Source organism: Aphidius gifuensis, linkage group LG2 (assembly GCF_014905175.1).
Source record: "Aphidius gifuensis isolate YNYX2018 linkage group LG2, ASM1490517v1, whole genome shotgun sequence".
Classification (NCBI taxonomy): Eukaryota; Metazoa; Arthropoda; class Insecta; order Hymenoptera; family Braconidae; genus Aphidius; species Aphidius gifuensis.
In genome coordinates, this window is record NC_057789.1 from 17,624,816 (window position 1) to 17,693,569 (window position 68,754).

The 68,754-nt window shown below is 30.1% G+C and overlaps 1 protein-coding gene across 1 annotated transcript; it reads left to right on the forward strand.

Moving 5' to 3' along the window:
- Positions 1 to 2,906: 2,906 nt before the first annotated feature.
- LOC122849240 (alpha-crystallin B chain) lies at positions 2,907 to 44,904 on the forward strand. Its single transcript, XM_044147918.1, has 3 exons — positions 2,907 to 3,801; positions 32,363 to 32,555; positions 44,455 to 44,904. Exons 1-3 carry the CDS (start codon positions 3,614 to 3,616, stop codon positions 44,647 to 44,649), a joined length of 576 nt encoding a protein of 191 aa, XP_044003853.1. The 5' UTR covers positions 2,907 to 3,613; the 3' UTR covers positions 44,650 to 44,904.
- Positions 44,905 to 68,754: the final 23,850 nt, after the last annotated feature.

Sequence of the window (68,754 nt, forward strand, 5' to 3'; positions counted from 1 at the left end):
TCATGCAAAATTAAGGAGAGAGCAGTGGCGTCGAAACAAATAATTCTTAAAAAATAAGAACTAAAACATGGCTGATCCAGCTCCTTATGTCCTACGCTGTTGCAATCTGACTTTTTGCCGACTGCGCATTTGAATGCGCATGCGTAAAAATAAACAGGAAAAAAAATAAACACCCAAAAGAAAGCACCTATAGACATTTGGGTGTAATTCTCTCTTACTCACGCATGCGCACATTAAATCTTGTACAGTCAACGTCAAAACAAACTATTAGTACACGATATAAAAGTTATACATTATATTTCAATAGTCTCAACTAATTTTAGTTGACGTGACTGTACCGACAAAGACAAGAATACACCCAATTCAGAGAATGCTATTTCTCGCAGTGGCAATACTGGCGCATGACATTATTTTTTTTTAGCTTCCTATCATTGGAAGAATAACCTGAATGACTGCTCAATGTTCATATCAAACTGAAATAAATAAAAAATCGACTTGTTGTTATTGCTTGTTATTGTTTGATATTGTCACACAGGTCGTACCAGATGTTATCGGAAACTGTAAAGTCTGAGATATTACATAGAGAATTTTATCACTTTTATCGTTATTCCTGTTTCTAGCTTTTAGTCGGTATTACAGGGCAAAATTGCAGAGCGAAAAAAAAATTTTAATTCAATAATTTTTTCCAAGATTTTTTCCAAGAACAAATTACCAATTTATGATGATGAAAGAGAGCGAAAGATCTGGAAAAAACAAATAACAATAAATAAATAGAGTGAAACCGGCAAAAGAAGATCATGGGAACTGAAATATAATAAAACTGGAAGCCGAACTCTCTCATCAAAAGTGTTGCCGAGAGAGAAACGAAATTGGTGAATTCTTGTCCTTGTCGGTACGGTCACGTCAACAAAAATTAGTTGAAACTATTGAAATACACTGTAACTTTTATATTGTGTAGTACTAGTTGGTTTTGACGTTGACTGTACAAGATTTGATGTGCGCATGAGTAAATAAGAGGGAAATACACCAATATGTTGCTATCTTTGGCGACACTCCCGTGCATCGGCTAAGCATAGGAGTTCAGGGGTGCGTTCCAAAACCTCCGTTCTGTTCGGCACCCGTATTCACAGGGCAAATTTTATACAATTTAGGGCTTTTTTTTGCCACTGATGGCGCTTATAAAATTTTTTTTATATAGATTTTACATATAAAAGCTCTACAAGCGCCACCGGTCGATGAAAAAAGCCCTAAATTGTAATGCCCTGTGAATACGGGTGCGGTATATTCGATGGCGAATTTTGTACCTATTTTAATTGCTGGGTAGAATCGCCGCCATCTTCATATACCGAACCGAACGGAGGTTTTGGAACGTACCCCAGGGGTGCGTTCCGTAGAGGACCGCGGTCTACCAAAAATAGGCGTGGTTTATCATGGTGAATTTAATTTCGTCGTAGTGTCAGCACTGCTATGTATTAGAAAACGTAAACAAACATAAGGAAACGTAAACACCGAAAAATATGATTAACGAATTATAAAGAAAAAAATAATTTGGCATCAAAAAAAAAATTGTCAATTAAAATAGTCGGTGTATATTGTTGTTATCTCAATTATTTAGCCTGTAAATTGTATTTCTTTTCAAAGTTAATGCTTCAAAACCTATCATAACTCAAATGTAAGGTTAGGACAGCACTTATATTTTTGTTATCTTTCAAGATCTTAAACTGGCTGATGTTGCTGTTCATTTTCAACAAAAACAACAATTACTACCAACATCAGTCAATAGATAATGTGTTCGAAGTGGAATTTTTCTTTTCATTTTGTTAACTGTTATTAACAAATTTATTGTTTTAATAATTTTATTCAGTACAAAATTCAGTAAGCACCACATCCACAACATTAACAATACATACATCGAAAGGTGTAAAAAAAAAGTATACATGAGACTGGTTATTTTTTAGGGATTCCTAGGGAGATTTTTAATTTTTATGGATCCACTCTGATTATGGCCAAAAAGGACCGCGGTCCCCCTACGGAACGCACCCCAGCTTTCAGTTTTATTTAAATAATGCGCGCCTAAAAGTCGGCCATGTTTGATGCTTGTGCGACGACCTTATCCTAGAGTGGGTATAAGCAGAGTGAAGCATTCCTTTAATGAAAAATTTTTTTTCGCTCTGCGATTTCGCCCTGTAATACCGACAAAAAGCTAAAAACAGAAACAACGACAAAAGTGATAAAATTCTCTATGTAATATCCCAGACTTTACTAATGTCAAGTACAGTCTAGTACGACCTATGTGACAATAACAAGCAAGTACGAGTCTATTTTCTATTTATTTTAGTTTGATATAAACATTAAACTGTCATTCAGGTTATTCTTCCAATAATTGAAACCAAAAAAAGAATAATGTCATGTGCCAGTACTGCCACTACAAGAAACAGCTCTCTTTCCTATAAAATTTTAGTCGATATTACAGGGCGAAATTGCAGAGCGAAAAAAAAAATTTTATTAAAGGAATGCACCCATAGATGATTTTTACCTCGGAAGTGACGGAAATCTCTTATACCCACTCCATACGGCGAGCTCGGAAGTGACGGAAACCTCTTATACCCACTCCGTACGGCGAGCACAAAATGTCGGACTAATAAAACCTCGGTGGGTTCACTCTGCTTATGCCCACTTAGGCACTTATACCGCTTATACCCTTATCCCAGCACCCGTATTCACAGGGCATTACAATTTAGGGCTTTTTTCCTCCACTGGCGGCGCTTGTGAGCCTTTGTATGTGAATTCTATATAAAAAAAATTTAACAAGCGCCATCAGTGGCAAAAAGAAGCCCTAAATTGTATAAAATTTGCCCTGTGAATACGGGTGCAGCCGTCTGATTAATCTATACAGACCTTGGTGGCTTTGGTGCGTACCATGAGCCATGGAGGTGAATATTCACCTCCATGGTCCGTACGCTTGGTGTGAAAAGTGAAAGAGTATAGTAGCATTATACATATATATGCATCCTTCTCACATGTTGTAATAGGAGATTTCTCGGCAGTCATCCCATCATCAATAATTATTAATCATCTGTTGAAAGTACTGACAATTAATACCTCAAGCCTTTATAAATGTCCTGATAAAAAGTTAAAAACTTTTCTGTTTTAAGAATGTCATTCGTTTTATTCGTATCAAAGTATCAAAATTGAAAACTTGACATCAAAAATATTCCCGACTTTTCTTTTAGAGTTTGAAAGGGTGTAAACGTGTGCATCATTGAAATGGCAAACTTCCGACATTCAGTCATATATGTAATACTACTAATGTAGTATTATATATATGCATTCAGTTTCTCTCTTGACATTGTACCGATGATCACCGATGTTTAACGAACACCCACAAGCTAGCGACTAAACCTATCTGTTGCTATTTAAGGAGTAATTGTTGCGTGCGCCGTTCATTCTGAGATCCAGTTTATTATTAAGCACGTTGCTACCTAAGTGAAATAAAAATTCATCGGATTATATGCATATAAGTTTAACTGAGTAACCAAATCGTTCAGTGTGTTTTATAATCAAATATATACAATTAAAAGTTTTGTATAATTTACAATTTTTTGATTCTGAAATGGCTGACAACGGTATTAAGCGTAACATTCCAATCAAACTTGGTGATTTCAGCGTCATTGATAGCGAATTCTCTAATATTCGCGAGCGTTTTGATGCTGAAATGAAGAAGATGGAAGACGAAATGTCCCGTTTTAGAAGTGAGCTTATGCATCGTGAAAGCGACAATTTCTTCAAATCCTCAACAAGGTAAAATCAGATTTTTCGAATTTTCTCTTTAAAAAAAAAAGTCTTTCGTTTCACCTATCTGTAGATTCAATATACCTATTGTTTAAAAACAAGATAATTCGAAAATTATTCACCCGATTAAAATCTCTTGATTAAAGATAAAAATAACAAATAAATCGCTTGAAGATGCTTATACATGTATAGAATATAAAGATTTTTTTATATTATAGCAGGGTCATTGTAAATCAATTGAAATATATTAGAAACTAGGTAATACATCAGTCAGAGGTACCGGAAAAATTAAGATACTGCGCAAGCTAATGTAAATATGATATTTAAATGCTGTCGGAATATCTATTTTCTCACCAAATAATTTTTGAGAGTACATAAAAAATGTATACGAAAATCGATATGTTTGAATGTGACGATTATTTAATGACAGAATAGCTTACTCACTACTATTTTTAGATATTCCACCACACACACACCCACATAGCCTGGGAAATGATCTGTTTTTTGGCGTTGAGTTAGAGGAATTATTTATATCTTATTGCATGCAGGCTTCATATATAGAATTTTTATGTGACGCACCTCATCGACAATTTACATAATTCTTGCTGTATACTGATGTTCAAGGTGGTTATTCGCTATTTCGAAATTTTGGGAATCAATGTCAATGGTCTGAACTTTTGCAGTGAAGATCTTTGAATTCTAAATACGTCTGTATGTTTATTTTTTAATGTCGATCAGGTCAATTTTTAGTTATTAATTATTGAAGAAATTCTCATGCAATAGTTTTTAAGGAGATTTCAATAATTTTTTTTATAATAGAAGTATCATTATAAAATTATTGAAAAAATAATCACATTTATTTTAGAAGTCTCGACTTATTAGTTGTCCGAAAAATTATCACCCTTCCATTAATCAATTAACGAGTAATTAATACAGAAGAAAAAATAAGATACAGACGACGCTTGACTGGATCTGCCTACAAATAGGTGTTAGTAGTCTGCTCAAAAAATCTGAAAGGTCGTCATGGTCGGGGAAAACTAAAAAAAAAAATATGATCGGGTCCGTCGGGAGATTAGAAATGGGGTGGTGGGTGGGAAAGTTGCATTAGGTCGCGGGAAAGGGTTAAAAAAAAATAAAAACGTTTTTTTTTCGCGATATCTTGGAGGGAAAAGGTAATAGGGAAAAAAAGTTCAAATAAAAGTTGTAGGGAAAAAAATTTAGGAAATTTTTGGTATCTATGTTTTTTTTTTTAAATTCAATAGTTTAGGAGTAAATTGAGGTGAAAGTTCAGAATAGGCCTAAAGTAGTGGGGTAAAAAGCGGGAAGAGGAGAAATAGAAGGATAGAAAATCGTCACGTCTCACGCACTCATGGAAAGTATCGCGCGCGCTTCGGTTCGTTTCGTTCGTTTTCGTAATTTGGATGCACTACTTTTTTACCGTGAGTTAAAGAAAGACAGCGTATATATTGATTTTTATTTTTATTATTATTATCATCTCATTCGTACGCGTTCGAATAAAATATAATATTCTCGAAAAGATTTTTTTTCAAGTTTGTATCGAGCCCATGAAATTCTTCATCCGCGGCATTTATCAATTATAGGGGGAAAGGGGTGGCTCTGATCGCAAAAATGCCCTAGGGTCGAATTGAAGTACCGATTGTATAGATAAATATGCATATATTTTTTTTTTTTTATTTTTAATTTTTAAAAGAGTAATTGTGATTTTCCGGGGAAAAATAATTTTTTTTATATTATATTCGCGGTGTTTATCAATTACAGGGGGAAAGGGGTGGCTCTGATCGCGAAAATGCCCTAGGGTCGAATTGAAGTACCGATTGTATAGATAAATATGCATATATTTTTTTTTTTTTATTTTTAATTTTTAAAAGAGTAATTGTGATTTTCCGGGGAAAAATAATTTTTTTTATATTATATTCGCGGTGTTTATCAATTACAGGGGGAAAGGGGTGGCTCTGATCGCGAAAATGCCCTAGGGTCGAATTGAAGTACCGATTGTATAGATAAATATGCATATATTTATTTTTTTTATTTTTAATTTTTAAAAGAGTAATTGTGATTTTCCGGGGAAAAATAATTTTTTTTTATATTATATTCGCGGTGTTTATCAGTTATAGGGGGAAAGGGGTGGCTCTGATCACGAAAATTTTTTACAAAAGGATGTAATCGTAATGACAATCAAATGATGGTTTTAATTCATGCTAATATGTTTTATGAATTTATTTATTATTCAATATGATGTAATCATTTACAATTCACTTTTTTTATTTGTTAATTCTTTTAGTGTTATAAATCATAATAACTTATAATATTCAAATGTTCATTTTTTTATTTATTTAAATTTTTCTTAAATAATTCTAGCGCTTTTTATTATTTTTTTTCTTTTCCTTGGCATTAGTAATGACTTATTTTTAGTTTAATTATGTTTCAATATTAAAAAGTCTCTATTCGTCTAGCAGGTTTGTTTTTGATTATTTATAAAAATCATTCATATAATATTAAGATAGGAATATCGTAATTTAAAAAATTATAATTTGATGAAAAAAAAATTGGCTAATGTCGATGAAAATATATTAACACTAATGTTGAATTATTGAGAAAAATTATAGTTTTACTATTTTAACTGAGAGAATAATAAAAGCTCTAACTTTATTATTATATTCAAGTGTTTTTAGCCAGTAAAAATATTATTCAGTGTAGAATCAAAATGATTAAATCAAAAATATTTTTATTACAGTACATTAATACTACAACATTAGAAAAAATCAAAAAAATATTATGCAATTGACGAAAAATATTATAAAGTTATTTTGAAATTAATTTACTCGTCGAAATACATCATTATTATATTTTTTCACCATTTGTTAATAATTTTTATGATGATATTTGTATATGAAAAGTTTCATGGTAATTTTTCGAAATATTTTTATAATATATTTCCATATTATTGTAGACATTTTTTTTTTCTTCAAATGAATATTGTCTTTAATATTATTTCTTTAAAGTTCATGAAATTTAATAATAGTTTTAGGCACACTGTTTAATTTCTAATTCAAATATTTATGTTTTTTTGTTGACAATAAAATTACTTGGACCCTACAATTTTATATATATTCACATAAAACAAAAAATCAAAAACTTCTTTGTATGATTTCATTTTAATACAAGACTGTCCGAGATAAAATTTAATATCAATATCTGGTTTTTTTATATAAAAAATTTTATATAAAAAACAATGTAACTTAATTGATTTATTGGCTTTTTATTAGAATTTTTTTCATAGTTTTATTTTAATTGATCTTCTGAAGTTTTTCTTCAATTAATTAATGTTCTTGGTAAGTGTACTTTTTACGAAGGTTTTCAAGCCAGCTTGGAATTCTTACATCTTGATTACTATTTTCGTTGTCTTCATTATCATCACCACTCAGGTGATCACTTACTTCTGTTGGATCACGTGAAATTTCTCTTAATAAAGTTTGACCTGTGATTTTACCATCGTTGCCACAGTTCGTACCTTTACACTTCTTGCAGTATTGTGAGCATTTCAACCCAGCTTTTCTGCATCCACAAGTTTTTTTACAAATAACGTTGCAACCACAGTTATGCTGAAAATTCAATTATTAATTTATTACAATTAAAAAACATGTAAATTTAACATTTCAAAAATTTTAGTAGAATACAAAATTATATTACCATTTGTAAAAGTTCATCTGGTGCTGGTGGTTCAGTCGACATGATTGGCACTAACAAAGTGTCTATTTTTTTCCAACCCCACTCCAGAGGATCCAACTCATTGCCCAGCCAACGCTGAATTTGATAATATACTCTTAATGCATGCTGATTTATTGCAGGTATAGTTGGTGGTAATTTATTTAAACGTTTTTCAGCATCAAATATATTTGATCCATAAAATACAGAATATCTTGTTCTGTTAATAAGTTCAATGTCACTTTCACCTTCTTTTGGAGAAATTTTATTTTTTGTCATATAGTAATGAGCAAGTTTTTTTGCAGCAGATTGTACGTCCTCTTTTGTTGCATTTGGTTGAGTGAAAACTTGTGCAAGAACTTGAGACTCTGGATATTTTCGCATGTAAGTTACTATTGACAATTTAGTGATTGAAAATGGTGCTGATGTCGTGTCACAGCCACTGAATGCGTGTAGAAATAGTATAAATGGCTTGAATTCATGGTATAAAGATATTTGATACATTTCTTTCTCTTTTTTAAGTGTTGATATTTTCTGGAAGTAAATATCTTCATCATATTCAGATGTATTTCCAATAAGCAATATTAATAAATCTGTATCGTTGCCAATGACTGTTACAGGTAATAATGTCGTTTTTCTAATATTTAACGCTGTTTGTACTATGAGCGTATCAGCATCTTCTTCAGCTTGAAATACATGAACGTAATCTTTTAAATGCTGAGCTAACATACCAATAAACTTTCGTTTGTTGCAAATATTAGTTAAAAAACATTTCTGTGAAAATGTAGCCAGAGTATCATACTCAATATTAATGTCAACAGCTACATTTTTTTGTTTTCGTCTATATCTTTCATAAGACTTTACGCCCACAGACTCGTTATTATAACCATCAAAAACAATGTATAAATTTTTTTTTTCAAAATGATGTGGATAACTTTTTTTTAAATAATTTAAATAATTAGCACAAATTTTTCCATACGTTGATCCATGTGGCCAAACAACTCTGTGCAATAAAAAACCTCCATCTAAAACAATTACTGAGTCATCAGATACATCATTTGATGAAGGCTTTACGCAAATACCGTTATTCAGAGCTTCACACAACTTATATTTTTCTGCATTTCTCATGTAACCATCTTTGTCAAAAAGTGACAAAGGAAATGGTGTCAATTCATACTGCAACGCGATACGGCTTACTTCGTTGTCTGATTGGAGAAACGGAGATATTTTTTTAAAGAAAGCTAAATGATCAACATTTACTAATTCTTCTGGTGTATGTAACAAAGATACAGCTTCATCTAAGTTTTTAACACCATCCATTTTCGATAACGTTACTGTTTCAGCATTTTGGCCCACCATTTTTTTCATTGCTGCTTTACCTTTAGCTACAGCCTGATGACAATTAATGTCTGGTGTTCCTATTATTCCAGTTGACAAAGACATTAACGAATCTCGTTGTATAAAAGGTTGGTGAGTTTTTAACCAATAAAAAAATTTCTCGACGTCTTCTTCATCTTGAATAATACGAGAGTTCGTTAGATCTTTATGTTGTTCGCTTCTGCGGCTGTTAATGCCAGTAAAGTCTTCTAGCCCGTTCATCACTTCATATGCTAATGGCATACTATTCAAATATTTAGTGATTACTCCATCAGTAACACCACGACCATGAACGAGGTCAGTACCAAAGAATCGATTGAGAGTTTGTTCGATCGTCATATCTGCCCATATACCGCTGAATGCTTTGTCACTTCTACGTATAGTAAACATGGCATCAGATGTAAATTTATGGTACTCTACGGGATCCATCGTCTTGGCCAAGTTCTCCATGTCTTGTAGAAATATTTGGGCACATTTAGCATAAGGAAAATGGTGTGCTGCATGAAAAAATGGCAACATTTGCCTAATGCTTGAAAGTAATAAATCCCAGTGACCTAAGCGAGATGCTTCATAAAACCGAAAAGTTATTATCAACGCTTCAAAATATTGTATCCAGAGATTCGCGGTAGGTCCATTCTTTTTGAAAGTGTCCAGCTGTTTGAGAAACATTTTTTTAAATTGTTTTATTCTTGGGTCTACTTCACTGTCTCCCATACGAGGAGCATCCTCAAGGCTACTCCAATTTTTAAAAAAATTAACAATATATGGTTCATGTTCTTTATATTTATCTTGTACTGCACACTCACAAATAATTTTTCCAATTGCAATAAATGCAAGAGTATGAGCTCGCATTGCTCGATCAAAAACATGGCCAGTTAATAATTTAGTCACAGCATTTTCACCATAAACCGTCCCAAACATGTCTTCAAGACCACTACCATTCATAATGTATCCTAGAGCACCCAACCATGACATTAGTAAGTGAAATAAACCAAGTAATATTACCACTTGAGGTTGTTCTTGTTCTTCTTGCTTTTCATATTCTCCATATATACCTGCTTTGATTTCACGAGCTTTGATATAAAGAGGCTGGTCAAATGTTATTAAAACTGTTTTTTGATTTTTCTTTTTAGTCTCCTTGATAGCATACATTATTGAGGTATAAATAGTTGTTGGTTCAGTTGGTTTTAGCTTTATGAATGGATTACACAAAATTCTTGAGACATAGTATGACGAATCTCTTGCCAGGACTTCCATATATCCTTTCCAGGATGGAAGATTTGGAATTTTATAATAATGCCCCCATAAAAAAGCACAATATGATGATGGAAGAGGATCAGGCACTTCATAAATATAATCATCGGTATCAACAAACTCAATTTTTGATAATCCACCACGGTATGATGCTGGCAGATATGTAGCACTTATTGTATTACCAGCAACCAACTCTTCTTCAGATGGCATTACTTTTAATTTTTTAATTTTACTTGTCCAGGTTACTTGTTCTTTTGGTGTGTGTATGGATATGCTACCCATACAGTGAAATGTATCTTTTCCAGTCAATGTTTGTGTGTTGTGATCTGTGTTATCAAAGACTAATTGGATGAATGTATCACCAGTATCAATTTCTGGTGTATTTTTTACACATGATGCCTCGAATAATTGAGTGCTATGATATGATGAACAAATACCAAGACTTGCTAAAATGTCAATCACTAACTTTGAACCAGTTTTTCTCAATATGTATGTTGATAAGGCTAAGTGAAGGTGTGAGTTAAACTTATTTGGTTTGCATAATCGAACTAGAGAATGAGCAATGTGTAAAATTTTTTTTTCATATAACTTATTTGTGTCATCTGGGTATATTAGTAGAATTAAAAAATTTAAAAGTTGTTTTGGAATATCTGTTTTTACACCAGCAAGAAATTCACCTGGTGAGTTGTAGTAATCAAGATTATATTCAGTGTTAACAATTTTTTTATGTAAAATGCTTGCTGCTATTGATAAAATTAAATTCTCTTGATCACCCCCAAGGCTGCTGTCATCAATCATCCAATCACTGCAAGATTCAATTAGGTATTGTCTTTTATAAAAATATAGTGATTGCTTACCAGTTTGTGACCAATAATGGAAATCATTACCATATTTATTTTTAAGATTACGTTGCAACACTCTAGCTTCAAATTTATAATTACCCATGACTGTTGTCAAAGTTGAGTACGGTACACCTTGACCTTTGTGAGATTGTAAGTATCTGCATACTTTTTCAAATGCCTCTTGACGCTCTGAATCTTCATCAGGAGCCATTGCAGATACAGATTCATAACAACTTTGATGAAATCTAGCATACACATCCATAAGTGAATCAATTCCACTTATTCTATCTTTCAGTTCTTCATGGCCTTTTAAATTATTAATCATTGTCAACAACATTTTATTTAATAATGGTCGATCAACTTCATGTCCATCATCTGGACTCCAATCTTGACAACAGAATAAACAATGAGCTTTGAAATTAAATGTATTTTCATCTTCAAATTCGTAAGAATCATTTACACCTGATGCACTTGAATTTCCCAATAAAGATGATGAAAGTTTATGAGATGTCTTTGGGATTGACATGTTTGAGTACTTTTTATAACAGCCTGTGAGAAACAAAATTGAAAAAAATTAAACAAAAAATTAAACTAAATTAAAAAAAAACCAGTTATATATCTTTATAAAGTCGTGCATTCAATAAATTGATACACGCAACATTAATATTAACACAATAATATTAAAATAATTTACAAATGTTAGCATGGAAAGAATCAATTTTACAAAAATTAAGAAATATTTATCGAATAATGAGTGAATAAATATGGGACAGATAATAATTAATTTAAAACGAAAATTTGTTAGAATAATCTGGTAAATAATTGCTGGTAAGCAGATAAGAAAAATATTGTTAACATTATTAAGTATACACAAAATTTACAAATTACTATTGTTTATAATAAATTGAAGAAATAACTTACCTTTGTGTATATATAAGTCAACAAGCCCAGCCCATTTTAAATATTTTTTGTCTCTCAATTTTTTGCTTTTTTCAGACAATGCATTTATTGCTTTTTTTTTTATGCATTTCATTTCGTCTTCGTTACCAAGGTTATTAACTCTTGAGTTCTCATTACAAATTGCACAAATTGAGACATCCATGTTCATTGTATTAAGTGTAAATCACTTCACTCAATAAACTATGGCACACACGTGGTATTTAATGTATTAAAAAAATTTATATATTGTTAAAAATATAAAAAATAGTATAAACACAAATATTTGACAGTTTGGAGCAGATTTCAACACCGGCTTGCAACAGCTGATCTGACGGCCTGATGTTACACACACTAACGCGCGTACGAATGAGATGATAATAATAATAAAAATAAAAATCAATATATACGCTGTCTTTCTTTAACTCACGGTAATAAAGTAGTGCATCCAAATTACGAAAACGAACGAAACGAACCGAAGCGCGCGCGATACTTTCCATGAGTGCGTGAGACGTGACGATTTTCTATCCTTCTATTTCTCCTCTTCCCGCTTTTTACCCCACTACTTTAGGCCCTAAATACGTCTGTATGTTTATTTTTTAATGTCGATCAGGTCAATTTTTAGTTATTAATTATTGAAGAAATTCTCATGCAATAGTTTTTAAGGAGATTTCAATAATTTTTTTTATAATAGAAGTATCATTATAAAATTATTGAAAAAATAATCACATTTATTTTAGAAGTCTCGACTTATTAGTTGTCCGAAAAATTATCACCCTTCCATTAATCAATTAACGAGTAATTAATACAGAAGAAAAAATAAGATACAGACGACGCTTGACTGGATCTGCCTACAAATAGGTGTTAGAGTGGGTATAAGCAGAGTGAGCTCATAGATGACAGTGGGCATTTAACTACATCTCTCTTTCGACCTGCACTCCATACTACGTGTAAACTTCCCTACTAAATGAAAAAAATGTTTTATCAATTTTCCAAATCACGAGCTTACTGCACGGAGAGAAATCCGCAGCAAATAATGCTGTAGAGTATCAAACAAATTTTACTGTAGTCTACTGGAAATTGAAAAGTTACGTGGGGAGGCCACCAGGATCGACTAGAATTTCCTACTACACTACAGTAATTTTAATCAAAACAACACAAAAAATTAAATAAAACCTTATTGTTTAAACATCAAAATAAAAATGTAACGTGTTTATTAATTTTAAAAAAATAAACCATTTTATAATTTTCATGTGTTTCATCGCATTTTTATTTAGATTCATGAATAAAATAAAAACAATAAACTTTTTTAGAAGAGGTTAGGAACACACTTGATTTCCAATAAATATTCGTGTCATCTGGCGGGAAAATCTGCTGTACACTACAGTAATTTCTGGCATAAAGTATACCATTAACTCAAGACTTCCAAAAATTCCGATAGACTATACAGTAAAAAATTTAGATGAAATATAATAATAATCATTATAATAAGTGGGAATTAGTCGCTTTAATGACGTCAGCTATGATTTTTACGATACCACTACAGTAATATATGCTGCGGATTTCTCTCCGTGTGGATAATGAGTATTTCAACTCGCGGGTCTGTGACCGTATAACTTTTCACTCAATGACAAAAATATCCTGTAGATATTACAGTTTTTTCTGTAAATTTGGGCACAAGAACGAACCACCGCAAAACACAGAAAAAGTAAAACAATTTCCATGTCAAAAGTATAACCAATATTAGTAGAAAAACATCACAATTTTACGTTTAAAAAAAGAGAAAATAAGCATTAGAACTACAATAATTATATTTATAAATCATATTAAGTTGTTTCAGATTTTTAATTTATTTTGAAATTACATTTATCTTCAATTTATTTTTACATTAATAATTTATTAATGCAAGAACAAATTTTTTATTTATTTATTATTAGGATGTTTTTAGACGTGAAAAGTGGTTAGCAGCAATAAGTCGAATAAAAAATATCAAACACTATTGTGTTTGCCAGTTACATTTTGATCAAGAAATTTTATGACAATCAAATGTTAATGTTTATGACAGCTTTATTGAACCTCTATAAAGCTAGCTCACCAACATGGGCACAAATAAAAAAGGCTATAATGGGAATTTTGGGTTTTTTTTTGGGTGGTAATATCGATTTTTGGGCTGTTGTAGATTTTTTTATATGCAGTGTTGTGCTAGCTTAAGTTTAAGCTAGCAAAACTTTGTCAATAATTGTTTGAATTGAAAAAAGGTGGGCTCATTTTTATGGGCTTTTTTTGGGTTTTCATTCTATCATAGTGAATTTTTTTTTTAATATTATTTTTGTTTTTAAGTCTATTGTTGTGCTACCTTAAGCCTAAGCTAGCACAACTTTGTCAATAATTGTTTGAATTAAAAAAAGGTAAGCTCATTTTCATGGGCTTTTTTTGGGTTTTCATTCTATCATAGTGAATTTTTTTTTTTAATATTATATTATTTCCCCCTATTATTTTTATAAAACGAAAGTTTCTTTTCACTTTTCCAATCACTATGAACGAGGGTGAGTATCCTTTCCTATTATTCTATATAAAAAAATTTAACTCTTTAATTTGACAATTATTAAGGTAAGTGGATTTAAGTACATTACCTTCTAAAATAGTTATGAAATAATTTCAATGGATTTAAAATTATTAATGAATACTTACCAGCAAAAATATTCATTATTTTATTGCAACATTCATTTGTTATTTTTTTTTTTGAGCCTACCTTTTTTTAATTCAAACAACTATTGACAAAGTTGTGCCAGCTTAGGCTTAAGGTAGCACAACAATAGACTTAAAAAAAAAATAATATTAAAAAAAAAATTTCACTATGATAGAATAAAAACCCAAAAAAAGCCCATAAAAATGAGCCCACCTTTTTGTAATTCAAACAATTATTGACAAACTTAAGCTAGCACAACACTGCATATAAAAAAATCTACAACAGCCCAAAAATTGATATTACCACTCAAAAAAAGCCCAAAATTCCCATTATAGCCTTTTTTATTTGTGCCCATGTTGGTGAGCTAGCTTTATAGAGGTCTTTATTGAAGTGAAACTTCTTTACGGAGGATAGCGACAAAATTTGAGGCTCCGCTAGCGTTACGCTGAGTGTTACGCACTCGGTCACACAATGCTGCGGTACTACTCTAAAAGAAGTTTCACTCTCCCGCGCGTACTCACAACACGCTAATTTTTTTTACATATCTACACAGCTGACGTAGAGACAGGCCCGAAAAGATACGAACATTAACGAAGGCGTTCAGAAAAACCTATTATCGTCGTGCAAAGCCCTCAGCCGGCGACGTTTTTCGGAACATCTTCTTATACTGCTTTCAAGATAAAAGCCTTACCTCTTGTCTTCTTGGCCGTGGTTTAAACTGAGTTGAACGCACTCTGAAGTAAAAAAAAAACAACGAAGTAAATGTGAACGACGTGTAAGGAGTAGACATGAAGACTAGAGATCTCTAGAGGTCTCTAGTCTTTATAGGAGTAGAGTATACGATATGCAGCTGAAACTAGCTGACATAAGTTAGCGCGAATAGGCTATAGCGTAAGACATCGACACACGTGAAAATTATTATTAAATGATTATTCAGATTTTTTTTTGTACTTTGAAAAAAAAAACACTAAAAAATTTTACATTCATTAATAAATAATTAGGATGACGGACATTTTTTCATTATTTTAAAACTGCTAAAAGTTGTTGAGTATCTGAGCTATTTATTTATAATAATTTCGAAACGTGTCACGAATATTTTTTATTTTTTATAACGAAAAGTATGAATTAAAAAAAACCGGGGGTACCTTAATAAAATAATATTTGTTAATTAAATGCCAAGACGCGATTTTTTTATAATTTTTTTTTTTTTAACTTATTACTAGCAATGTAAATAATCATTTAAAAGAATTTTTACGTGTGTCGATGTCTTACGCTATAGCCTCTTCGCGCTAACTTTTGTCGGTTAATTTTGTCTTCTAGTTTCAGCTGCATAGTACGATAATGGCCACGTAATGAAATCATATGTAATACATGTGCATATAAGCACACGGAGAAAAATTAAAGGTGAATTACAAAAAAAAAAAAGGAGATTTTACCTTTTTAATGAAGAAATGAGGGACACCTAGAGGAAACGGGTAAAATTTACCAAAAAAAAAAATGTTATTAGATTGAAGGAGTTAAATTTACAATTACTTTTTGTTATCGCTTCCATTTCTTCGAAAAAACGTAAAATTTACCTCTTAAGGCGTTGAATCTGTATACTTTATCATCAGGTTAAATTTACAACTTCGGTTGGTAATTTCTACCTTTTTTTGTAGTAAAATTTACTTTCCTGGTTAGAAAAAATTTGAATGATATATATTAAATAAATGAGGTAAAAGCGAGTTGCATTCAGAGCTCTTTAGGATGCTTGATGGCGGCGCTTGTGAACTTTTTATATAGATTTTACATAGAAAAGCTTCACAAGCGCCGCCATCGGAAAAGAAAGCCCTAATGAGAACATCCTCTGAATACGGGTGCTGAAAAATGTATATTTTACTCGATAAAAGTGCTTTTCTTGGTTTACATTTCTTGTGAGTAAAATTTACCTGATTAATTTGTTATCTGCCGGCCTAATTTTTTTTCCCTGACGAACGAGTAAATTTTATTTTAAAAAAGTGTGGAGTTCACCCATAGGAGCTGTAAATTTTACCCCATCAGATAGTGTTTCTGTTTAATATTTTTTATAGGTAAAATTTACCTTTTATCCTTAGGTGTCCCTCAGTTGCACAGCAAAAATGCAAAAACTATCAATATTTTCTTGCAGTTATTCTCGAATGATGAAGTCGATACCATCACACGGAGTAGTGACGGATTTATTAGCGACGAACTGAGATTCGTTCACGGAGGACACTTCGTATGAGAGTAGCCAGTCCGTCCACGAATATAATTTGATTTGAGCGCGAGACAATTGCTTGTATTTTTTATTTTGGTTTATTGTTGCTTGTTTATTTCAATTGTTGTATTTTTATTTATTTTTATCTATCCTCATCCAAAAAACAATTCAATAAACAATAAACCAAAATAAAAAATACAAGCAATTGTCTCGCGCTCAAATCAAATTGTCTGAGAGACGGATATTTACATTCGTGGACGGACTGGCTACTCTCATACGAACTGTCCTCCGTGAACGGATCTCAGTTCGTCGCTCAAGTAGATCCGTTCACGGACCTCGCTCCGTGTGAGTGAGTCGACTCACATCATTCGAGAATAGCCCCCCAGGGTTCTATCGAATGCTGTGAGTAAGATCTAAAGCTGTGTGGAAATATAGGCGAGTGGTATCCGAGGCCTCAATTGAACAATTCAAAAATGTGCCAAGAATATAAATGTGTATATATATAACAATGAGTGGTGGAGGTGGATAGTGACAGGGTTCGATTGAAATAACTCTAAAAGGACTCGAACCGATCGTATACACCTATATGTATACATGCCTCACTCTAACCGATTCAATACTGCAAATTTGATGAATAACGTACTAGAAATATGCATGAAATTTCATGTTTTTTTCTAAATGTATAAAAAAATTCGAGTATTACGCGTAATACTTAAAATTTTTAGTGTAGTAGTGGATTTTTAATGTAAATTTACGTTGAAATTAAACTTTTTGTACTGTAATTTTGTACAGGACAGTACGTAAATTTCAGTTCACAGCGAGAACAATAGAATTTTTGAACATGAAAGAAACTTTAGAAGAAGATTTATTGCATGATGTACTTGCTTGAAATTTAAGTTTATTTTCAACCGTGTAACATAAATCTACGATTCATTACCGAAAAACTCCAATTGTTTTACATGTTCATTCATACTTCCATTAATTGACATTAATAGTGTTGCTGCGATACGATACGTATATTAAACATAAACTTCTGCTAATAAACTTCTCGAAACATGAAAAAAATATTCTTAGTTTAAGTAAAAAACTTATTTGAATTCTTAAATTAAATATTTAAGGTCATTTGTAATGGGATATATTTTCTTAAAACAGTACGCATGTTGAGTAAATTGAAAAAAAAAATCTGATAAGAAAATAAATAGTTACAATGACTAATTTTTCATGTTGACGTAACGCTGACTAAAAAAAGAATAATGATGTTATCAAAAATGGAATGGAATGAGTCAGATAAATTCTTTTAGAAGTGACAATAAAGAACACATTCTCAACAAATTAAGATAACTTGTTTGCACTGAGATGTAAACGAAATGCCTCATTTGTAAATCGTGAATTCATAGTAAACAATGGAACAATATTAAATCTTTCTTTCAAAAAAATATTTATCAAAAAAGAATCAACGCCAAATAAGATTTCAATTACTCTACTTAGATGTGTTGTAAAGTAAATATCACAGTTTGTATATATATATATAATATACAAAATCAAAAATATAATTTTTGTAAAAAACAAACTCGTTAAAGTTGTTCTTTACGTCAGCTTAGTACTACTGTATATACTAAATTTTTATTCAATTTAACAAAAAAAAAAAAAATTCAAACAAACGATGATAAATAATTTAGGAGAATTAAAGCTGCCTGTGTTTGAAAAATAAAATCGAAATAAAAAAAGATCACGTTTTATCGTTATTATACAAACAAACTTTAACGCCGCGGTTTTCTTCACAATTCCAAGATTAGGTTTTTCAGACGAAAACTTTCCAGCAAAGATGCAATTTGATGATCAACAATCTCACTATTTTGCATATATCTTGTGATTGGATTAACTTTTCAGCTTGTCTTTAGATGCGCTTGATATTAGATTTTTTAGTATTTGCAGGGTATTTCATATAAATTTTTTTGGAAACGTAAATTATATTTCTGTTTTTCTGTATTTTTTTGATAACTCCACCTTCCTTTATAGTTATCACAATACTAGTACAGCTGTAATTGAGTTGCTGATGAATAACAATCAATAAATCAATCAATGCAAACGACAACTATTCTTGTTTACCTGGGATAGGTATAAAGAAAAGATTTTTTAATTTCTTTATTTTCAATTTAAAATAGGCTATTTTGGAGTTACATCACATATTTGAGTCCTCTTAATGAAAAAATTTGTCAGCTGTACCTGATTAATAATCAAAAAAAATTTTTGTCAAATACGCCCTGGTAGAAATATTTCTCCGACTTTTCTCCAACTTTTTTCCAACTTTTCTCCGCCATTTGTCCACTTCTTTACGAAAATGACCTTCTAGTTGGAGAAATGGTGATGAAATTTCTCCAATCCAGCCAAAAATTTACTCCATTTTTTTCCGACTTTTCTCCAACTTTTTTCCGCCATTTCTTCAACCTGAAATTTATTCCAACTTTTTTCCAACTTTTTTCCAGCCTACTTCAACCAAAAATTTACTCCAACTTTTTTTCAACTTCTTTCCAACTTTTCTCCAACCATGGGTCATTTTCGTAAAAAAGGTGAGTTTGAAAAGTGAGAAAAGTTGGAAAAGTTGGAGAAATATTTCTACCAGGGCGTGCATACGAAATCTGTTTCCTAATAATTTGACGTTTCTATTGAACTTCGTAGTAGCACACACACAACAATAAAATATAAAGCAATATCCAAACGTTTTCCCGCAATATTTTGAGGCAGTGTTCAGCGTTGGATAGTTTACGATAATGTCATACGTTTAATACTGCCTTGCAGTATCGCAGATCGCAGCAAAGATTCAAAAATACTAGGTGCTTTCTTTTGTGTATTTATTTTTTTCGATTTATTTTCGCAGGCGCAGTTGAATGCGCAGTCAGCAAAAAGCCACTTTGCAACAGGTAGGACATGAAGGGCTGGATTGTCCATATTTTAATTTATTTTAAGAATTATTTGTTCGACGCCACTGTTCTCTTCTCATGTTTGCATAATATGCGCATGTGCATGATCATGCGCATTAAAGTGAAAAAAAATAAATACACAAAAGAAAGCACCTATTGGCAAAACAATCCTGCGCAATAACCAGCGTACGCAACTACAGTTGTGCTTGCCAATGTTAATTTGTTAACTAATGTACTTACAATCTTTAACATGAGTCGTTTCATATAACCATTATTTTGATTAGTAATAATAATGAGAGGCTGGATTAGTAATAATAATTATCAAGCTTTTTGTGGCGTTATTGATGAAAAAATCGAGTTTTTTAGTACAAAATAGTCAATAAAAATTGTGGTTCTGGTATAATAAAATAGTAGCAAGATGACTGTTTCTTTTTTTTTTTTTATTCAAATTTCTTATAAAACTTGTTAAATATTGCATATTATTCATTTAACCGATTCAATACTTTTGATGAATAACAGTAGAAATTGCATGGATTTCATTGTTTTGATCTAAATTTATCACGAATTTTATCTACTTTATTACAAATTTTATTTTATATTTTTATAATTTTTACGTTGAAATTAAACTTTTTTTCTTTTTGTGACAGTAATAAATTTTGTAGTGCAGAACAAGAATTTTTGTAGTGAACAGAAACTTTAAAGATTTATTTAATGTTTTGTATTTTGTGACAAATTTTATGGTTCTAGAACCATATTTTTTAACACCCAACGACAGATGACTATAATAACATGTGTGTGAGCGAATACACAATTGGAAGAAGCGTTTACATAGTAAAAAGAATACGAAAACGTACACGGAGAGAAATCCGCAGCAAATATTACTGTAGTGGTATCGTAAAAATCATAGCTGACGTCATTAAAGCGACTAATTCCCACTTATTATAATGATTATTATTATATTTCATCTAAATGTTTTACAGTAGTCTACCGAATTTTCGGAGTTCTCGAGTTAATGGTATACTTATGCCAGTTACTGTAAGAAAAGCAGGTTTTCCCCGCCAGATGACACGAATATTTTTTTTGAAATCAAGTGTGTTCCTAACTCTTTCTAAACTTATTGCTTTATTTTAATCATAAATTCCAAATAAAATGCGGTGAAACAAATGATAATTATACATGATGGTTTATTTTTAAAAATTAATAAATACGTTACATTTTTATTTTGATGTTTAAAGAATAAGGTTTTATTTAATTTTGTGTTGTTTTTGTTTTGTTTGATTAAAATTACTGTAGTGTAGTAACAAATTCTATCAAATGATCCTACGTGGCCTACTACGCAACTTTTTATTCAATTCCAGTAAAAAAAAAGTCAAAATTTGATGATAAATAATTTACAGAATCATTTGCTGTGATTTGAAAAATAAAATGAAATAAAAAGGTTTACGTCTGTTCGCCACACTTCTCACGAAAAACAACAAATTTTTCGGTGTGGATGTTTTCCGGCTTTAAGGCTCATAAAAATATTTTCAAACAATTCTATCTTATCTTTTTTTTATATATTTTTTTAAACTGTCGTTGTAACCACCAGGTACATAAAGCTGACACAGACATAATGGCACAACCAGATCAGACCTTATCAGTAATTATGAGGTGATTATGAGCTATTTTTGAGTGCAAACCCCTAATTTTCGGCCTCACTCGATCAGGATTACATTATAAATAAAAAAGTTGTGCCAGCTTACGTTAAACTTGTAATAAAGAAAAAAAATTAAAAAAAAAAAAATTTTTTTTTACTCGTTCGAAATCGCATAAAAAATAAAAAAGTTGTGCTAGCTGTTCTTGAAAGCTAGCATAACTTTTAATAAAAAAAAAAAAATAAAGCTCAAAAATCGCGGTTTGCACTCAAAAATAGCTCATAATCAGCTCATAATTACTGATAAGGTCTGATCTGGTTGTGCCATTATGCCTGTGCCAGCTTTATGTACCTGTAAATACCCTGCTGTTTGAACACACTTTCTGTTTTTTTTTTAATTTTTCTATTGAAAAATTGTTCTGTCAACAAATAAAACTATAAAATGTTGCAGATACAGATGATTTTTATTTTTATTCTAACGGTTTTAGCGCCCTGAAGATAGCGACCTCGAGGTAGCGACTTTTTTACCCATAGGCGTAGCAAGAGCGAGCAGCGCGTATGCCTAGTATATATTCTTAGCGTTGAGGGCTGTTTAATAAATTTAAAAAATTGGTTTTCCTTTGTTCATATATCTAGTTTATTGTAAATTCTATAAGCTATTTAATAGTGTAATAATTGTAATTTTAAAAAAATTATCACTCATAGATAATAGACAAAAACGACCATGCGAAATTGTTTATCGAGCGCTTGGGACGATTTTTGTCTATTATCTATGAGTAATAATTTTTTTAAAATTATAATTTTTACACCATTGGAAAGCTGATAAAATTTACAACAAATTACATGCATAGACAAAAAAAAACCAATTTTTTTTCAAGAAGTTATTGAGCGAGTCGCTAGATTTTTTACCGAGAAATATTTTTCAAATTAAACCGCGGGGGCGTTGGGGGCTGTTTTAATGAATTTAAAAAATTGGTTTTTCTTCATTTATACATCTCATTTGTTGTAAATTTTATAAACTATTTAATAGTGTAATAATTATAATTTTAAAAAAATTATCACTCATAGATAATAGACAACAATTTCGCATCGTTGTTTTTGTCTATTATCTATGAGTAATAATTATTTTAAAATCATAATTATTACACCATTGAATAGCTTATAAAATTTACAATAAACTAGATATATAAACAAAGGAAAACCAATTTTTTAAATTTATTAAAACATCCCTCAACGCTGAGAATATATACTGGGCATACGCGCTGATCGCTCTTGCTACGCCTATGGGTAAAAAAGTCGCTACCTCGAGGTCGCTAGCTTCAGGGCACTACGGTTTTTCGTAGGTCATTTTCATAGTAATCATTCTAAAATAAATATTTTTATTAAAAAATTTTTCCTGTTCAAAATAGCTTCAAGTATCTTCATTAAATCCCGATCAAGTGAGCCTGGCCAAATCTTGATCAAAAAATCATCAAGAATTTTTATTATATTATTTTGATTGATAATTTTCAATGATATTTGTTATTAATATTATGAAAAAATTGATGTCATATCGTCGATATGGACGATATATCGGATGTCTTGGCCATATCGCATCGTAGCGAGTTTGACGATACGATATGAAACCCTATGTCATATCGGATATCGTCACCTCCAAATCCTATCGTATCGTCATATCGTGGCATCACTATTTTTTATCCTACCCCTGCCCGAGTGGAACTTCAAGTCCGGTTCAGATCTGGATCGGATCAAGGCATCCGAGTCCGATGAGGCAATCTGGTCAAGAACGGATCAGTATGTAACGCTTCTAGATAATTCAATTTCTATGCCATTTTTTTTTTTAGGCTCATCTTTCAAATAAAATAGTTATCTACACTGTGAGTTATTTTCAGTTTTTTCTCCTTCGTACTTTTTGAGATAATGAGTGCCAAAATTGACAACTATTATTTACAAGGATAGGTGACATTTCAAACTTTTATTTTTCACAATATCTTTTTCTACTAAATATTTTTACATTCACTAATAAAATGTAGTTCTCTAAAAGATGAATACGCTACAAAAAATTCAAATTTTTTTTCTCCGGATTTTAAAAGATAATTAACTTTTGAAAGTAAAATTTTTTAGTTTTTTGCGTGTAAAGTTTACACGGAGAGAAATTTTTCGCATAAATTACAAGACGTGGTAGTAAAAATCATTGATAGCGTCACTATTCTTATATATATTAATAGTTTTTCCTACTACGCTTTAGTAAAAAATATTTAAGTTCACCGTAGAAATTCCACTTATGAAAATATGCTATATCAATTTATGAAATTTACTAGTTTACATTGTAATTTATCCCGATAGAAGTCACGAATATTTAGTATACCTAGTAGCATATTTTCGTAGATCCAAATTCCACAGAACATTATTTTTCTTTAAATTAGCTTGAAATAGATCAATTTGATAGTTTTCAATCAAATCAAAATATGAACAATAAATGAATAAAAAAAATAGCATTACTCATGTACAGGTCAACATAAAAATAATAATATTATTATTTTAAAATTATAAATAAATTTCAGAATAACGCAAAAAAAATTTTTTTTTTCTTTTACACGATCATAACTCGAAAACTAATTGAAAAATAAAAAAAATGTATACTTAGTAATTTGTTTAAAATTAAATTTGCAACAATAAACCTCGCTTTACCCCATCTCTATCTTCAACAGAATAAGCTGTAGAGAGGTTTGAATTTACATGACATTAAATGATTAGTCTCGTCAGTCGTCCATCTTGGATGTCATCGGCGTGGCTGGTTAATCGTATTTTTTACAATTCACATTCGTACTTTTTACCTAACCTGAACTGTAAAATTTACGAAAAATTTCTCTCCGTGTACACTTTGCTTGCTAGTGAGTATCCATCACATGCATACTACTAAAGAACTTGATTTTCCAACCGCTAGTGCTACAAAATTCGATGAAATGGAGAGTTTTTTAATCCTCATATTTTACATTCAGTCATAAGAGGCAAAGACGAAATTATAGATTTAAAGAAATATTAATAATTAGAAAAAAAAAATAATTGTGCAGTATCAAGAGACTCGGTAGAGTCTCAACGCATTTTTTTCCAGCGCGAGACGACTTACCGAGTAATAGTATGAATAGGTTGCATGGGTATGACGTCACGAATTCTTAATTATTCAATAACTCCTTGAATATTAAATATAAATCAAAACTAAAATCACTTTCCTTATTAATATCGATATTTCCCTATCCAATAAGCATATTCTTGAATTTTTCCGATTTATAGTTAAAAAGATATAATATTCAAAATAAGCCAGGTACAAGATTTTATTAAAAAATAAATATTTTATGAAAATTGCCCGATTCTGCATTTTTCCCTTTCTCGCTTTCGCCCTGTCTATCTCTTTTTCGCCTCTAATCCACTACTTACACATACATGTAAAAACGCGCATGCGTACTAGCAGCTGTGCATACGGGATAGTTCAGCGCGTATTTGATTGTTTTAAATAATTTTTTATGATTTTATTCTTTTTAAAATCAAACAAAAGTAGTGAAATAAAATCAAAACAAAAATTGTTTAATTTTTATATACAAAAGTAACTTATTTTCCCTTTTTAATAAACAAAATATGTGAAATAAAAGTATAAATAAAAAAAATTAGGTTGTTCTTTTAAAATCACAAAATCAAATTTACAAACTATCGTAAGATATAAACACCTAATTTTTTGTATTTATACTTTTATTTCACATATTTTGTTTATTAAAAAGAGAAATAAATGAGTTACTTTTGTATATAAAAATTAGAAATTTTTGTTTTGATTTTATAATAATTATTCCTAAATCATTATTTTTGAATATATATATTAAGGTTGCGTACAAATAATTAAATCGTCACTCAATTTTTATTTTTTTTAGCTAATTTTTCAAATGAATTAAATATCTATACTCTGATTTTTTTCAATTTTTTTTGACTTCGTTTTTTTGAGATAATGAATGTCAAAGTTGACAACTTTTATACGCAAGGATAGGACTATAAGTTAAAATACCGTACATTTTTATTTTTAGCGAGTTCGTTTTTCTCTAAAAAAAATCTTCGAATTACTATTAAATTGTAGTGCTTGGCAAGACGAATACGATAAAAAAATTTGAATTTTTTCTGACCTTCATTTTTAAAGATATTTAATGTTGAATTTTAAAATTTGCGTTTTTCTCGCAACGAGGGGACATGAGAGATTTGCGATCCGGCATCACTGCTCCCTTCGGACTTCTACAACTACAACTAAACTTCATATTCTACATCGGTTAATGCATTAATAAAGTGATATAAATTCGGATTCAGACAATTAAAGTTGGCATTAAATCTAGCATAGAACGATTCACAGCTGTTTGTAGTCCGGATATATGAACTTGTATATTGCGCCCAGATTTTAGGGGAAAATTTTGCCTCTTCTGATATGTAATTTTCAAATAAATAATCTACGAATTGATCAATTCTTTTATCGGTGGGTTGATTAAATATGAAGTCAAATGCAAAGCTGTTGCTAAAAAAGAAACAAAATACTAATTTCCACATTGTGAACCTTGTACAGCTGTGTTAGACCAAGTGCTTGAATTTTTTTCCACCAACTTTGCCCTAAATGAAAACGACACCCACGATTTTTGGCAGTTGCCCCCACGGAAATATTTTATAAAAATTTTGTGAAAATTATATAAAAGTCATTTCATAAAATCACTTTGTAAAATATGGGCAAAGAAATTAAGAAAATTATGTAAAAGATTCATAAAATTTTTATAAAAATTTCAATTTTTTTTTTATGAATATTATATTTATTTTTTATTCATTTATTTTTATTCAATATTTACATACATAGTTCAGTACATATTTATGAATTCTGTTACACTCCTGGAGTGTTGCTTAATGCTTTTTTTCCTTGAATTAGCTTACGTTTTTCCCTTAAGGTTGTTTTTAAATCGCATGACCGGGCGACATTTTGGGTTCACAGGGGTACTTACAAACGTATGTTAAATAAAAAAATTATAGCGCCCCCTCATGCCTAAAATCTTTTCACTTTACTGATGCGTCAGAAGTAGTGTGAGTGTTGCCGGCTTATATTTACAGACACTAATACTACTCTAGCAATAAACATTCAGGGGGAAGTTCCAAAACCGTACATTTCTTGTAAGAAAAGGATAGAAGAAGAGATGGAAGATTGAGCCAGAAGAGATAGAGAGAAGGATAGAGCTAGAAGAATAAAACCGAACGGCAGTATTGGAACGTACCCCAAATTTTCAATGTAATTCAGCCGGCTGAAACCCGTAAATTTAAAAAGTAATTAGCCAATATCTTTTAAACGGCACTGAGGAAATGGATAATTTTTTTTTCATTGATTTCGTATTTGTAAAGTGTACAAATCTGTAGAAAAAAATCAAAATTTAAATTAAGAGTTTTAAAAGTACAAACGCAAACGTACCTATACTCCCTATGCTTGCGTGTTAAAGTTGTCAACTTTGACACTAATTATCTGGATTTTGACGCAGAGGAAAATTACGAAAAAATTCCACCAAATAGATATTTATTTCATTTAAACATTAAAAAAAAAAAATCGAAAATTAAATTACGGGAATTTCATTTGAAAACAACCTTAAATTAGCTTTAGTTTGTACTTTCCCCGCTTTCTTCATGGGGCGATATCATATGGGGAAGTGGGAAGGCTATTGATTCTCTCCCGTTATTGTATTCTTCCCATGGTTCCCCAGCTTCGTGAACAGTACACATAGAGCCCTCACTGATAATCCACGAAGTGCGCGAATCAGATGACTTCTCAGTACCTGGCCTGTTTCCCCCCCCCCTTTTCAATTCATCTCCCCATAAATCACTGCACGAGATTACATAAGTTAACGTTTCCTTTTCTTTCCTGCAAACTCTACAATCCCAGTTCGAATATCCTTTCTTTCCATCTTTACATACGATCCCTAATCTTATTTTTGTCCAAACTATCTTCTCTCATTCCCGGCTATCTCCTTTATCTAGATATTCAGGTAGTTTCGTACTTGGGACCAGTTCTATTTCTTTATTGTGAGGACAGTACGATGACTGATTGACTAGTTTCCAGTCATTATCCATGTCTCCTTTCATCCATTTATATAACCCCTCTTCCTCTATTATCTTAATTTCAAATAGTTCTTCCCCTTCTCTGATTTCTTTGAGCTTATCACTCAAACCTACTTTCCCGCATAATACCTTTACCTTTTTCCCCCATGTTGTTGGGTTATTTTTCAAAATACTTCTTAGTATTTCATTTAGACATATTTTTGGAAGTCTGTCCTTTTCCATTCCTGCTACCTTAATCATATATGACACAGCCCTTTTCCCTGCCAATATTCTTAGAACAATTTGTCCTGATTCCCTTTTCCAAAGATAGCTCGGTGTGTTTCTGGCTACGCCTAGTGTATATCCCTTGCATTTTTAGAACCTTCTCCCATTGATCCCATCCCCATATTTCTACCCCGTACAGGAAAACCTGCTCTGGAGATCGTATTCATTGGTTGAAATTTGTCTTTTAATTTATGAATTTTCCCTCTCTAACATATCCCCCATGTAGTGTTTATTGTCTTCTGGATTTTTCCCGCTGTGGCTTTCACATGTTCCCTTAAACTGCCCCCTACCGTGAAGTTAAAACCCAGGTCTTTGAACCTTTTAACAATTTCAATTTTTTTCTCGTTGTAAGTAAATTTATCCTTTTCGTTTTTCTTCCCCCTCTCTTTTTTAAAAATCATAACTTTGGTTTTTTTGGTATTAACCTCAAGTTTGTTTTTCTTCGCCTATTTTCTCAAAGTGTTCAGCATTTTTTGTAGTTCCCTTGCATTCTCCGCAAGTAAAACTACGTGATCCGCGTATTTTAGTATAGATATTTTCTTTCCCCCTACACTGAGAAAATTTTTTGATGAAAAAAAGAAGAATATTTCTTGACGGTAGAAATAAACTTCTTGGCAAAATACTTTTTGAAAAAAGAAATAAAATATTTAATGAAAATAATAATTGTTTTGTTAAAAGAAACAAAAAATCTTGAATTAAATAAAATTTGTTTATATCCATCAGACAACGTTTTGTAACAAACGATAGATGGTATGTGTCAAGAAAAAAACTTCTAAACGTCAACCATTGGTACTCCTTGACACTAACACTATGATGATTGTTATAATAGATAAGCTTCTTGTTTCAAACGTTAGAGGGACAGCAACAAGAAATAAACTGCTAAATTTTTGCTACTAGCTGTTTGATACAAACAGTATGAGGTTTTTTATTACAGACTAACTTTTTGTTTCAAACGATTGATGACTTTTGGCAAGAAATAAACTCCTAAAAATATGCCTCAATATGGCTTTGAAATAAAGAAATGGATTCTTATTATATAAGGTATATCGTTTGAAACAAATCAACTTTAGTTTAATTCAAATAATGAAAAGTTTAATAAAATTGTAAATTAATTCTGAAAGAAACAATAAAAGTATTTTTTTCCGTATTTAAATATGAAATGTAGCATGAAAAAAAATAATATATATATCTGTGTCAAATAAGCTTTTTAAATAGATGAAAAAAACGTTGTCTTTACTTGAGCGTCGTCGTGGCGCAGCGGTCAAGGTATCCGCTTCCGACTCGGGGATCGTGAGTTCGAAGCTGGACTTCGTCGGCCAAAGTGAAAGAATTAACTTCAAACAACAAATAAAAAAAAATGAATAATAAAAAATAAATATTAAATAATGAACAAAAATAAATTTATTTTTAAATAATTTTTTTTTAATTAATTTAAGAAATTATTAAACTTTTAATTATTTGAATTAAACTAAAGTTGATTTGTTTCAAACGATATATCTTATATAAGAAGAATCCATTTCTTTGTTTCAAAGCCATATTGAGGCATATTTTTAGGAGTTTATTTCTTGCCATAAGTCATCAATCGTTTGAAACACAAAGCTAGTCTGTAATAAAAATCCTCATACTGTTTGTATCAAACAGCTAGTAGCAAAAATTTAGCAGTTTATTTCTTGTTGCTGTCCCTCTAACGTTTGAAACAAGAAGCTTATCTATTATAACAATCATCATAGTGTTAGTGTCAAGGAGTACCAATGGTTGACGTTTAGAAGTTTTTTTCTTGACACATACCATCTATCATTTGTTACAAAACGTTGTCTGATGGATATAAACAAATTTTGTTTAATTCAAGATTTTTTGTTTCTTTTAACAAAACAATTATTATTTTTATTAAATATTTTATTTCTTTTTTCAAAAAGTATTTTGCCAAGAAGTTTATTTCTAAATATCAGAAATAATTTTTCACAGTGTATCCACATGCCTCCTTGACCGTTTTTCCTCCAGTTCCTCATCTATATCGTCTATAGCCAGCGCGAAGAGGACTGAACTCAGCGCGCAGCCCCTTCCAAATTTAAACTCGGTCGAGTCACCCTCCCTTGTTCTCACACTCCCTGCAGTTGATTTATATATTTCCCTTTATTTATATATTATTTATAAATGATAAATAATAAAATGAAAAATAATGATAAAATTGAATGTAAGATAAAATTAAAGTGTTTACATTTAATAAATAATAATAATAAGCAGTCCACTAATTCCAAATATAATGGTAAATTTGGATGTAATAAAAAATATTGTCACCATTGGAACACATGGGATCAATATATTGTGGATGGTCAATTCAAGGATGGTAATGGTGAATCAAGTTAGCTATTATCATTTTCATCATGCCAAGGACCAGGTGGCATGCTAACTTTTATATTGATCTGTGGGCTTCAATGGCGCATTCAAATATATGCCATGTGAAAACCCAAGGCCAAATGATATTATGGTGGATGCTACTTCTGCAATATGCTGGAAATATTCAAGGAATAGCGCAAATTCATTAAAATTTCATAAAAATGAATTATAAAATGCGTATTATATCCTTTTTGTAAATAATTTAATAATTGATAATTTATATATTAGTTTTTTAAAATTTTTAAGACTCAAGGTTAAATTTTAAACAAGATAATTGTAATTTTAAACTATGACTAGTTTGAAATTTTAAATTTTGATTTTATTTTTTATGTTGAATTTTGCAAGACCGAGTTTAGTTTAAAGAAAAAATTATTTTGATTCTATTTTATGATCATTGGGAAACTTTAATTTGTGAATATTAATATTATCTGTTGTTATTTTAAATGTTTTTATATGTATTGAATTATTATATATTTGTAAATCTTGTTTTTGAGTCATCAAATATTGGGCAAATATATTATGTCTATTTTTTTAATTATATGTCAAAAATAAACATAATAGGGGGGTACTGTAGCGATATAGTATGCTCCCGTGCATATTTCATGTCTCCCACCACATTGACCTGTCATGTGACATCGTCAATGAGGTGTTACTTGTGTATATATGTGTGTGCAATATAGAAAACTCTCTCTTGAGACGCTTGGCTCTCTTCTCTTCGAGTCCAGCACTCCGGCCATCAAGCTCAAACGGTGCGTCCGAGTTATCTTGTAAAAGTGTATTGGTGATGTGGCTATGCCACCTCACAACCAGTTATATATATATATTGTATCTTGTTAAATTATCTCGTCAAATAGTCTAATTGCTAAATAAATTATTTTGTTATTTTAATATTACATATAAAATCTCGTGTCTTTTTTTAAAATTATTATTTGAAACTAAATTAAATGTAAAAAAGTAAAGAGAGGGAAACCACACTTTACAGGTTGATATTCTTTTTTTAGCTTTCTATTGTTCTAATATTAATTTACATGATAACTGTTAGGTCCAATTTTCGTTTGAAAGTAGTTAAAAAAATTATTTTCAAAAAATTTCGCGTTCTTACCCCCCTCTTACCCCCTAAAACGCTATGTTAAGGGTTGATATTTTTTTTCTGGCTTTGTATTTTTTCAATACTAATTCACAAAATAACGGCTTAGTCCAATTTTTGTTTAAAAGTAGTTAAAAAATTGATTTACTGGTATACGTGTTTTCATCCCTTTTTTACCCCCTAAAACGCTATGCTGAGGGTAAATAATTTATTACTAGGTTCTATCTATTTTGTTCATGATTTAGTAGTGAAACATGAGAACGATACAATTTTCGTTATTATAAGCACGGGGCTCTATACGTCTCTGACTATCCAGCGTTTGGCGGCCAGAGTGGTGGCCCGCTTCAGCGTCATCTTAGTATCTTAGTTTTATTTCCCTTTCCCTCCCTGTCTGATACGCTTAATAAGTCATACTCTTTATCCTTTTCACCCCTCCCTCTTTCTATTTTTAACCTGCACAGGTTAAAACAACTTGATTATTTCCAAGAACTCTTGTTCTAAAATTTAGAACTGTTGTTCTTGAAGTGAGAACAAAAAAATATTTTTCAAAAGTATGCGTCTATATTCAAGACCTTTTTAGCATTTATTCCAAGAAGTTTTTTGTCATCACAAGAATAATTTGTCTTTTTTCAAAAGTATGTTTCAAGAATTTTTTTGTCTTTTAAGAAAAAGTTTTTCATTCATAACAAGAATTTTTTTTCTTCTTTCTAAACTAAAAATTTCCTAGAACGAAAATTCTATTTTCAAGAAGTTTTGTTATCAAATATTATATAGAATTTTTTTTTTTACAGTGCAGCAACATATTAATATAAAGCCGCGACACATCTGCTCTCCTTAAATTGAAGACTTAGAAAATTTATTTTACTAAAAATTAGGCAACATCCGAAAAAATTGGTAATAAAATTATCCTTTATTGGACAGTATGGACTAGTTCAATTTATTTTGAAAAATTATCCCCCCTCTACTTGACCTAGCTTAGATGTTTATCCATAGTCATGGCTATGCAATGCATTAATTTACAAAGAAGACAAAAAATGTCTGCTTTTTGCCAACTCTTCAATATATAAGTTTTATATAGAAATTATAAGATATAATTGATGTTTTTTCAGCACTACAACTCAACAATCTACTCAGAATAGTTCACTCAGTCCACAACATCATGATTCACGCACCTGGTTGGATGGTTTAAATAGTCCTCTTATTCAAGATGAAGGTGATAACAAAATGTTAAAATTGCGATTCGACGTTTCTCAATACACACCCGAGGAAATCGTTGTCAAGACTGTGGATAACAAACTTTTGGTGAGTCTTTTCATAAAACAGCTGCATTCATTGCCTAATAATCTATAATAGTCGTTTAAAACAAAAAGTTCGTATCGATAATGATATTTAAGTTGTATTTAAGTTATCTGTTTACTCGATAGTGATATGCTCAAAGATATATAGTGTAAGGTGAAAGTCAGCTAAAAAGTCCTGCCTCCTTACCTATCGTGGCAAGAAGAAATTTGTCTCTTGTCCGCTATCCTAGGATCGTTTCAACTTCTCTCGGATTTAGAATAAAATTTTTCGATTCGACAATTTTTTAATTATTTTTTTTACAAGAAGTATTTATTTGAGAAAATTGAAGTACATATAAGCTGACCCTAATTTCAAAGTTAAAAATTCACTATTATAAACTGAACAAGAACGAAATAATACGACAAAAATTGTACGGCACGACAAACTAGAGGCAAAATCCTATCCTGTCTTTTTTTGTTGTGCTGCAACAAATTTTATTGTATCGTTAGGTGCGTTCTTTCACTTGTAGGGGCCTGCGGGTATTCCCATCTCTAATGACCACTCTCTACTTTTTTTCCCTTTCTTCTTCTGACTTGCGTGAAATTGGAAGCGCAATAACAAAATTTTCGAATAAAGTTTCTGTGGTCAGAAGAATAAAGAGAAAAAAAGTAGAGAGGGATCATTAGAGGTGGGGTTACCCGCAGGCTCCCGCAATTGAAAAAAACGCACCTGTTGAACAAATTTTATTGACCTGTACAACAATTTTTCCCATTCAATAATATTTGTTGTGTTACTCAATAATATTTGTTTGGCTGATCAATAAATGTTGTCAAGTTTCAAGGCAAATTTTACCCTGCTGTACAACAATGTATAATTAGGGAGCTTATCGTGCTTTTTCTTACCTCATCGCATAACGATTTGAAATACGTTTATTCGACGTATCTTGACGAGTACAATAAGCAGCTTCAGTGGCCGACCGTTTTGGTGGAACGACAGGGGGTGGCTGACGGTCAAAGTAGGTGGATGAGGTAAGTTAACTTACCTCATCGCATAACGATTTAAAATAGGCCCAATCGATTGGTAATGATGCCCTAAATAAGAAAATAATAATGGCCGACCATTTAGAAGGCACTTTTTTGATGGCCGACCAAAAAACTACAAGTTTTAACAAAAAAATAGCTAAAATGAGGTAAGTGAACTTACCTCATCGCATAACGATTTGAAATAGGCCCAATCGATTGGTAATGATGCCCTGAACACGAAAATAATAATGGCTGACCATTTAGAGGGCACTTTTTTAATGGCCAACCAAAAAACTGCAAAATTGAGAAAAAAAAATGAGGTAAGTTAACTTACCTCATCGCATAACGATTGGAAATAAGCCCAATTAATTGGTAATGATGGCCTAGATACGAAAATAATAATGGCCGACCATTTAGATGGAACTTTTTTTATGACCGACTAAAAAACTCTAAATCTTAAGAACAAACATAAAAACTTGGAGTTAACTTACCTCATCCACCTACTTTGACGGTCAGCCACCCCCTGTCGTTCCACCAAAACGGTCGGCCACTGAAGCTGCTTATTGTACTCGTCGAAACACGTTGAATAAACGTATTTCAAATCGTTATGCGATGAGGTAAGAAAAAGCACGATTAAAAAGCACTAACTAGTAGGGCTTTTCGCGTGTTATCAGCAAGATTCAGTCTTGATCGTGTGCCTCGGTATATCTACATGGCATTATGTGGAATTGTCTAAGTTGAAATTAACTTTTCTGTGATTGACATTTTGAAAATAAATTAATGAATGCCAGGTTTTAATAACATTTTAATAATTGAAATATAAACTATAAAATATTTGTGAGCAACAAGATAAATGACAAAACTTGATGTTTAACAAATCACTTATGATTCATTAAAATAACAAACATAACCTGCATCTGTCATTTTAATGCAGAGATTTTTTATTTTAATCTTTGGTAATAAATATAAAAAATGAATCGAAGCATCGTAGTTTGAATTAATTTGTTCCTTAATTATTTTCCTTCTTATTTTTAATTATCAATGAAAATTTATTCCGTAATTTTGAAAAAAAAAAAATTTAATATGGTTTTAGAATTTTTGTTATGTGGAATAATAAAAAATATTAAACTAAATACATTTGGAGCATAACAAATTTTGTTGTATGTTCATCAATTTTTGTTTGAAGCATGACAAATTTTGTTAAAAAGCACGGCAATTATTACTCTACCAGATGAACAGAAACTGTATCGACAGAACAAATGAGGGTCCGGATGCAATAACGACCTGCACGCTCGAAAAACGGTAGAAGTATTGTCCAATGGCTTGGACAATTCTTAATTTTCAAAGTCGTCAAAAAAAAAATTAAAAATTATAGGCATGTAGGAAAAGTTAAAAGAAAAATATTGTTACGAGTATGAAGTTAATCGCTCCCTCCTCCCATATGATAGACAAAGACAGACATTAGAATAAGTTAAGAACAAATGACGACCTTAGTAACAGAATAGAGATGAGAGAAAAGAGTTAAGTTAGTAGTAGAAATATAAGAGCAAATGAAAAAAGATCTATTAATTAAAATAGAAAAGAGATATCTTTCATTTTTTAACCCTAAAACGTAACATTGGTGTCAGAAGTAAAAAAGTAAAAATAAAATAGAAGGAAAATATTACATAATAGAATGAAAATATAAAAAATAAATATAAATTCATTAAATTAATCAAATCGAATTCTATTTTATTTGAAATAGTGAAACGCTCACAGAATAAGAATATCTAAAAAAAAAAATAAAAATAAATAAATAAATAAAAAATGTCTAAATCAGATTTAGAAGCTTTAAAAAAAGAGTTCGATGAGAAAATATCAGTGTTCAGAGAATCTTTACGAAGAGAATTAGAAGAATCACGGAAAATAGCAAGAGAAGAGACAATTAAATTATTTCGAGAAATTAATAGCTCTACAAATACCAGTGAACCTCGAATAAGACCTCAAACAAATTGTAACTCAGAACGTAGAAATAAACCAACAATAAGATCGGAACATATTTTCCCGAAAAATTCACCTCATATCCAGATAAGTCAATTTAAATCCTTACCGGAAATAAACATTGGGGCTTCAACTTCTAATTCTAATACGTATAACAGTAATAAAAACTATGACTCTACAACAAACGTTACACGTAACAATTCAATAATTAAACTCAATGATTATGACGGATTAACCTCGTGGAACCGCTATCAAATTCATTTTAATATTGTCGCGGAAAATAATAATTGGAATGAAAGTGAAAAAGCAGCTCAATTAGCATCATCATTAAGGGGTAAAGCTCAAATAGTATTAGAAAACCTGTCAACTAATGAATTAAAACAAATTGATAAAATAACAGAATTACTGGACAAAAAATTCAATGAAAGACAATTTTCTCGTATGTATTATAATCAATTATTAGGTTTAAAACAAAGATACGACCAAGATTTTTCGAATTTCGCAGAAGAAATTGAAAAATTAACTAATTTAGCTCATTACAACCTACCAAGTGAAGCACGTGACCGTATAGCATGTCTCCAATTCATTAATGGAATTCACAACTCACGAATCGAATTTATACTACGTTCAGAAAGAATAGAGTCTTTATACGAAGCAGTTGAGAGAGCAAGTGAGTTGTTATCTGTTACCAATTTGGTTTATAAAAATAAAAAAGAAAAAGATATGAGAAATTCAAAATTCAATTCAAGATTTAAACCTTATGAATACCATTATAAAAATAAAAATGAAAAAATGATTGATAATAATAACTTTAAAAAGAGAAATAATAATTATAATAATAATCATAATAATAATTATGATAAAAACAAAACAAATGGAGAAAAAAATAATAAAAATAGATCTGAAATCGTTTGTTATAAATGCAAAAAAGCGGGCCACTATGCAAATAATTGTGATAAAAATAAAAATATTCATCAAAATAAAAATAAAAATAATTCGTTAAACTAGAGGGAACCAGTTTGTTGGGGGACAGATTGGTTCCAACTAGTTTAAAAATTTATAAAATCGAACATAGAAATGAAAATGATAAAAAATTAAAAATATTTGGTTCTATTGAAGAAATTAAATGTATAATGATAATAGATACTGGCTCTGACATAACTGTAGTTAATAATAAAATAATTAATAAAATAAAAAAACCTCTTATTACTATCAAAAAGAATTTAAAAATTTACACAGCATCAAAAGAAAAATTTCCATTCAAAAGTATTAAAAATCTCGATATAAAAATCAATAATATTATCACTAACCTCGATATTATCACAGCAGATATTAAAGATGATGCAATTTTAGGAATAGATTTTCTACAAAAGAATGAAATTTTCACAAAATTTCAGGAATTAATATCAAAAAAATTTAATATAAATAACGATATTAAAATAATATCAATCAATCAAATAGAATTAGAAGAAATTGAAATACCAGAAATTTTATCAGATCAAGTAAAAAATTCTTCAAAATTATTAACAGATGATCAAATCATAGAATGTAAAAAATTCTTTAGTGAATTTCAAGATTGTTTTAAATGGAATGGACTAGGTTGCAATAAAAAAATTAACCATAAAATAAATGTAATAAATACAAAACCAATTAAACAAAATCCACGTCGTATTCCTTTTCATTATAGAGAACTAGCTTATGATAAATTACAAGAAATGATAAAAAATGATATAATCGAACCAAGTCACAGTGCGTGGTCTTCACCAGTTGTACTCGTTAAAAAAAAAGATGGTGACATAAGATTTTGTCAAGACTATCGTCAACTAAATGACGTTACAATTAAAGATTCAATTCCAGTACCTAATATTGAAGATTTACTTAATCTCACAAGAGGTTCATGTTGGTTTTCTACAATTGACCTTAAGAGTGGATATTGGCAAATTCCTTTAGAACCAGAGGATAAAGAAAAAACAGCATTTGCAATTGGTAATGAACTATGGCAATATAAAGTACTACCTTTTGGTTTGTGTAATGCTCCCGCAAATTTTATGAGGATTATGTACAAAGTTCTAGAAGGATTATTAGAAAAAGCATGTTTGGTATATTTAGATGATATAATTATTCTAGGAAAAAATTTCGATGAACATGTGATAAACTTACAATTGGTTTTTTCAAGATTAGTAGAAGCAAATCTTAAAGTTAATCATAAAAAATGCTATTTTTTTCAAAAAGAAGTACTATTCCTTGGTTATGTGATTAATGGTACAGAATTTAAATGTCAACAAGATAAAATTAAAACAGTTTTAGAATGGCCAACTCCGAGTAATATTACTGAACTACAAAGTTTCTTGGGCTTATGCTCTTATTATAGAAAATTTGTAAAAAATTTTGCAGATATTGCAAAACCATTACATAAATTGACTGAGAAAAATAAACAATTTTTATGGAATAAAGATGCTGAAATAGCTTTCAAAAAATTGAAAGATATTCTAACGTCATTCCTAATACTAACAACCCCAAAGTTGGATGGTAAATTTATATTAGATACTGATGCATCAAATTTTGCATTAGGATCCACTCTTTCACAAATTCAAGATAATGAGGAAAAAGTAATAGCATATTTTAGCAAATGCCTTAATAAAACAGAAAAAAATTACTGTGTAACCAGAAGAGAATTATTAGCTATAATTAAATCAGTTGGGCATTTTCGTCATTATTTGATTGGAAAAAAATTTACAATTCGTACTGATCATGCTTCATTGAGATGGCTCATGTCGTTTAAAAATTTAGAAGGTCAAATGGCAAGGTGGATGGAACTTTTAAGTAACTTTGATTTTGAAATACAATATAGACCAGGCAAAATACACTCAAATGCAGATGCACTATCAAGAAGACCATGCACTTGTAAAAAATGTAATAAAAATTTTGATAACGAACAGAAGGAAGATAAAAATACAATTTTTCAAATTGTCTGTAATGTAGATGATGCATTAAATTGGAAAAAATTACAAAATGAAGATTCAATTATTAAAACACTTATTGAATTTAAAAAAGTAAATAAAATACCTGATTGGCAAGAGATTTCACAGTTAGGAGAAATGATGAAAATTTATTTATTAATTTGGGATTCATTAATCCTCAAAGATGAATGTTTATTTCGTAATTGGGAATCACCAGATAAAACAAAAGTCATATTACAAATAATAGTACCGGAGAAAAATACAAAACAAATTTTAGAAGAAGCACATGATAATCCAGCAGGTGGACATTTTGGAATAAATAAAACACTGGCAAAAATTAGAAAAAATTTCTACTGGGCAAAATGTAAACAAGACGTTGAAGAATGGTGTAAAAGATGTAAAATTTGTTTTGCTAAAAAAGGCCCTCATAAAAAAGTCAAAGGAAAATTTCAAATTGTTAATCCAAGCTTTCCATTTGAACGATTAGCAATAGATATTCTAGGACCTTTACCTAAATCTAAAACAGGAAATCGTTATATATTAGTAATAACAGACTATTTTTCTCGTTGGCCAGAAGCAATACCATTACCAAATTTTAAAGCTACTACAGTAGCAGAAGCTTTGATTGTAAATGTTATTTCAAGATTTGGAATTCCATTAGAACTTCATTCAGATCAAGGAAGAAACTTTGAATCTGAAGTTTTCAAAGAAACAATGAAGTTATTAAATATTCATAAAACTCGAACAACTCCTTTGCATCCAGAATCTAATGGTATGGTAGAAAGATTGAATCGAACTCTTAAAGAATATCTGGCAAAATATGTAGCTCAACATCAGAAAGATTGGGATAAATGGGTCCCTTTATTTCTTTTGGCTTATAGATCAGCAAAGCATGAAACCACACAATATACACCAGCAAAATTAATGTTGGGTCGAGAATTAAGATTACCTTTGGATTTAATTCGAGGACAACCTCCTGAAACTGAAATAAATCCAATTCCTGAATTTGTAGAAGAGTTAAAAGAAGAAATATTAAATATTCATGAAGATGTCAGAAAAATATTAAAATTTAAAAATGATAAATTAAAATCAAAATTCGATCTAAAATCTCAAATGGTGTCATTTAATCCAGGTGAGAAGGTTTGGTTCTATATCCCCTATAGAACCATTGGTAAATGTGAAAAATTACAATCAAATTGGGACGGACCTTATTTAATTAAAAATAAAATTAACGAAGTAGTTTATAGAATAAAAAAAATACCAAATGGAAGACTCAAAGTCGTGCACGTGAACAGAATTTATCCATACGTAGAATAAGAGTATGCATACAAACATGTTTGTGATTAAATTAAATAATAAATAAATAAATAAATGATAAAAAAAAAAAAAAAAATACATAGATTACAAGTTCTTACTTTAAGTAAAAGTAAGATGAGAATTTAAAAAAAATGGCCCTCGATGGACTGAGGTTCCTTGTTTCAGGTAGGAAACAAGGTTTAAGGTAAAAATGGCCCTCGATGGACTGAGGTTCCTTGTTTCGAGTAGGAAACAAGGTTGAGAAATAAATAAATAAAAATCCTAGGTAAAATTTTTAGTCACTGCCTTGGCATGATTCCTTGGAATCATGGCGGACGTGTTGTCCCTTTGATGAGAAATTCTCATCAATGGCCTGTATAAGAGCATGAATGTGACTTGGTTATTGATGGGTGTACACCACAGATTAAAATATTAGTAAAAATGATAATTGATGTTGTTTGTTTTCAAAGGACGCTTTGAAAATGAATAAATAATAACCACAATTATGCAAATTATATTTTTTTTTTTAGGTTTTCTTAATTTATTTATTTAGGTTGATATTATTACTTGGAGGAACAATTAAATTGCAATGATAAATACAGCCAATCGTCAGGTATCTAGGAGAAGAATAAATCAATAAAAGAAGATATAAATTGAATAAAGAAATTGAACAAAAATAACTGTAGATATAAAATAGAATTGTAAATGTTGTTCGTTCAGGGTTTTTACACTGGGTTTTCCCCTGAACCGTGAGTAAATACTGAACAACATCTTAGGATAACTCGAGAATCCCCGGTGGTCAGGGATCTGATTGATACAATCGGATTGTTGAACATTCTTGAGCTGTAGGTTACGGATTGTCGGGACGACAATCTTCATTGGGCGGGGGGTAGTGTTACGAGTATGAAGTTAATCGCTCCCTCCTCCCATATGATAGACAAAGACAGACATTAGAATAAGTTAAGAACAAATGACGACCTTAGTAACAGAATAGAGATGAGAGAAAAGAGTTAAGTTAGTAGTAGAAATATAAGAGCAAATGAAAAAAGATCTATTAATTAAAATAGAAAAGAGATATCTTTCATTTTTTAACCCTAAAACGTAACAATATATTGCTTTTATGGTTTTTTTTTTTTTTTAATTATTTTAATTGAAAAACATTAATTAAGAAAATTATCCCATCTCTGATTTTTTTCATTTTTCAATAATAATACGAGTATATCTCTTTTGTTTATCGATTAAAAACTCTTGAAATTTTACATATATATATATTTATTAACAAAGAATAATGAAAAAAAAAAAAATTTCAGAAAATAATGATAATATTTATTTATATTATTTATTTAATTTGTGTCAATAGAAAATTGAATCTTCTTATCTTTGACTCAACCGTTTAGCGAAGAAATTTGAAAATTTTAATAACTTCCAGCGTAAAAAATGTTTATTTATATGTGTAGAATATATTTCTAAAATTTCAAAAATTTAAATTAATAATTGAAAAAGTTATTGAGTTAATAACAATGGAGCGCGGTCGCATTAATTATTACGCGCGCAACAAAACAGCGACTTGCCATCACCCATACTAGAACCTTCGATATGCGTGTCAAACGTGTGCGCGCTCTATTGTTATGGAGAATCAGAATGGATCAGGCTACTCTATTAAGGATAGAGTGAGGCTAGCTGGATCCAAAATGGATGAAGAAACAAGTATCAAATTTGCGTCTTTGAATTTTACAAATTGCCTGATCAGGATAGCATTAGGCTATCTGTATTTTATCCTTAATAGAGTAGCCTGATCCATTCTGGATCAAATCTTGATCAAGAAAAAATTATTGAATTTATTTTTTTTTCAAATAATTTTTTCTTAATCCAGCTTTGTTCCAAAATGGATCAGGCTATCCCTATTAAGGATAAAATAGAGATGGCCTGATGCTATCCTGACCAGGCAATTTGTAGAACTTATCAGGACATAAAGTTAGTACGAATTATCGAATGCCTCAATGGCCGAGCGTGTCAAGTACTAGCGTTGTAATCCCGTGTTGAAGGGTTCGAACCCCGGTCGTAGCAATAATTAGTTAGGTAAATTATCAATTAGGTCAGTTTGTAATAATAAAGTTTATCTGTATTCTGTTAAGGGTTAGATTTCAAATTAAAAAAAAAAATAAACTTGAAATTATTAATTTTTTCATTTGAATAAATCATGTATCCTGATCCAGTTTCGATCCGGAATCTGGATCCATTATGGATCATGCATCTTTACCACAGCCTGATCAGGTATCCTGATCCATTCTGGATCCGAACCTTACGAAAAAGCGTTACATCCTGATCAGGTTCGGATCCAGTATCTGGATCCAGATAGGATTTAAAATCAGGCAAGCCTGATCAGGGCTTGATTCGAACCTGACCTGAATTTCTACTCGGGTTTGCCTTGAAACTGGACAATATTTATTGAGCAACACAACAAATATTATCGAATGATAAAAATTGTGCAGATAAATAAAATTTGTTCAGCGATACAATAAAATTCGTTGCAGCACAACAAATTTTGTTGTTGACATCAACAAAAAGTGACAGGATGGGATTTCGCCTCAAGTTTGTCGTGCTGTTACAACATATTTTTTTCAATTTTTTTCTCTCCGTGTAGAAAAAAGTATTATCAATAAGCTAAAAACGAACGGGAAAAATTATTTTTTTTTCAGTTATTTGAGGTTGGCAATGCAAAAGCATAGGCAGTATATTTAACACACAACCAAGCACACAATCTCAAAAATTTCAGTAAGGTATACCTCAAACTACCAAAAACCTCGGGAAACTCCAGTTGAAATTCATATAAGTATCGTACCAAGAGCCTTCTATGAAGTATTGAATAAAAAACCGATATGCGACTTAAGGTTGAATGTAAATACGAATTCCCTCTACTCGATTTTGCTAATTTTTTTTTTAATCGCTAGCTAGAACATTTCTCTATTTTATAGAATTTCCCGAGTGGAAATCTGGTCAGGCTCGACGGATTTGATATCCGATCCTGATCAAAAATTGATCAAGTTACCTTATTTCAGCAAGCTTGGTGAATCCTGATCAGGATTTGATCAAGATATTTTTTTGCGTTTAATTTCAAGTTAACTTGATCAAGATAGCATCAAGTATCAAGTATCTTGATCACATCTTGATCAAGTGAACCTGGTTAAATCTTGATCAATAAATCATCAAGTCAAATATTCTAAAATAAATATTTTTTTAAAACCATTTTCCCTGTTTAAGATAGGATCAAGTATCTTGATCACATCCTGATCAAGTGAACCTGGTCAAATCTTGATCAACATTTTCTTAGTCTTATCATATTTAAAATGTAGAGTTGATGACAGCTCTGTATAATATTTCTTCTATTGAATAATTCATTCCAATATCTATCCATAATTTTTTATTACGAATTAACAAATAAATACAAAAAAATTATTTCGTATTTTATTAATTAAAATATATATTCAAAAATAATTATTTAGGAATAATTATTATATTGCACAATTATTTTTTTTCCAATTATTAATCTTTCTCTGAATCTATCATTTTCTTTTTGCCTTTTGTGAGTGAATGTAAAATATGAGGATTGAAAGACTATACATTGCATCGATCGTCCGGTAGCCGAGCGGTCTAAAGCGTGCGTTTAGAATAGTAATCCGTTGTTCGTAGGTTCGATCCCGTCTAGTTGCGCAAATTTTCTTAATTATATTATTTGTCTTTCATTTCAGCGCATCTATCTATAACTTTATCCCAGGAATAATAAGTAATTAGCTGATTCAAAAAAAAAAAAAAACGAAAAAAAAGAGATTTGGTAAATAATTTGTTTTAATCATTTTTTGATAATGTTTCTTGATCACTTTTTGATCAAAAATCTTGATCGATGTCTTGATCCATTTTTGCGTTACGTTTTGATCAATTCTTGAACAGGTAGTTTGATCAAGACTTGATCCATTTTTGCGTTACGTTTTGATCAATTCTTGACCAGGTAGCTCGATCAAGTCTTGATCCATTTTCGCGTAACGTTTTGATCAAGTTGTCTGATCAAAACTTGATGTGAATTCAAGTTGCCTGATCAAGTTTTGATCATATCCTGAACAGAATTTCTACTCGGGTTTTTTCAAATTTTTCGACCGTGAAATAAACTTGACCGATTTAAGACGGCCGTAAACGGAAAAACCCACGTTTTTATCTGTATCTGAAAACCCCTCTACTCGAAATTATTAAATTTGATTTAGATTTGTAGTTTTTTTAATTACGAAAATTAAAAAAAAAAAATTATCAATTTCGACCGTGTTTTTTAGAAGATATTCAATCGCAAATGATTAATTAACTCCGAAATTTACTTCACTTTACTGCTGCAGTCGTAGTTGTGTGTATTCGTGTAGGCCGGGTACATTCATACTGCTACAGATGTGATAGTAATGGACACAGATTTTAGGCATAGAGGGCATCAATTTATTTTAAAAAAGCATGAGCTGGGGCGAGCCCCTTTGGCACAAAAAAGTTATTCGACGTTGGGACTTACATTCAACCTTAAACTAGCCGTGGTCTCTTGTCTGGGCCTAATGTTGTCTAAGCTCCCCGAAAATAGTATAATGTTTTAATATACGAAAAATTAATGTGTAACTTATTGCATGATTTCAGGTTCATGCTCAACATGAAGAAAAGACAGAGAGCAAATCTGTGTACAGAGAATACAATCGAGAGTTTCTACTGCCTAAGGGTACTAATCCTGAGAGCATAAAATCTTCACTCAGCAAGGATGGTGTTCTGACTGTTGAAGCCCCTCTTCCAGCAATAAGTTCTGGTGAAAAACTTATTCCAATTGCCCATAATTAAACAGATCTCATATCTGTATTCATACTCCCAAGCATTTGCAACACATCAAACATTTTTAGTTTCGCACTTTTCCTGAGGCCTTTTAATTTGTGTCATGATTTTAATGTAAATGAACTATGTTTTTTCAGTATGTAATATTATGATCAAAAATGTCAAATGCTTATAAGAAAGAAAAGATAATATTTCGACGATAAAAAAAAAATTGTATAACGATATTACGTATGAAATATTATCAATATGCAAAATTCTTCTGTACTTAGGAGTCTGCATTAAGTCTTACCGTTGATTTTTAAATTGTTTTCTGTAAAACAATACTATTTTATAACGATTAATTTTTAAGATAACAATGCTTTGCTTAAACGAAATAATATTATAAATTATAACCCATCATGTTTCGAGCCCAACATTTACCCAACAATATATAGCTTTTCAAATATGAGCCACATGGCTGGTCTGGATGAGACCCTGACTCTGCGATGAGACGTAATCTTAGTATCAACAGTTATCCTCTTTACATAATGTTAGTACGTCCAAACAAATTGTATATGGCGATAAAGATTTTTATACATTAATTGCTTTTAAACAGCATGAATATTTTACACTTGGAAGTACTACAGCAATGCCTGAATCTCACATATGCGCAATAGTGATGCAAATAAAGATCATTTTTTTCGTCATGTCACAACAACAATGCCGTTTGTGACCGTCAGTGGCGCTCACTTTTTTTGGTCATTTTTCTATCACAATTTGTTGTTTCCAAGAAAACTAGAAATCCAGTTCGCCGCCATCATGGAGATCCCGAACCAACGGAGGTTTTGGAACTCACCCCAGGAAGACGGACTTGAGTCAAATGTCGTTATATGATCGCCGCTCGATTGGTGGTGGTGTAAGTTAGTAACCTCAAGTTGCTATAAACTGCTATAACCATTATAGTACTACAGCATAGTGACACGCTGTAATACATAGGGCTTTTTCTAGTCTCCTTGGTTTTTTTTTTTAATTGTAGAAAAAATTGCAAGATGTTTGATACAAACTTGATCAAACCTTAATCGAAAAATTGAAAAAAAAATTATTTACTAACTATTATTTTTTTTCTTTAATGTACAATTATTTGTGCTGTCCTAGAGAAGAGTTATAGGGAGAGGAAGTTTTTTTTTATTTTTCTAACATGCGCTTAACTGGGATCAAACCGACGAAGCAAGATAAACGTAAAAAAGGGAACGCGTTAGACGGCTCGGCTATGATGAAAAACGATGGACTTTGTGATTTTTGGGAGGGTATCGCCTTCGGCTCGTTCTCAACTCCTGGTGACTCGTATTGACACCTTCAAAATCGTGCAAGAATCACGTACTTCACGTACTAGTTATATAATATACTATTTTATTATAATTAAGCATATATGTAATACTCCTATATTGCTAACGTCCTATCTCTACAATAAGTGGATTTCCTCCATTGTCGTGTGCATACCAAAACGACGCGCGCATGTGACACTCGGAGAACGTCGGAAGCTCACTCAGACTACTACATTTGATGTAAAAATTTTTGTTTGCACCAATACAAATAAATTTAACAATTAGATATAATAGTGTGAGTGTCACATGCGCGCGTCGTTTTGGTATGCACACGACAAGGAAGACGATAGAGTCTGCACCGTAGCCCATGGAGAAAGAATCGAGCCTTGTTAGCAATATAGGAGTATTACATATATGTAATTAAGAAACTCATACGACATTAACGGTGATGACTGATGATGAATCAATTTATTCAAAATAAATCAATTTATTGATCAAGTCTTGAATACGTTTGGATCAGGCCGGCCGTATTCAGGATGTCAATCAAAAAAGATTTAGGTGTTTGTTTCAGCAACTGCCATTTTTATTCTTCGTATCTGAAGTACGCTGTACAAAATAATTTCACCTATTTTAATTAGTATATTGAGTATTCACGCTTTCTATTAAGTTCTCTATATTTAAAAAAAAAAAATTTTATTTATCGCCAAATTTTCATTTTTAAAAGAAAAATTGTGCCTACTTCAGAGAAGAAAGAGTCCATTTTGACTAAACTCACAAAATACTTATTAAAAAAAACTTGCTTTCAGAGTAATTTTTCCTTTTATTTCATTGATAGTACGTTTTTTTAATGTGTAATCAGTATAACTATCTTTAAATCACGTGGCTCTGGATAAAGTATTACTTGTAAAAAGTGAAAGATTGTTATAAAATATAGAGAAAAAGTTTTTATTAGAGGCGGTAGAATTCCTCAATATAGGAATTACACTTTTTCGATGAAGAAGTTACTTTTTTGTTTTGAATTATTTTCTAGTGTTTGTAAATCATAGGTGTCATCAAACAATCTATTCCCTATTCCAAAATATAATTTTTTACCCATTATTAACTGGTGAGTACTAAGAACAGTAAATTAAATTTCTTGTGAGGATATTACTTCAATCAAGAAGGGCCTTCTTGTCTGTAGAATCGAACGTTTTGTGAAAATCTGAGATTTCTCTCAGTGCGATAAAAACAATTAATTTTATTTTAGTGAAATAATGAAGTGAATATCTTATTAGAATTTAAGCCACAGTGTTTGGATGTATTTGTTTTATTCCTAGTATTTTAATTTACAACTTATCTTTTGTTAGCCGTGTATTAAACGTAAGGCCTTACAACTCTTCTGCTATCCTGAAGTGCTAGCTTCAGCTTCATAATGAGGCTCGTGTGAGGCCGGAGAAATCAACAACTACTGGCTTGAGTCAGGCCGCTTGACACAAGCTGAGACGTTTTTTAACGTTTATGAAGCCCAATATTTATTCTTGCCTCCACAATTTTTTCATTTATTTCAAATTGTTAAAAACGTATTTATATGTTTTAAATTGTTATTGGAATATATACAAGAGATACTGTAATTTACTTATTTTCTTACTTTTCATTCATAGGCCATCTTGCAGTTTCATGCTTACAACTAGAAGAAAAGACTTTCTGTCTAATACGTGCATACAAAGTCTAATTCCTAGTAAAATGGCGTTTCTACTAAAAAAGTATTCATACGCATATCATGCAATAAGCGACATTAGATTGCAGTATTGTCGAATATTTTTAATGAACTCATTGAATTATATTGAGTCTTAGCTGTTTGTCAATCGGAACTTGGAATTGTAAAAAAAACCGCGGCGTTAAAATTTGTTTGTGCAATAAAGATGAAACGTGATCATTTTTTATTTTGATTTTTTTTTCAGACAGCTTTGATATTTTTGAATTATTTCACATTGTTTCTTTGAATTTTCAACTTTTATTTGTTAAACAACAATTTAGCATACAGAACTACTGAGCTAACAGATGAAACAACTTAAACGAGTTTTATACAAAAATTATATTCTTTTTTAAATTCTGTTTCCCAGGTAGGAGTTCTCGGGCTTGAACAACTGTGCCAGGCTTGTGCGAGGGTCGTGTATCGAGCCTGGGGAGCACAGGCTTGACACAAGCTTGTGCCCATTGTTTTCTTCGGCCTTACACGAGCCTCGTTAACACAGGCTTGACACAAGACTGTCCCCGTTGTCTTTAACCGGCCTCACACAGGCCTTAATAATTCAAGCCGGTGTCAAGCCTGTGTTTTTTGTTTTCCCCGGCCTCACACGAGCCTCGTTAACACAGGCTTGACACAAGACTGTCCCCGTTGTCTTTAACCGGCCTCACACAGGTCTCAATAATTCAAGCCGGTGTCAAGCCTGTGTTTTTTGTTTTCCCCGGCTTCACACGAGCCTCGTTAACACAGGCTTGACACAAGACTGTCCCCGTTGTCTTTAATCGGCCTCACACAGGCCTCAATAATTCAAGCCGGTGTCAAGCCTGTGTTTTTTGTTTTCCCCGGCCTCACACGAGCCTTGTGTCAAGCCCGTTTTACCAAGCCTCACACGGGACTCGACTTGTGCATATATTCAATTAAAAAAAAAAAATTAATTAATTAGATCTATAAATTGTAAATAGACATTTTAAATAAAAATTATTAGGTTTTGACTATCGTGCCAGGCTTTTACAAGGACTGTGTATTGACTCTCGAATAAATTCATTCATATAAAAAATTTTGACTGACTCTTTCATGAATCCCCCGTGGTCGACTTGATAGAGCATTGGAGTTCTACGTGAGAGACCTGGGATCGATCCCCCGTTACGCCGTTTATTTTCGTTCATATAATCATCGTTAATTCAAATTGTATCGCGTAAAAAATAATAATGTCAAATTAATAAATTAATAATAATTGTTTATTTATATTTTTTTATAATTTTTTTTGCAAGCCGGTGTCAAGCCTGGGAACACAAGACTGTGTCAAGCCTGGGAACACAAGACAGTGTCAAGCCTGGGAACACAAGACTGTGTCGAGCCTGGGAACACAAGCCTGTGTCAAGCCCGATACACTAGTCCGACACCAGCAAATACATCGTGAACATTCTAGACTTGACACAGGCTTGTGTCTCAGGCCCGACACAGGCCCGAGAGCCGGGTAATCAGGCTTGTCCCAGGCTTGTGCCCGTCGTCACTTCCTACCTGGGATTTTGTATGTTATTTAACTTCTTTTTTTTAAATATTATGATTACAAAAAAAAATGTACAGGAACAGACTTTTACTGTTGAATTACAAAAAAAAGGTACAGAAAAAAAATTATAATTTTATGTAGTATTACTCGTATCATACAATTATTTTTTATTGATGATGATGAAAGGCTCTTAAATATCAGAAATAATCGAACAACATATAGCGCAGTAACATCGTTACGCGGTTTTTTAAGTTTTGCCGCGATTTAAAATACTGCTATATTAATTCCTCAGCCAGTTGACACAATAATTTTATAAAATGAATCTAGGCTATGAATTAATTTATTTGGCTACATCCTTTCTTTAGATACATTTGCCATAATTAATTAATCAAAAAGCTAGTGGCAAATGTTGCTAAGGAAAGGATGTAGCCAAATAAATTAATTCGTAGTCTAGATTAATTTTACAGCCATTTGACACAATATTTTTAATTTAATATAGAAAATATTGCTGAGGAAACAATCTAGACTACGAATCAATTAATTTGACTACATCCTTTCCTCAGAAAACATTTGCCATATTTAATTGATTAAAAAGCTAGTGGCAAATGTTGCTAAGGAAAGGATGTAGCCAAATAAATTAATTCGTAGTCTAGATTAGTTTTACAGCCATTTGACACAATATTTTCAATTTAATATAGAAAATATTGCTGAGGAATCAATCTAGACTACAATATATATTTTACGTCGTTATTCACGATGACGTCACAAACTCTTTTGATGAACTCACTGCTACAAAAAAGTAAGATGTGTACGTCACAACATTTCTATGGAAAAAGTGTAAATTTTATGTTTCAACGACGTAAAATAAAAAGATCACTGAATTAATGTTTTTTTAAATGTTTTTCCGGTGGTTTTACAATAAATAAAATGAATTCTATCAAGTTGTTCTGACGTTTTATTTTCTTGGAATAATCAACATTTTTCTTAAAAAAATGTAAAATTTACAATAAAGTATTGTAAAATTCATTTTTCTTTCAATTTAAACTTTCCATTTTTTTATATGAAACAAGTTTTAATTTAAAAATAATAAATCTTACTATAAAATTAATGTAAATTTTATGGGATTCATCAGATAACGTAGAATCTTTTTTATTTGTGTAAAAAACCACAAAAGTATGTCCGGTTAGTCCGGCATTTTCCAGCCGAATGATTTTATTTTACATTGTCTCTTAGCAATTTACCTACTCTACTCTAATTTTTTGATGTTGATGATGTTGGAGAGTCGGCTACAATATTTTGTAGATATGCCTTTAAGGTTCGAGATATCGCTACATTGTCTCAAACATCTAGTAACAGAAACTTAGAAGTTTTTTTCTTGTTGCTCCCCCTTTGCCGTTTGAAACATGAAGCCTGTATATTATAACAATCATTACAGTGTTCGTGTCGAGGAGTAACGTGGTTGACGTTTAGATAGATATAAAACGCTATTTGAATGAAATGAAGAAATTTTTTTTTAATTCAAGATTTTTTTTTTTCTATTACAAAACAATTATTATCTTTAATAAACAACTTATTTCTTTCTTCAAAAAAGTTTTTGCCAAAAAGTTTATTTCTGTCGTCAACACGGAGAGAATTTCACTTAAATTATCTGAGGGTAACACCGAGTCAACGAAATTTCTGACATACAACCGGCTTTTCACGCTTGCACCCTTAGAAAGCTTAAGTGTTACTCCGTGATTTTCTGAATTTTATAATTATATTCTTGACCCTCACTTTTTCTCAGTATTATCATTTCAAAACCTAAAGATGCAATTAAAAAATCTAGTGGCATCCCTTAATTTAGTGCGAGTTGCCCTGTTAATATCTCGTGATTGCTTCTAATAATAAACGTTCTCCCGTAAAAATCACAGGGCACCACGAGATAAAATAAAAAGAACAACGTTATTTTCTCTAGGATTCGCTTATTTCTCTAGGATTCGCTTATTTGGCTTCGTCATCGAAGTCAAATTCAGTGATGCCTTGAGAAAATCGAGTTGCTTCTTTAATTTATTTCGTAGCGCTTTTTTGTTAAATACTGTTTGTTCTAAAAAAATAGTTTTTTTCAAATAATTTAAATAATTATTCAGAAAAATCGGCTATTTTTTTTAGAATTTTTTTGATATAAAATTGCATGTATGTTATTTATTTAATCAATGAGAAGCCGAAAGAAAAGCAGCAGCTAAGGAAAAAATAGAGCTAAAGAATTACAGTTGCCAACATATTATAAAATAAATAAAAATGTCCAAGGAAAAGCAGTAGCTAAGGAATTGAGGTCGCCAAAGAATTATATTTTAAGCAATATTATTTCTTTAAAACATAATTCTTTGGCAACCTCCATTCCTTAGCTACATTTTTTCCTTAGCTACTGCTTTTCCTTGGACCTTTTTATTTTTTAAAAATAAAATTACATGTATATAATCCATTTAAGAAATAAAAATTACATTGACAAGACGTAGCTAAAGAAAGTCAAAAAAAGTATAAATTTCTTTTATATAAATTCATTAAAATCAATTTAAATATTTCATCTTAATCTTCAATTAGCTATTCGCTATAACATGTTAATTAAAATCTATTTATTAATGTGATAAATTTCATTATTCAATATTTTTAATTTTTATTCTCGTATATTCATCTTTAACTATTCTACTTATCGTTGAAAAAGTTTGTTATTCTGCATTGATTGAAAGTCATTTTCAATAAAGATAAAGTTTTCGTTGCTTGCACGTTAGCGCGCGATGGCTTAGGGGATAAGACACTGGCATTTAGAAGATAGGTTCATATAGGTTTAGGTAGACGTAGGTTCGAGTCAAGGTCAGGACATCGAGATACAAAAAAAAAAAAAAAAAAATATATGTATATATGTTGTCACAATTTATTAAATTCTAAAAATAAATTTTTTTTTATTTCTTTAATGGTAACCCCGAGATTTTTTCAGTGCTCGATCCGGGATAAAAAAATAAGACTTGAAATAAGCAGTAGAAGCGACTTTTAGCGGTATAACCCATTTTTCCCATTTTTTCAATAGTCTAAGACATTTTCCAAGCAGTGTGTTTCTGTACTTAAGACGTGCTTGTTTTGTGAGGTGACAAATAAGCCTTGCGTGTGCAGTATTTTTTCGGCACAATTATTTTCACCAGTTAAGCCTTGAAATTAATGGCTCTAACAACGCTCAAGTTGTTATTATTTTATTTTTACACAAAAAAATTTCTCTAAGTTTTTTCTGGACTTAGAAAAATTTTCAAAATTTACCAATAGCTATTCAATTATGGCAAATGGTTTTAAGGGAAGGATGTTTAAATGAATTGATCAGCGAGTTAAACGCTGATCAGCTGAAAGTCTTCCAGAAAATGACTGATGTTTTTACAGATGATAAAGATGAACCTTTAAAAATTTATATTAGTGGAGAAGGTAGAACAGGTAAAAGCTTTCTAATCTACGTTATTAAAACTTGTATTCGAAAAACATTTAATCGTCAAATTGCAATTGTCGCTCCTACAAGCCTTGCTGCATTTGGTATTAACGGTATAACGCTGCATAGAATTTTTTCACTGCCGGTTCAGCATGGAAGTACACCAAAGTACATGGCTTTATCTGAGGGTGCTCTTAAGGTATTTCGTGAACAGTTAAGAGACGTTGCACTAGTGATTGTTGACGAAATTTCAATGGTTTCTAATGTTACGTTAATGTGTGTAAATCGCAGATTGAATAAAATTTTTAATACTTCTGATGAATTAAATGGATGGTTCGGTAAAAAACGTATCCTATTTTTTAGAGATCTAATGCAACTTATCTAGTTGCTCAAGATGCAGTTTACATGGATTTATTATCTGATGATATGAAAAAATGTCTTGAATCTATAGGACATTTTAATATTTGGAAACAATTGGTTGAATATGATGAACTTATTATAAATATGCGTCAGCGAAATGATAATGCTTATGGGAAACTTTTGTCTCGATTGAGTGTTGGATCTATGACGAAAGAAGATGTTCAGCTGATAAGCACTCGGAATATAAATTTAGATATATTCCCTGTTGGCGACAGACTCGATGAACTGTGTAATTATATAGAAAAATTGCCTTCATCTGCTGTATGCTTGTTACCAACTAATGAAATGTGTGATGCAATAAATTCTGCTATGTTAGACAAAATAAAAACACAAGAAATAATGAATCTCTGTGCAAATGATACCATCGATTGTATAAGCCTATTTATCGGAAAAATGCAGAAAAAGACTTAGCTCAGAATGAATATGATGCTAGTCGATCAGCTGGTTTAGCAAAAAATATAACAATTAAAATCGGTGCAAAAATCATGATTAGACGAAATATTGACTACACATTAGGCATAGTCAATCGTGCTCTTGGTACAGTTGTATGTGTTTCAATGAGTATGGATGGTAAAAACTTGCAATCATTTATCGTCAAATTAACTAAAGGAGGCCATGACTGTATAGTTGAAAGAATAGATGTGAAATTCCAGTTGTCTGATGGAGTGTTCGTAATACGTTCACAATTTCCTATTTGTGTTAGTTACGCGATGACAATACATAAATCTCAGGGAGTTAGTTTAGAGTGCGCTATTGTTGACGTCGGTGAAAAGTCTTTTGCTAAAGGTATGACTTATGTTGCTCTTTCGTGAGTTACAAGATTGAATGGTTTGCATTTAATAAATTTTGATCCGTCAAAAGCAATAGCAAGTCAGCAAGCAATCGAAGAATATAATCGTTTGCGGAAAATTTATAAACCTGATTTGAAAGAAATTCCAATTTCGAATAGAAGTTTTCTGAAAAATTTTGATACCAAGTAGTGTTTGAAATTATTTTTGGCTGATATAGAATGTGAAAAAAAAATCCAAAGTTATCGACACGCTGTCTAATGAACATGGATTATCAAATGATAATGATTCATCGAGCTATGTAAACTCAGTGATGCAATGTATCATCAGATCAGATAACGTTTCAAAAACATCGTATTAATTTTCATTTTGAGAAAAATAGTAGCTTAAGTGTTTTAAAAGAGACTGAAAATTTTAATATGCACTGAGAAAAAAAATTGCTGTTATTGAAAAAAAATTTTCTTCATATTAGCAAATTTTTTCTTGGAACTTTTTTGTCTTAAGTTGAAATCACTCGAGAATTAAATCAAAGTGACAAACAATCAATTTGAGAAAAAATTTGCTAAAATAAAATGACATATACCTTAATTTGAAAGACGAGTCATTCAATTTGAAGCAGCGAGCGATCAAGTTGAGAGAAAATTTGCTAAAATAAAATCTAAATTTGCTCTATTTATATCATTATTCACTCAACTTAAATATGTTCTTTTTTTAACTTAAATGATTTTTGTCTCAACTTAAATTAATCAATAATCAAAAGTTGAAAAAATACATTTTTTGATTAAAAAAATAAAAAAAAATTATTATTTTTCGCTTACTGAGAACTTCATTTGGTTTTTTATTTGTATCATAGTTTTTTTTTTTTTGTAAATTAATTTTTGGTCCCGAGCGCGATTCGAACCTATCTCCCTAAAAACCTATCTAAACCTATATTCCAAACGCCAGTGTGTTATCCCCTAAGCCATCGCACGTTAACTTAAAAGACAGAAAATTTTCATCCTCATTAAGAATGACCTTCTTTCACATATATTATTTATTGAATATATAATAAACTTGACGTCTTATAATACATTTGTTTGAATAAAGTTTATTTTATTTTTTTGTTTTTAGACAAATAACAAAAAAAAGTTAAGTGGTGATGTAATTTAATTTATTATAAAATACAGACTCTAATTGAAATAAGTTGAATCTATATATCTATGTAGTACAGAAAAAAAATATATGATTGATTTTGTTAACTTATTCAAATTTGTCTCTCTCTCTTTTTGTGGCTCCGTGAAGTTGGTGCGCAACTTCATCGTAGAAACTTCATATAAGGCTCAAAAAAAAATGAATCTAGACAAAATAAATTTATTTAATATTGAATAAATAAATAAATAAAATAAAAATTTTTATCAAGAATTCATCAAAATTGTCTTTTAAAATTATAAATCAGCAGATATTTTCACAGTTGGGAATGCTTCGCCCCCCCCCCCAAACCCCCCCTCATGACCTGAAAATCACCCCCTCATTCATGTAACAGTTTTCTTATTTCAAATTTATTTTGTCCAGATTTTTTTTTTTTCAATTTTTTTTGTCGCGATTTATTTTTACGCGATTTATTTTATCGCGATTTATTTTCTCCAAGTTTGTTTCGTCCGGATTTATTTTGTCGGATTTATTTTGTAAAATTTATTTTGTCATGTTACCACCTTAATAAACAAATTAATTTCCCAGGAAAACTATTGAACTACAAATTCCAATTTTTGTACTACAATTTTCTAAAACCTTGTCTGCACCTAATTTACATCATAGAATCATATTATGATAATAATAAAAATAGTTATACGTTTTTAAACATTTTGGAGTAAAGTATTTAAATTCAAGACTTTTGCCTGGATACGTTGTGAACATTAAAAAAGTCCTCAAATCCAAGTCTACATAAAACTAAGTCCTTCACACTTAAAAAATTTTGAGTAAAAAAAAAAACTAATTTATAAATAAAGAGTTTATAAAATAATTGCTTTTTCTAAATACAGAGCTTTTGTTAAATGTGGAGTCAATTTTATTTTAGAAAATTACAGCTCGCCATTAATTAATTAGTACATTTGTGTAATGTAATATTGATTTGAGTATGATCTGATAAATTATATCATTGAGTTAATAAAAAATAAATAAACGAATATAAATTATATTATAAATAAATTTTATAATAAATTAATATTAAATAAATAATTTAATTTAATTACTTTATTGTATGGAAAAAGTCTTGAAATTCCGTACCTTTTAGAAGTAACTTCCAAGTCTTATTTTTCCATTCTTTTTCAGGACTTTTAAACAGTCATGAAAAAGTAGTGATTTTGGCAACCATCAAAATTGGTGTTATTTCAAAACTATATGAGTCTTATTTTTCAAGACTTTTTCCGTATTTAAAATTTTTATCCCGGTTTATGAAACAATTAATCTCTTAGGATCACATAGAACTATATTGAAATGTAGTGCTGTTTATTTTAAAATAGCTTGTTTGCCTGAAGAGTTACAGTACAAATTAAGAAACATTTTTCTTTTAACGTTATTTCATTCATTAGACGAAAAAACTACGTATGGTATAATTTTGACCAAATCGTTAATGAATTAGAAAGATTAGATAAAGAGGGTATTCATGTTCGTATTTCTATTCTATTTGTTGAAATATTTGTAATAAAATTATAATTTAATAGTTATTAAACAAATTATAAAAAATGGTAGACAAATAAAAAAAATTTAGTAAATTTATACCATCCAATATAATTTAAATTTAAAAAATTAATTGTTTTTTAATATATATATTGTACTAATATATATTTATATTATACTAATATATATATTAATATATATTGTACTAATAGAATTTTTCATATGCAGTATATGAAATTCTCGTATACTGCATGTTAATTTTCATATACAGTATATGAATTTTTCATATACTAGCTTTGAGCTAAAAAATTCCGAATATATGATTTTTTCATATGTAGTATATGAAATTTCCATATACAGTATATGAAATTCTCATATACCAGCAGATTTGGTGCAACTTTCATATACTGTATATGAAAATTTCATATATTTTTCTCTCCGTGTACTTTTAGAACGCACTCAAAAGGGTAAAAAGCTCACTAAATAAATTTTAAATTACGATTCACGTCTGGACGTATGTTGTTATTTTTTATTTGTAAACGATTAAAAGACTTTATTAAAAGATATGATATCAAACAAAAAACAAAAATAAATTTTTGTACAAAAAGGAGAGTCAAGTATTCGAAATTAATTTTTATTTTGTTTTTTTAAACATACAAAAAAAGACGATATCAAAAAAGTCAAGTACAAAAGTACTTATTTCTTTACAAATCATTGATCCATATAAATAGTCTTAATTTTTGACAAAATTTTATACTTGACCCCGCCCGGTTCTTACCAAATAAAATTTCAAGTCTTTCACACAAATGTAGGCTTAATAAAAAGTGAAAGATAGAAGCAATTTAACTGTATCAAATTAATTAATACGCATAAGAAAAATATGTATATGATACTGAACTATCATACTTAGCCAACTACTGGTGATAATATTTCTCCACGTATACTTTGATTTTCTCCATCGTTAGTCTAAATCTCTCGCAAATTGAACTATACGGAGAAATGTGTAAAAAAAATTTTTCTCCAATTGTTCGTGAGCAGCCAAGAAATGATGTCAGTAAAATAGTTGGAAAAGCGAAATGTAGGGGCACTCTTAATGAGTATGAAACTACAGATGTATGTATGATCCACCAGTATCATACTTACCAACACTGGTCAGTATTAAGCGGTGTATTCACATGCTAGACTTCTAAATTCAATGCAAAAAATCTTGCATCACTATTCACTAGATATGACCAGAATATATTCTGTAATATCTAGGTAAAATATAATAGTAACTAGTGATGTGAATTCTTGCGACAAGAACTTGCATGAATAATCTAGCTTATAGACACACCACCTTACAGGGTAAAATCCAGTGAAATCGTAGAGCAACAACATCATTAATGTCTACGTCAATATTATAAACAATTATAAAAGTGTGTAGGCTTGAAATTTTATTTGGGAAGAACCGGGTGGGGTCAAGTATAAAATTTTGTCAAAAATTGAGACTATTCATATGGGTCAATGATTTGTAAAGAAACAAGTACTTTTGAACTTGACTTTTTTGATATCCTCTTCTTTTGTATGTTTAAAAAAACAAAATAAAAATTAATTTCGAATACTTGATTCTCCTTTTTGTACAAAAATTTAGTTTTTGTTTGATGTTTTAATCTTTTAATCTTTCAATCCTATAATCTTCTTTCGTGGAATGACTGATTAAATTTACAACAATAGATACAAAAAAATATTTTTTCGAAAAAAGCTAATTGTTTTATAATATTTTCTAAAATTTAATCTTTTAATCCTATATTCTAAGATGATTCATCAATTTTATAACAATGAAATCAAGAAAGTTTTTTTTCCAGTATGAATATGATGAAACATGTTGAAACTTGCTTCTATTTTTTGTTATCTTATATTCTAAGGGAGGAAGGATAACTCTAAAATAACAACTCAAGAAAAAAAAAAGTTTTATTTTATTTATTCAATAATAAAATTCAATTCTTCATTATCAGTTCCTTCTTTACATTTTAAACAATATTTTTCTAGTGCATAATAAGATATTCCAACTTCATCTTCACAATCATTTTGTATTGGATGTTTTTTGCATCGTTTTAATTTTGAATTTGTTAGATTTGAACGTTGTTCTACAGATACATTTTCCCAAATTTCATCAATTTGATGTGATGCAAATTTAATAATAGCCATCTCTGGAGGTGTAGCAATATCTTTTTGTGTCAATTTTATATTTTCAACTGCACAAAAATGTAAAATAGATTTTTTTATGTTGGCTCTCGTTGAAAATGTTTTAATATACCAATATTTATGTCTTTGTGTATTTTCATATGCACATTTGTAAAAACTGCATAAGGGATGTAAATTCATATGTCGTATTGCTGGATGTTCTGTCTCTAATATTTTTGTATCTGGACAACCCACACTGAAAAAAAAAAATTCTAAAACCAAGAACAAAACTTCTGTGAAATGGAAGTTTTCTTCTTGCAAATAATTTTCTTGAATCATGGACAATCTGTTCTTGATTTGTGAAGAATATTTCTTATTTTGAGAAAAAAAAATTTCTTGAATCAAGACGTCTATGTCATAATCCATGACATGTACGTCTTGGTCCATGAAACATTTGTCTGAATTTTAGAAGTATCCTTCTTGGATTATGACAAAAAGTTTCTTGGTTCAAGGCAATATTGTCATAATCCAAGACTATTTTGTTATGATTGTAGAAGTATTCTTCTTGGATTATGACAAAAAGTTTCTTGCTGCAAGGCAATATTGTCATAATCCAAGAACATTTATGTTATGATTTTAGAAGTATCCTTCTTGGATTATGACAAAAAGCTCCTTGCTGCAAGGCAATATTGTCATAATCCAAGAACATCTATGTTATGATTTTTAGACGTATCCTTCTTGGATTATGACGAAAAGTTTCTTGCTTCAAGACACTATTGTTTTTGAACAAGAAAAAAAAGGATTGAATAATTAAATAAATAAAAAAAAATTTAATTATTGTAATTTATTCCTATTTGGTTTTTTCGATGTTGCTCAGATATACATTTTTTTTTTTTTTTTTTTTTTTACAACTGCTCGGACTTGAACCCCTGTTACCCTAAAGTCTACCTATGCTAGTACCCTGCCTTAACCAACTTAACCACGGACGCGAGATTTCTCATCGAAGATTTTTTGTTTCTCTTGTGTTACAATCATCATAATAAAAAATTTAAATTATTTATTTATTTTTTTTTCATCTGATAATATAAAAAAAATTAACGTGAATGAAACAAACATTTTATAAGAAAAAAAAAAAATAGTAATAATAATAATAAAATAAAAATAATAATTTTTTATGGAATGTTTGTTTTATTTACGTTAATTTTCTTTATATTATCAGATAAAAAAAATAAATAAATAATTTAAATTTTTCATTATGATGATTGTAACACAAGAGAAACAAAAAATCTTCGATGAGAAATCTCGCGTCCGTGGTTAAGTTGGTTAAGGCAGGGTACTAGCATAGGTAGACTTTGGGGCAACAGGGGTTCAAGTCCGAGCAGTTGTCAAAAAAAAATGTATATCAGAGCAACATCAAAAAAACCAAATAGGAATAAATTACAATAATTAAATTTTTTTCATTTATTTAATTATTCAATCCTTTTTTTTCTTGTTCAAAAACAATAGTGTCTTGAAGAAAGAAACTTTTTGTCATAATCCAAGAAGGATACTTCTAAAATCATAACATAAATGTTCTTGGATTATGACAATATTGCCTTGCAGCAAGAAACTTTTTGTCATAATTCAAGAAGAATACTTCTAAAATTCAGACAAAAGTTTCATGGACCAAGACGTACATGTCATGGATTATGACATAGACGTCTTGATTCAAGAAATTTTTTTTTCTCAAAATAAGAAATATTCTTCACAAATCAAGAACAGATTGTTCATGATTCAAAAAAATTATTTGCAAGAAGAAAACTTCTATTTTACAGAAGTTTTTTTTTTCAGTGCAGTTAAATTCCAAATTAAAAATTGTCATTGGATTGAAACGTAAAATAAATGTTGACCATTTTTTTCTATCTTCAGACAAATACTACGCCTACTACACCTTATAATAACTATACCTTGACTACACCAACAAAATATGATGACTACAATACTACAATAACTCCACCATTTACTACAATAACTACACTGTTCACTACATTTTTTTAGTTTTTATTATTATTATTGATATTTTTATTAATATTATTAACACTATCATTGTTTAATAATAATGGTAATTATTATCATAAATATTATTATTATAATATAATGGAATTATTTATGAGGGATTATGATATAATGAAATTTAATTTATTGGAATGTATTTATTTTCTTTATCGATACATTTAATAAACTTTCAATAATATTAAATAATATTTAATATTAAATTGAATTAGTATAGGGAAAGCGGGGCAAAATGGAACACTTAAGGAAAAAATATAAATCGATGTATGACAATAGTATTTTCCGATTAGTTTTTCTCACTTATTAATAAAAAAAACAAATAATTTTTAAAAATTAAAAAAAAAATTATTATTATAAATTTTCTTTATTGTTGTTTAACAAAATGTGATATTAATCACAAAAAATATTTTTTTGTTATTTCTCTTCATGTATAATTACGAACAATTGCTTTTAAAGCAATTTATCACCATTTTTCTCGACGAACAAAAAAAAACATATAAAAAATAATTTTCTTTGTTCTTAAAAAAAATGCTTAAAAAATTTTCAAAAAATTTTTTTTTTTATTGCATCTATTTTCTTCCGGCTTTTTTAATCGAAGAGTGACGAAAAAATGAAAAAAAATATGAGTCAAAATATTTTTTTGGGTGTTCCATTGTGCCCCGCTTTCCCCATTCATATAAATATTATTCTATATATATATAGATATAAAGAATATTATACTATAGTGTTATTATCAAGAAAATATATATATTTTTTTTTAATTTTCATTGAAAATATTGTTTTATTTCTAGAACTATGATCTCACTTTTTTTTTTTTATTTTTCTTTTATTTTTTCTTTATTATTATTTTTCTGGTGTAACTACGAATGACTACATAATACTTGGAAATACTACACCATACCACCTGAAACTACGAATAACTACATAAAATAAATACAAAAGTTGTAGTTAAAAAATTACAATTACTACATAACTACACTGTTACTACACGATACTACACTATGACTACATTCAGTGTGACACCATGACTACACCAATGAATAGCCTCTCGATCTTCACCTTTGACAAATAAATAATCGAACTTTCCAACTAATTCTTCATTGATTATTGGTCATACGTTATTATATTAATCATGACCAGCTTCCCAAGATATCCCATGGTAATTTTTTTCACAATTATTCACAATTTTTTTATATTCTTCAGTTGGACGTGATCTTTCACAAGGTGGTTTAAATATTTTTATAGTTGGTGAAGATCTTGAATTTAGAGGTTGGATAATCAGCTCTTTCAGAATAAATAAACCTTGAGGTTCTCGGAATCCTTCAAAATTAATGAATGCTGACATTTTGCTTTATAATATATCAATCCAACTCAATTCAACTCAACTGTATAGTGACCAGTTCTGAAGTGATAATATTTCTTTTTATACCTCTGAATAACCACTCTCCTTTTTTTTCTATCCCTTTTACCACTTATGTACCTCCACTATTTTTATCCCCTCCACAACTTATTAATGAAATTATTTACATCACTTTCTGTAATTTGTCTTGATGATGCAAATGCTAAGGTTCCAACCTATAAAATGATTGGTCCTCAGTTCGAACCATCATCGAAAAAATTTCTTTTTATTTTATCATGATGGTTTCATATAGAACCAAAAAAAATATTTCTTTGAGCCGGATTCGAACCAATGACCTCTGGATATCTCTCATTTTTAAATTGAACCAATTACAGTCCATTGCTTCTACCAACTGAGCTATCGAAGGTGATTTAGTTTTTTATAGTATAATATATGAAGGAATATTCTATTACCGATCGGATATAGCACAATTTCTTGTTTAGGTTCGAGTTCAAATCCCGGTTAGGGAAAATATATTTTTTTTCCATTAATAATAATAAGGCAAGATCGCGTCTTTCAAAAACCAAAGATAACATTAAAAAAAAATCCAATATGGCGTCTCATGAAAAATCAATATGGCGTCTTTTGAAAAATCGAGACCCCCATGGCGACATTGTTCTAATTAATTAATTAATAAAAGGACCCCCTGCTGTGGCAATGTTCCAATTGATTAATTAAAGGACCTCCTGTTGTGACATTGACCCAATTAATTAATTTGAGGATCCCTTGCAGTGACCAAATGGATAAATTCGCGGGCCTCCCAGGGCGAGGTCCCGTGGATTTTGCGAAATCAACCACGGATCACAGCGGTAGGTCGCGGGTCTGACAGGGGGCAGAACAGTGGGGGAGTGTGCTGCCACATGTACACTACTTCCATACGACCATCTGTGCACACACCCGATGCAATTCTCCAGTGGAAGTGTCGAAGTAGGGGATAGAAGTCTAACTCAGCCAGGGTAGACATCTCGATTATCCGCTCATGGTGGATGTCTACCAAGTCAACAATGACATTCAGGTGAGCATATGTCGGTACCGAGGCGTCTCACAAACCAGTGGTAATAATTAGCGGTCTTAGTCTATTATTCCCACAGTTTTATAGACCATTAATCATTGTCGGGAGCGCGAGATTTGCCAAATCTCGTTACAAGTAATAAAGTGCATCGTAGTTGTATGATGACAAACAGCTTCTACAGAAATTTTCAAAAATATCAGCTACTACCAAAATATTTGTAGCTAAAAAAGATCTGAGTAGTTGCCAAGTATTTCAATTTTGAATTTCTGTTAAACTGTTTGAGCATGTTGATAATGATCATTTGAAACATTACTGTTGTTTAGTATTTCTTATCTGTTTATATATTCATATGGAAATACTCTCTAGCACTTGAATGATTGGAATTTCTAATGATCATCACAATAATGTCTGGGTCTTTTTTCATCACAATCGGCCAGATTTGATGCCCGACTTTTAAGACCATAAATCGGTAAGAGTCGATAAATCTCAAATTCACCAGTCGATAACCTTTCGAGCTTGGATACTTGACTTGTTTTGTGAATGATATATATTTATCTTCATTAATCGGTGAAATTCTAATTGAACTTTCAAAAATGTTCGCTAGAGGTTTCAGAAAAAAATTTGAGTCGTAACCTGAGAGATTATGAAACAATACTGATATTATATATCGCAAAATATTTATTCGTTAAATTGTGATGATACCAATTATTCAAGCCTGTTGGTGGAAGGATTACTTGGGTATTTGTATTAAAATATTTTGTTCCATCACAAGCTCACGATTTTTTACAATTCTAAATTTACACGCTATCGCAGCATCAACACTCGGATTTTCATGATTTTTCAACATATTTTTGAAGAGGCTACACAGTAAAAAATAGTTGGCAAAACTAACGAATTCAGTTTGTTAATTTAGGTCCACCAACAAAACGTTTGTTAATTTTACAAATATTTGTTTGTGAAATGAAATTTACAAACAGCTGTTTGTTAATTTAAGGGATTTCGTCGATTTTTTTTCAAGCGAAGAGTGAGACAACATTTTTCCTGTTTTTTGTCTTTTTCGCACTCATAGAAATATTGTGTTTCTCAAAGTCATCCGCAAGAGGTCTCTAGTGATTTTTCAATAATTCCTCATAAAAATCAATTTTTTCATACTTTAATTATTAATTGTAAAAAAACTAAGCTCCAAACCTCTTTTATTTTTTTTCCATACGTTTTGTTTTGTCTTATTTTATAACCCGATAGTTTTTTTTTCACGATGTCATATTGTCGATTAGAGATATTGGTATTTTAATGGACTTTTTTTTGACAAAAATCGCATTCTCCATAAGAGCCCATGTTAAAAGTTGTCAACTTTGAAAATTAATAAAAAAATAACGAGCTTCCAAACAATAACCAAAAAATCACATAAAATGTATTAGTATTTCAAGAATCTACTGTATAAATTTCAAAGCATTCTCATATTCGGAAAAAAATCGACGAAATCCCTTAACAAATACTTTTTGTTAAATTTTTTTTTTTTTTGTACAAGCAGAAAAATAAATGTATATTTATTTATATAATATTTTTTTGATACGTAAATTTTATTATTTTTCATATAATTAAAGAATAAAATAATTCACTCTGTACACATGAATATACAATTATTATTTTATCAATTACAAAATTTACAAAAAATAATCTGTTACAATAACTAATTTTTTATCTATAGACTCGTTTATATTCCAACTTTTTGTATGAGGTAGTTAACTTCATGTATACATAATTCAAAAGTATTTTCTACAATGTATCCTAAGCATAATGGTGAAATATCTTCTGTCTTCCAACTTTGACAAATGATATAAAACTTTAAATTATGTGAAAAAATCATGAGGATTTTTTCGGAAGTTGGAAAACTATTAGTATTTAATGTACAAATAAATATGTTCACCTCGAATATCAACACCTATAGAAATATAATTATTTGAATTTATATTTAATGTTTTGTTAATAATATTACAAAATTCACTTGATTTTAAACTTATTATTTTTTTGTTGTTAATTTGTGGTTCATCTTCAAAATAAAGTTTTCTATTATTCCATGATTGTAGCATACATTTTTGATGACGATTAGCCAGTGTATGTGCTATGTCTTTGAAATTTTTCAACTTGTATACGAGAATTTTTAAAAATCCGTTTTTACTTTCGTATCTCATGGACCAATGAATTCTTGGTAGTCCCATTTTATTTATAATCATTGGAAGATGTGTTATCAAATGGTCTTTCATTATCAATGATGAATTTAATTCATTAATAATAAGACTATGATGATCTTTAATTAAAACCGTTAGTCTATCTAACATATCATAGCTTATTTTTTGAGCAAAATCAATTTTCATAATTTTTATTAACAATAAAATAACTCTCCATTTTTTTGTATTCCCATGATTCAATTCCGTTATTTCATCAGTTAAAAGAAGTGGTAAATAAGTTATCAAACAAAACGTTTGAGCACCACGCTGACCTACTAAATTTGCGTTTTTATTCAAATCTATTAGACATGGATGGTTAGATCTATTATGTAAGCCATAATCAAAAGTTGATATTTTATTATTCAAATTTGACAGATCGACAATATCTATCTTGATCAAAAATTCAAGTACATATTTTATATCTCGGTGACAAATACCCTCTAAAAAGTCATGGAATATATCAACAATTGAACTATCAACAAAATCATAAAATTTCAACTCTACCCGAAGATTTTTATTTTTTATACCATAAAAATTAAATGTATCATTATTACAATATTCTAACTGATGATATAATGAAATAAAATCTGATTTAGTTCGAAACGGACTTTCATTTGATGAAAAACTTTTTTTAGCTTCTTTTATAGTTATTTTACAAATTTTACAAGAATACGTGGCCACGAAAGATTCATTCATACCTATTACTTTGCTCCTCCCAAATTATCGAAACTTATAGATATTAAACTACTTTTGACAAAAGAATTAAGTCCTTTTATAAATATACCATCTGTTTCTAACATTTTTAAATCATTAACTATTACTTTTAAACTTGGATTTATACCAAAACTTTTAATATCAAAATCATAACAGAGGACAATATTGTCTAATTTTGAAAGCATATGTAAAGGTAAATTTGAAATGGAAAAATAAAAAGCACCAATTTTGTGTATACCTGCTTTCGAACTCAAAGGGTTGCAAACCTCAAACTCGTCATAATAAATTTGTAGATGAATTGAAATTTTATTTATTTGAAAAAATGTATTATTTTTAAATACACTACCATCTTTGTAACTTCTTTATACGTTTTGTATTTGAGAATTATTATCAGCAAAATTTTTAGTCAAACATTGTTGATGAAATTCATTTTGAAATAAAACCGCATCTCATTTTAGCATCAAAAAATTGCTTCTGTTAAATTTGTAAAATAAAAATTCAAAATTAAAATTAAAATCAATTTCTCATTAAGTTTAAAAAATTTTTTCATTGAACTTACATAACCAAAATTTAATAAATCAAGCTTCGGGAATACTTCAATGATTGCTTTGGAACACTGAATTTTTTTCTTCATTCCAAAGCCTTCACTGGGTTATTTTTTTATGTTTTAAAAGTTCACTTGCCACAATATTGATAATAACTTTTCTACATTTTTTTGTTAAATATCCTAAATCATTGTATGATTGAAATATTTCATCTTCATATGGGTGATTAATGAGAAGTTTTTTCAATTGCTTGATAAAATAAAAAAATTAGATATTTAGTAAAATGAAAAAAAAAAAAATACAATCCAAATTATTTCTCAACAACTAACTTGAGCTGAAACCACTTGACCAGTTATTTTTTTTTTTAATTTTGGTTTTTTTGGTAGAGGATCTTCGTCAACATTGACATTAATTGGTTCATCTGATGGTACCGGTATAACATCAGCACTTGTACTACCATCAGCATGCTTTAATCCATGAGTTTGTGTAACATTAGCAACTATATTTTTAGCTGAAAAAACATCACATAGTATGATAATGTCAACAAATAATCAATTTTTTAGTTAATAATTTCAATAAAATTAAAAAGCAAAAAAATCTTACATATATCTAACAAATTGACTATTTTCAGTCTAAGTTTAGTTGTCAAGCTATGACCACTTGAACGTATAAAATTACACAATATATCTTTATCAATTATAACATCATTTAGATCGATAATCGCAATATCTTGCTCGTCAGATAATGTAAATATGTCATATACTTTGAAATTGAAAAAAATATGGCAATATCCAAATTCAGCCCTGTGGCACTCCCACGGTGAGGGACGTGACTTATCGTCCATTCTGGCTTCCATGACCGTCCGGAGTCATTTTTATTTTTCGACTTGTTTCGTCTAGTTTGGCCAAGTTCAAAATAATGAACTTAGAAAAAAAAATAAATTTTACGAAAAAAAATTTGTTTTTTTTTTATATCTACATTTTTTCCTTAGCTGTAATTGTAGCGAAACAATCAATATCTACATTATTTCACTAGCAAAATTTTTTACTTAGCTAGATTTTTTACTAAGCTGTAATTGTAACAAAACAATCAATATCTACATTATTTCACTAGCAAAATTTTTTACTTAGCTACATTGTTTACTTAGCTACATTTTTTACTTAGCTAGATTTTTTACGTAGCTAGATTTTGTACTTAGCTGTAATTGTAACAAAACAATCAATATCTACATTATTTTACCAGCAATATTTTTTTCTTAGCTAGATTTTGTAATTAGCTGTAATTTTAGCCGAACAATCAAAATCTACATTATTTTACTTAGCTAGATTTTTTCTTTAGCTAGCTTTTTTACTTAGCTACATTTTTTCTTTAGCTACATCTTTTCCTTAGCTGGATTTTTTACTTATCTGTAATTGTAGCCAAACAATCAATATCTACATTATTTTACCAGTAAAGTATTTACTTAGCTAGACTTTCTACTTGGCTGGATCTATTACTTAACTGCAATTGTAGCAAAAAAAAAAACTTAGAAAAATAATATTGAAAAAAAACTTTTTACGAAAAAAAAACTAAGTCCCGTATTTTGAAACTTGGCAAAACTAGCCAAACAAGATGAAGGCAATGGGAAATAGGGATAGTAGAAAGGCTAATAACCCACGATAAGCCGCCACGGGGAGCACCACGGGGTGCCACGGGGCTGAATTTGGGGCAATCACAAGTGGAAAAAATATATTTATTGGAAATATGAAATATATTTATTTTATATTTAGAAAAAATTTAGAAAAAATATGAATTAAATTTAAAATATATACAGTTTTGAACATACGAAAATTAAATTTGAAAAAAGTTTACAAAAAATAAAGAAAAATTAAGAAAAAATTTAGAAAAAGTTCAATTTTAGTATTTCCAAACTTGAACATATTCTAAATTTAATTTATATTTGTTCTAAATCTTTTCTAAATTTTTTCTAAATTTACTTTTAGTATGTCCAAAACTGTATATCCATTAAATATAATTTATATTTAATGGATCCATTAAATATAAATTAAATATATTTTTTCCACTTGGGATTGCCGAGTTCGTTCCCGCTGGGCCGCTTCCCCGAAATGCCCGGATTAATTTTGGAGGGCGGGGCACGTTCATCTGAGTTC

Coding starts and splice junctions, on each gene's coding strand:
- LOC122849240 (XM_044147918.1), top strand. CDS start 3,614: ATGGCTGACAACGGTATTAAGCGTAACATTCCAATCAAACTTGGTGAT. Junction 3,802..32,362: donor TTCTTCAAATCCTCAACAAG/GTAAAATCAGAT, acceptor ATGTTTTTTCAG/CACTACAACTCAACAATCTA. Junction 32,556..44,454: donor CTGTGGATAACAAACTTTTG/GTGAGTCTTTTC, acceptor GCATGATTTCAG/GTTCATGCTCAACATGAAGA.